The 72,089-nt window shown below is 34.4% G+C and overlaps 2 protein-coding genes and 1 pseudogene across 2 annotated transcripts; all 3 read right to left on the bottom strand.

The window, feature by feature from the left end:
- LOC139784468 (uncharacterized) overlaps window positions 1-3,930 on the bottom strand; it is an 8,065-nt pseudogene extending 4,135 nt beyond the window's left edge.
- Window positions 3,931-21,717: 17,787 nt separating this feature from the next.
- Window positions 21,718-25,280, bottom strand: LOC139784467 (uncharacterized). The gene is made up of 7 exons (XM_071723653.1): window positions 25,247-25,280; window positions 24,695-25,135; window positions 23,984-24,475; window positions 23,357-23,590; window positions 22,503-22,684; window positions 22,236-22,454; window positions 21,718-22,119 (listed from the first exon to the last, which is right to left on the bottom strand). The coding sequence occupies exons 1-7, from the start codon at window positions 25,278-25,280 to the stop codon at window positions 21,718-21,720; spliced, it is 2,004 nt and encodes a 667-aa protein (XP_071579754.1).
- An 8,149-nt stretch (window positions 25,281-33,429) lies between these two features.
- Scp2 (Sarcoplasmic calcium-binding protein 2) lies at window positions 33,430-44,453 on the bottom strand. Its single transcript, XM_071723654.1, has 6 exons — window positions 44,351-44,453; window positions 39,876-39,928; window positions 39,502-39,621; window positions 38,313-38,427; window positions 37,004-37,101; window positions 33,430-36,889 (listed from the first exon to the last, which is right to left on the bottom strand). Exons 1-6 carry the CDS (start codon window positions 44,406-44,408, stop codon window positions 36,782-36,784), a joined length of 552 nt encoding a protein of 183 aa, XP_071579755.1. The 5' UTR covers window positions 44,409-44,453; the 3' UTR covers window positions 33,430-36,781.
- Window positions 44,454-72,089: the final 27,636 nt, after the last annotated feature.

The raw sequence follows: 72,089 nt of genomic DNA, 5'->3' as shown, positions 1-72,089 counted from the left end.
AATTGTTTAGGTGTCGGATTACGTGACATTACGTATAGCATGGCTTCTAATTTGTCCAAAAAAATTTTCCAACGGATCTTGATTACAATAACGTGTATTTAATTTATGAAAATTATATTGATCATGAAGTACTTTCCAAAGTTTTTCAAAACCATTAACCGTAAATAACCAGTTTTTTAAAGACGGTACTAATTTAATAATTTTATGTGACACTTTTTCTACATATGCCATATTATGTAATTTATTTTTCGCACTCACCCAGAACGCGTGATGTTTACTGTTTTCGGTTACTGGACGTCGCAGTTCATTGCTGTTGTCATTTTTGTCATCTCCATTCACAAAATTAAAAAGATTATTGAAGAAATCGACGGCTTTCAACGTTACTAATCCTTCTTCTTCTTTGATGTTAATATCTTCATTATCTATATTCACAGTTAGTTACTGCACATATACAAACACATGTATTCACATATAATTTACATATAATTCTTATTACGTTATTTGTGAGAAAATAAATATATTTATAAATATATTATTATAAAAATACATTTTTTAAATCTACTATGCATTTTTCCCATGCAACAAGAAAAAGCTGTATATTTGTATACTGTTCACACAGCATACTTCATGTAAGGAGGGTTCTACAATAAGTTGCAAATGTCTTATCGCTAATTGCTAATAACATAATTAACGAATCACATCACCGTATCACGACTGACGTTTGCGACTGGCGACAAGGCATTTGCAACTCATTGTAGAACTCTTTAGGAACATTATATGGATGTAACGACATCTATATACGTCATCACATCCTTGCAACATCTTTAGAATAAAATATATTGTGTAGATTCATGTTATATTCTCAAGGAGAACAGAAAAGTCAAAACAATGTCAATTTGACCTCATATTGATCAAATTTTTTTATCACGATTTGATCAATATAAGATCAAATTAACATATTTTGATTTTTCTGTTTTCCTTGGATATGTATTTTGTACCTTCTTGATAATTTAAATATATGTATTTATTATAAAAATACTTACATTTCGAACTTGCAAATGTTTCGATGACGCTGGCCATTGTACCGCTTAAAACTTGTACTGCGTGTTTTACACTGCGTGTTGTACGCGTGTTTTGCATTTTTTAAATTTTATTTTCAATAATGTGTTTCGGTGTGATTTTTCTTAAATGTGGACGGGTTACATGTAACGCTTTATCCATAATCTATGCAGTTTTTATTATATCCCACGATGCTATTTCTCTCGCATTATTATTTGTAACTTTCATAGCCAGGTCTTTCGTTAAGAAATTATTTCTAATGCCTTTGATGAGATGCGGTGGGTCGAATAACGGTATAATTTCATTATCCCCTATTTCAAAAGATTCACCTAGTAACAGAGTAAACATTTATAGAAATGCATTTTAATTTTGCTAACATAATTACTGTGCATCCATATGACTACGTGCATGTATGTGTGTGTGTGTATTATACTTACGCTCTGATCTATTTTTCAATTTTCGCTTTTTATTGCTAATAGATATTAATTCTTTTATCGCTGCTGTATTGGAAGATCCTTGGTCACAGATACTAGCAACAATGAAGAAGCCTGCTTGTTTTAATTTTAATATGTATTCTTTGATACATCTAACTAATTGTGCGGTATTTGTCTGCTATATGTAAGTTTAGAAATTTGTAGATTCAGAAAAACCATCCAAACTATTCAAGAGGATATTTTTATAAAGAAAATGCACTACTTTGTTTTAGTCATTATTAGTTACAAGCAATGTCTTTTTGTTTTTTTCGATCATATAATCATACCAGTAATAGAATAGTACAGTAAAAAAAGATTCATATACATATGTAATATGCATATGTATTATACATATGTACATGCAATATAAATATAAAAACTTGCAAAAAAATCTTGGCAGCAATCACATCCCATTTCATTGTACATCATATGTAATGTCAACTTACTTGTACTGTCATATCACATATATTAATGTTATATGTAATTATATAACTGCTATTTTTCTTTGTATTTCCTATGATATACTCTTTTTCTTGAGTTTGACCCCCCTTGAAATTCAATATTGGCCTTTATATCAATTTAAAAGTAATAAATAAACAAAATAAAAATAAGAAATAATTTAAAAAATAATACTAAAAAGTGACAAAAATAAAAAACTTAATTATTTACATGTAACAAGTAGCATTACTTTTTTAAACTTACTAGACATCACAAACGCGCGCTTCGCGCGCGCTATTTAGCTTTAACATTACACACAATACACACAACTGTCAAAATATGCTATGACAGCCGCTCACGAAGTTAGCGCAGCGAGAAAACCAATCAGCATCGCGGAAAAGAGCAACAAAGCAATTCGAGACTTTCGAGAAGACTTCGAGAGATGCGAGTATCGATTTAACATGCCTTTTTTTTAGAAAGGATACATAATTACATCTAAAAGTATATGTACGTGTGCGCGTGCGCACGTACGTATCTGAAAATGATGACAAAAATATAGGATGTTAAGAAAAGACCGTCCATTAAGTACAAAACGTTACTCCTCACGAAAAATTGTGTCGAAAACTTCTGAACCATTATACGTCTAATAAAGCAGAAAATATTATATAAAAACAATCCAATTAACGTTGTCCTTTAACCAGTACGTCAATAAACCGCTTTTAATAGTGGCGAACTTAGCAACAAATCGCTCACGCATATCAGGCGCGTGGTTCATTGATGTACTCCCGGCTAAAGGACGACATCGATTGGATTATTTTTTCAATAATTACTATTTTATTAAGCGATATAGAAAAAAACGGTTCAGGACTGTTTGACTTAATGTTCGTGAAAAATAATGCTTTATGCCTAGGAGACGATCTTTACTTAACATCCTGTATAAATAACATACCTCTGGTGCACAATGCAAATTTTTTAATATTATTTCCATGAAAATTCTTTGTGTACTTGTTAAATCCTTCATTAGGTCCTCCCATTTATTTTTGTTGCACAATTCCTTCATTTTCTTACGTTGCAGCTGGATGTACTTTCTCTTCTTGTATAATTGTTTTTGCATTTTTTTAAGTTTCTTTTTCATTATACTTTCATACGATTTCATTGCGCTGTAGTTTCTTTTCTCTCCTCGTATTTCTCTTGTTTCTTCAATTGTGTTGTAATTTATTTCCTCTTCTTGTATTTCTTCTGTTTCTTCAAAAATTGGTATTAAATTAGATTCACATCCAACATTTTTCGCGATCTGTACATTTGGATTTTCTTCACAATTGCAATGTTACGTCCTGGAGACTCCACGATTCCCCTTTTTCGCGAGAATTCTTAGGTACCTAAGATAGCCCTTAGGTTTAAGATAAGTAAACTAAGCGCAGACGGTTATCGATCGGCGAGCGAGGTTTGATCTCCTCGCATTCCTTTTTTTTTACGATCAAACTGCCTATTTGCTTGAGGAACTAAAAGCGACCTCCCAGACGAATTCTATCAGTTGTCTGGCCCACCCGGCGACATGACGCGCGAAAGGGGCCTTAGTCGCAGATAAAATTGGTAAAGATCTTTATTGCATCGAGCGAGGTTTGCTCGTACGATGTTTCCGACAAACAGAAACAAAGCCTAACACGTGTTCTAAAATACACATGGTGGAAGTTTCTGTTTGCACTTAAGATCGAGAGGTATGGATCGTCTGCTAACATAAGAACAGGGTCGCGAGATAAATAAGGACCCCTAATAAAAGGAAAATCGGCGATAGTCGAAAACAAATGCGTCATGCGACACTGGGAGAAGCGATGAGTTGCACCCCCAATAAGGCAGTGGGGGCCTTACTCACCAATAAACGGCCGTGAAAACCGATCACCGTCTCTAGCTCTCTAGGATAGGTGAAAAACTTAAAATCTACCTCTTGGGCGAGAGACATCTCGCCCAATAAGAAATTTTCTAAACAGAATTAGAAGAATCCCACCAACCAAAAATCCCAAAAATGAAAACCAGACACACCCCACATGAAATCCACCCCTTCCATTCCTTACATTTTCCTATATAAACCCTGACATTGCGGCACTCCCTCTCAAAATCTTCCGAGTCTCCTCAAGCCTCCCAAGTTTAGTCTCGTGGTTTCTCGGCATTATAATCGTGATCTCCTCCGTTTTGAGTCACGATTCAGCATTTATTGTAAAGTCAGTGCCAGACATCAAACCGCACACGATCTCCTCCGTTTTGAGTCACGATTCAGCATTTATTGTAAAGTCAGTGCCGGACATCAAACCGCACACGATCTACTCCGTCTTATCCCTCAACCAAGGCTCATCGACGAGGAGGCCCCCTCCAAATTCACCAAGTAGTAAGTCGTATACACACTTCCTCTTATTTCCCCTTTATTTTTGTGTTCGGAAAGTCTCTCGGGTACATGATCCTTCAAATCCTCTAGCCCCTTTTGGTTCCTTTTTTTTTTTATATATATTATTCCTGAGTTAGCTGATTCATCGGCGGGCTCGGAGTAATCCCTTTTTTATATTATTCCTGAGTTAGCTGATTTATCGGCGGGCTCGGAGTAATCCCTTTTTTATATTATTCCTAAGTTAGCTGATTCATCGGCGGGCTCGGAGTAATCCCTTTTTTATATTATTCCTGAGTTAGCTGATTCATCGGCGGGCTCGGAGTAATCTTTTTCTATATTATTCCTGAGTTAGCTGATTCATCGGCGGGCTCGGAGTAATCTCCTTTCCTTTCGCTGCTGGGAACCTTACCAGATCCCCTCTCTTTAATTCTAATCCCTCCAAACCGAGTCGACTTCCCCGCGGTTAACGGTTTTAAACAATTAACAAGCTATTAACTTGTAGTGGATTCCCGCGGTCCCCCCTTTAAGAAATCTCGAAGGGCCGTAAAACACGAGCATGATCGTCGGAAGCACCAAGAGCGAAGGAAATTAGAAAAGCAACAAATTAGCCCCGGTCCCTCGTGTCTCGCCACTCCACCGCCTCTACCAGCCTTTTTGGAGGAACCCTGTTCCTCACAGGAGGATCGCCCCGTCGTCCCACCTCGCCCTATCATCCTACCATCTCGCCATGTTCCCGCACTTTCTCGCCCAGTTTGTCGGGTCCCCCCTTATCGCGTGGTTCCCGTCAACCCCAACCCAGCCTTTTTGTTAGAACCTCCCGATTCCCCCTCCTCTTCCCGAACCTCGTCCCCGACCCCCTCGACCGCCTCCACGGTTGACATTCCCGACCAAGAAGACGATCCCGTAGTAGTTACCCTCGATTAGTAATTAACACCCTCATACTATAAAATTATAATTACATATATACATCACACACACACACACACACACACACACACACACACACACACACACACACACACACACACACACACACACACACACACACACACACACACACACACACACACACACACATACACACACACACACACACACACACACACACACAGTTAGATTCATGTAATCTTAATCAGTAACAAACATCATTTAATTGTAACAAATGTCAGTTAGTTCTATGTCAGCAACACGTACTATTTATTAGTGATAAATGTTAATTTGTTTTAAGATTTAATTAAATGTTCCTTTTATTTTAAATAAGACCTAACCCTGTACCGTCATCCTCTCGAAATCACACGAGGTCCGATCCTGAGTTAAAGGGATTGAATTCCCTGACTCGAAAGAGAACCAACGATCGCACCGCTCACGGAAGGCGTCCTACCGTCCTTACGGACGTTCCCTGCTGAAAATGACCGATTAAATCCGATTGGTTTCCTATTAAATTTGGTGAAATTGAATCGGAATGAATGCGTTTTCAATCCGGTTAATCGGATGCCCGATTGGAAGTGAATCGGTTCTAATAACAAATCAATCGGAACCGTTTTTAATTCGGCATTTCCGGATTGATCTGAATCCGCCGTTATCGGTTTCAATCGTATTAATGCCAATCCATTTTAATCGGGTGAATAAAGTGACCACATGAATCGTATTGAATCCGCATCAATCGTAAAATTTTAATACAACACCGGAATCGGATTTAATGCGATATTTCCGGATTCATCTGAATCCGACTGAATCGGTTTCAATCGTATCTGCGCTTAATCCATTTAAATTGGGTAATGAAAGTAGCTATGTGAATCGGATTAAATCCGCTTTAATCATTAAAATTGTATATAACACATAATTTTTACGTAATAGAGTTCTTACTACAGGATTTCCTTTTGGTAAAGTCATGAATTCTATATTTGCAAAACTGTAAAATGTTTTTATTTAAATAAATACTGCACATTGTAATAAATTTGTAGTACAAAGAATGGAATTATAAAATAAAGTAGTAAATAATCCTGTTTATATATCCGGAATTCACGGATTCTATCAGTTTGAATTGGTCAGTTAATCCGTTTAAATCATTATAATTTCGTGATTTTGGGGTTCACGAAATCATAACGATTTAAACGATTGACTAACAAGAGGAGGACCAGGTAGTGCCCTCACCGATTTAAATAAATTTTTAATATGTTGTAGGGTTAACCCCCCACTAATTAATGGTAAAGTGGCACGATGCAATACTCGAGCATTCGCAAGATATTTGCATCGAAATTTACTTATTTAGTCCATTCGCCAGGTCGATTGAGCATTTTTATCGTGGTTGATGGCTTAAGTTAATGTTTTTTTATGTTTTTTGGGTCATAGAACAAGAATCTGTAAATAGTTTTTTCTTAAGTCGATGCAGAGTTATTAACAATTTATTTGTTTAAATTGCCCTAGCGATCAAACTATACATCCTATAAAAAAATGAACTAGAGAAAATTTGTTCCTCTTTTCACGATGAACAAAATGGCGTTTAAATTTTTCCAAAATCTTCATTATTGACGGAAATATGTCAATTTTTAGGTAATTACTGCCTACGCGTCGCGGAGTACCCTAGGAGCAAAAAAGGATAAAAAAGGAGCAAAAAAAATAAATTAAATTAAAATTAAAGAAGTAAAACTCGTGTGGTACAATTGAGCGCGAGCGCGCACGCCTAGGGTACTCCGCGACGCGTAGGCAGTAATTACCTAAAAATTGACATATTTCCGTCAATAATGAAGATTTTGGAAAAATTTAAACGCCATTTTGTTTATCGTGAAAAGAGGGACAAATTTTCTCTAGTTCATTTTTTTATAGGATGTATAGTTTGATCGCTAGGGCAATTTAAACAAATAAATTGTTAATAACTTTTTATTGCATCGACTTACGAAAAAACTATTTACAGATTCTTGTTCTACGACCCAAAAAACATAAAAAAAACATTAACTTAAGCCATCAACCTCGATAAAAATGCTCAATCGACCTGGCGAATGGACTAAATAAGTAAATTTCGATGCAAATATCTTGCGAATGCTCGAGTATTGCATCGTGCCACTTTACCATTAATTAGTGGGGGGTTAACCCTACAACATATTAAAAATTTATTTAAATCGGTGAGGGCACTACCTGGTCCTCCCCTTGTAAGACCGATTCAAACCGATAGAAAACGAGTGAAATTACATTTTTGAGTACGAATCCGTTTCAATCATTTCCAATCGGTATAATCGTTATGAAATCATAACGATTCAAACCGATAGGAACCGATTAAAATTACATCGTTAATTGACTACGAATCCGTTTCAATCGGTTTCGATCGGTGTAATCGTTACGAAATCATAACGATTCAAACCGATAGGAACCGATTGAAATTACATCGTTGAATACCAATCCGTTTTAATCGTTTTCAGTCGGTGTAATCGTTATAAATCCGTGATTTCCGGATCAAGAATCCAGATTCATGCGAATTCAAAATTTTTAATCGGATTCAATCGGTCATTTTTAGCAGGGTTGACCCTTCCCGAGCCATCGAAAGTGCTTTCGGGCTCGCGCCACGCGCCTCAGAGCGTGTACCTGCGAGCGATATTCTTAAGCTTTTAGTTGCGTCCTTCCTTACCCCAATCACCCTGGTTAGCCTTTCCTTTGCCTCCCAGTTTTTCTTACCCTAATCCTGGGGTTGGACGTAACAGCAACATGGCTGTTTATGTATTTTTAGTACATTAATATCTGGTGTATTAATGACTGCTATATTAATATTGGGTATATTAATATTAGGAACTGCAATATCTTTTAAAATTCGCCGTTTTGTGTAACCACAAATTAGATCGTCAGAAAAATGTAGGGTGCAAATTCTTAATTTATCCAATCTTTCTTTTGGTGCATCTGTAACAGAAGTACAGATTTTATACATTAATTTATGTACTGCAATGTATATCTTTTATCATAGAGAACTGATCGTGGAGATAAGGCTCGGATTTTATGTTCTCTTAGACAGGAACACAATGCTTACGTAATCCTGTAATCCACTCAGTAATTACAAAATGTTATTTTAGAATGAAGAAGAAATTTAACAGTTCTGATCAATTTTTTCCATGCTTAATTAAGAAATTATTAAATAAAATCCATCTAATTGGTATAGTTTTTCAAATGGACATACATCCGTAAGCCATCTCACTGGTGAAAATCATAATACTTAACGAACGTATATTTGTTTAAAGATTGGCACTAATTGGATAGACTTACTAAATAATTACTTCTTTATTAAATATCGGGAAAAAATGTTTCATTTTTAAGACTTTTTTATCTAAAAATAATGTAATTGAAGATAAATGAACACAAAATCTAAAGCAAGTACGAAATGTGTTAAGTATATATATTTTCTCTCTCTCTTTCTCGTGTGTGTGTGTGTGTGTGTGTGTGTGTGTGTTTATCTGTCTGTTTGCCAGTCTATCAAAGAAAATGAGAAACAGTAGGACATATATATATTTAACTTTTTCGACAATTCTGTTAATTCTGTTAATTCTGTTAATTCTGTTAATAAACTTACCAATTAAATCAATTCTTTGGATTGCTATTAACCAACTTCTTCTTCTTTGTTCATCCTTCGGAAATACGTGCAAGGGAATTTGTTTATTTGACGTGCACTTAGGCACGCAACATTTATAAACCATGGTCTGAAAAATAATTGGTAAATCTGAAGAATAGTGGCCTCCTCACCGATTTCGTTGAACTTAGGCTTAATCGACGCGTTTTTGCACAAAACGACCGAATCTGGCAGAAAAAAGTGTCGCTCTGCCCTCCTCACTGATTTCAGGACACGCCTTCGGCGTATAGATTAGTGACGCGCTTTAGAAGTATTTAACTGTTTACAGCGCGTCACTAACCTACATAGGTTAGTTGACGCGCTTTAAACACTTAAATACTTTTAAAGCGCGTCACTAACCTACATAGCTTTAAATAGTTAAATACAAAATATCTGCTTTAATGAAAATCACATCTTCAAAATAATACATTCAATTTTATTTATTTATTGGATTCATATTAAGATCTAACATTTCTCTATCGAAAGGGCTGTAACTGTACACACGGCTGCGTCGCATTTGTCCCAATTGCTACAAAGAATAAAAAACAATATACTTGTTTGCTATAGTTATCAATTAATATTGAAAGAATTACCTCATGATTTAAATATCGATATCTATACTCAATATTGCGCTTTCTCTCAGCTGTGTATGCATTTTTTAGCGTGAAAGCTAATACATCATGCAAAAATTCTTCCGATACCCCATTTATATATGCAAAATTGACAATAATCATTCGGTTATGATCCGTAAAATTTTTATTCCAGAACATTTGCCGTATAATTTTCGGCCACGTATTTGCATTGCCAATGATGTCCTGAATCGCAAGCCACGGATTATTGTTTAATTGCTGGACTGAGTATGCCATTGTAAGATTAAGATGTGCAGGTTGTAAATAACAAGATATTTATTTAAGTAAGACGCATCGAAGTACACTACCCTGCTGAAAATGACCGATTGAATCCGATTGGTTCCGCATTAAATTTGGTGAAATTGAATCGGAATGAATGCGTTTTCAATCCGGTTAATCGGATGCCTGATTGGAAGTGAATCGGTTTTAATAACAAATCAATCGGAATCGTTTTTAATTCGGCATTTCCGGATTGATCTGAATCCGCCGTTATCGGTTTCAATCGTATTAATGCCAATTCATTTTAATCGGGTGAATAAAGTGACCACACGAATCGTATTGAATCCGCATCAATCGTAAAGTTTTAATACAACACCGGAATCGAATTTAATGCGATATTTCCGGATTCATCTGAATCCAACTGAATCGGTTTCAATCGTATTAATGCCAATCCATTTTAAGCGGGTAAATAAAATGACCACATGATTCCTATTGAATCCGCATCAATCGTGAAATTTTAATACAACACCGGAATCGGATTTAATGCGATATTTCCGGATTCATCTGAATCCGACTCAATTGGTTTCAATCGTATCTGCGCTTAATCCATTTAAATCGGGTAATTAAAGTAGCTATGTGAATCGGATTAAATCCGCCTTAATCATTAAAATTGTATACAACACATAATTTTTACGTAATAGAGTTCTTACTACAGGATTTCCTTTTGGTAAAGTCATGAGTTCTATATTTGCAAAACTGTAAAATGTTTTCATTTAAATAAATACTGCACATTGTAATAAATTTGTAGTACAAAGAATGGAATTATAATAAAGTAATAAATAATCCTGTTTATATATCCGGAATTCACGGATTCTATCAGTTTGAATCGGTCAGTCAATCCGTATAAATCATTATAATTTCGTGATTTCGGGGTTCATGAAATCATAACGATTTAAACGATTGACTAAGACCGATTCAAACCGATAGAAAACGAGTGAAATTACATCCTTGAGTACGAATCCGTTTCAATCGTTTCCAATCGGTATAATCGTTATGAAATCATGACGATTCAAACCGATAGGAACCGATTGAAATTACATCGTTAATTGATTACGAATCCGTTTCAATCGGTTTCGATCGGTGTAATCGTTACGAAATCATAACGATTCAAACCGATAGGAACCGATTGAAATTACATCGTTGAATACCAATCCGTTTCAATCGTTTTCAATCAGTGTAATCATTTATAAAATCATAACGATTCAAATCGATAGAATCCGATTGAAATTACATCCTTGAATACCAATCCGTTTCAATCGTTTTCAGTCGGTGTAATCGTTATAAATCCGTGATTTCCGGATCAAGAATCCAGATTCATTCGGATTCAAAATTTTTAGTCGGATTCAATCGGTCATTTTTAGCAGGGTACATATGTCGCTACGGAGCATGCGCGTGCGGCCACGGAGCATGCGCATGTGGTCGCGGGGCATGCTCGTAGTCGCTACATCCTTGTCGGTATGACAGGTCTCATAACCTGATAGTCGTCAACTTTAACTGTTAATATCTCGCTTCGCGGGGCAGAGCGACACTTTTTTCTGCCAGATTCGGTCGTTTTGTGCAAAAACGCGTTGATTAAGCTTAAGTTCAACGAAATCGGTGAGGAGGCCACTATTCTTCAGATTTACCAAATAATTTATAGTTATAAAATAAGGAAGAAAGTATATAATATATAAACAATATGTAATAAATAAATAGACAAAAAATTTTTCTTTTTACTTATCAAGAAGTTGTCACACCACACACACAAACGTCAATAAATATGTTACACAAATTTCACACAGAATCACAGGAGTGTTTACACTAATTAATTATCACTAAAAACACTAAGAAACACTGTAAATGGTTTATAATAGCGTAAAATTAGCGAAACCAGCAACACCATATACTGCATAACCATAACGACAAAAGCTATATTTCGCGCGATGGTGAGCAAGCGGGAAGAAAGGTAAGGAGAAAGCGGATTGTGCTGCCGCCTGGAACATGCACCCAGTAACTAAAGCTCGGTCGCCATAAAACTCGCGGAGTTTGATCCCCCTGTGTTAAACTAGAGCTCTAAAAAAGTAGGTATTCTCGTCCGCCATTTTGGATTCAACCATATGTGAAAACATAACCTTTCGAGGAACTTTTTCGTAAACGTCAATACGCTTTTCGGTCTCGTATTTTGTGCTTTCAAAATGACTGGCTGCGTTGCAATTAATTGCAGTAATAGAAGTGAAAAAGGGTTTCGACTTTTTCCAATTCCAACAAATGTGGCGCGACGAAAAAAGTGGAAAACATAAATCTTTGCCGTGAACAGTGCATGGATCCCTTATGAAAAAAAACTATTGACAGCGAATTAACTATTGGACTTTCAATAGTTAACTATTAAATTTGAATAGTACGTACTATTCAAATCTAATAGTTATCTAATAGTTAATTCGCTTTTAATAGTTTTTCAATAGTTTTTTTTCATAAGGGATATCAAGCAAGTCAGGTTGTGTCTGTAAAGTACTTCCAACGCTGTAAAAGCAAAGCATTATTTGTGCCTCATTAAATTGAAAATTAATTATTTTCCTTATTACAGGTACACTTTGAGGATTCACAGTTCGAAAGTAGACGTGCCGACGGTTGGAGGAAATTGAAGCCAAATGCGGTTCCTACGTTATTTTATGTTCCTAATCCACCTCCCAGGATTGATTCACCTTCAAGGAAGTCGCTATAAATTCTTGAATATATGCAACATATTTGATAGCATATCAATGGTTTTTAGAAGCTACGAAATGAAGTTACTGCCACGTATGAACCCTTTGAAACTGCTTGTTACTCTGTAATAAATATTATAAATAGTCTATAAATATGTATTGTATGAAATAAAGAATTGTTTTTAAAAACCAATTCCTCTGGAGATATTGTGAGCATGAGTTTTTATTAATCAATGTACATTATTATTATTATGCAGTTACAGTGTTATTTTTGGAGTAACAATCTTTTGGAAAATGAAATTTATTTTATACAGTTCAAAATTATTTTATTTGATACAGTTTGTACAAAGTATAATTAAATAAATTATTTGACATTGTACTGTTGCAAATATTCAGCAACTTTCGGATAATAAGAGAACATTTTAAAAATATGATGTAACCGTTTCAGCTGACTCTTCAGGTAGAGATTTTCGGCCAACAAGCTTTCAATTTTTTCATCTGTGTAATGCTCTTGAAGCTTAGGGTCCTAAAATGAGTGGAAGGAAGTATATTAAAGATGATAAATAGAGTGTTAAATTAGTAAACGAAAGATCTTTTCTTCCACTCATTTTAGGACCCTAAGCTTCAAGAGTATTACACAGATGAAAAAATTGAAAGCTTGTTGGCCGAAAATCTTTACCTGAAGAGTCAGCTGAAACGGTTACATCATATTCTTAAAATGTTCTCTTATTATCCGAAAGTTGCTGAATATTTGCAACAGTACAATGTCAAATAATTTATTTAATTATACTTTGTACAAACTGTATCAAATAAAATAATTTTGAACTGTATAAAATAAATTTCATTTTCCAAAAGATTGTTACTCCAAAAATAACACTGTAACTGCATAATAATAATAATGTACATTGATTAATAAAAACTCATGCTCACAATATCTCCAGAGGAATTGGTTTTTAAAAACAATTCTTTATTTCATACAATACATATTTATAGACTATTTATAATATTTATTACAGAGTAACAAGCAGTTTCAAAGGGTTCATACGTGGCAGTAACTTCATTTCGTAGCTTCTGAAAACCATTGATATGCTATCAAATATGTTACATATATTCAAGAATTTATAGCGACTTCCTTGGAGGTGAATCAATCCTGGGAGGTGGATTAGGAACATAAAATAACGTAGGAACCGCATTTGGCTTCAATTTCCTCCAACCGTCGGCACGTTTACTTTCGAACTGTGAATCCTCAAAGTGTACCTGTAATAAGGAAAATAATTAATTTTCAATTTAATGAGGCACAAATAATGCTTTGCTTTTACAGCGTTGGACGTACTTCACAGACACAACCTGACTTGCTTGATATCCATGCACTGTTCACGGCAAAGATTTATGTTTTCCACTTTTTTCGTCGCGCCACATTTGTTGGAATTGGAAAAAGTCGAAACACTTTTTCGCTTCTATTACTGCAATTAATTGCAACGCAGCCAGTCATTTTGAAAGCACAAAATACGAGACCGAAAAGCGTATTGACGTTTACGAAAAGGTTCCTTGAAAGGTTATGTTTTCACATATGATTGGATCCAAAATGGCGGACAAGAATACTCACATTTATAGAGCCTTAGTTAAACCTGCGATGTGTCAAAGATACACTAAAAATTGTCAGCAGTCCGGCAAGGCATACTAAAAACAAGGAGTTTTGGGATTGCCGCGTGGGTCAGCCCTTACGGAAAGAAACTACAGCGGATTACAGAAAATTATATTACAGGAACTACATAAAAGTATTACACAAAATTACAGACTGAAGTATTGTAATATACTGTAATATTTTCGTACTATACGCTCGGATTACAGGAAAATATTACAGGATTACAGGACTACAAGATTGCAGTCCTCTTAATACTAGAGGACACTGATTTCCAATATTCACCCGGCATAAAAAAAAATTATTTTTTTCTTAGTTTTATTACTTTTTTATAACTAAATTTGTTTCTTAAGATGCAGTCTATGATTATAAATATTTTCTTGTATTTGAAAAACACACTTACCTTGGTGGGATTCGAACTCGGGACCTCGAGACCTCTGGATCGCGAGCCAACTGCCTTACGTGGTAGACTACTTCTTAATTTGATGTAAGTGTTATATATAGTCTACATATGTCATAACCAGCACAAATATATAATTTTTCAAAAATCATCTTAAGAAACAAATTCAGTTTAAAAAGAGTAATAAAATTTTAAATTGGATATATGATATAATATTTCTTAAAGTCGGGTGAATGTCAGAAACCAGTGCCGGCTCATTATGAAATTACTTATAAAATATGAAATGAAAAAATAATAAAATGTGGTTAAAAAGTGATACATTAAATCTAATAAATTTCAAACAATATTTATAGAAATAATTTATATATATACAGCTGCATTGAAGTAAAAGTATACTATATATGGAGGTGGAGGGGTAAAAACCACAGTGGTGTAAGTCAAATTTTTAAAAATATTTTCTCGTGTGCATAGTATGCACACGAGAAAATATTTCTAAAAATTTGACTTACACCACTGTGGTTTTTACCCCTCCATATATGATAAGACTCGCTATTTCAAATTTTATGGATTACTGGTAGCATTACGTTTAATACACATGTGTAGTAGTGTATTACACATTTTGTAGATTACATGTGTAGTCTACTACACAAGTCACTTACCACACGTGTAGTATATTACACATATAATGGATTACACGTGTAGTCTACTACACAAGTCACTTACCACACGTGTAGTATATTACATATATAGTGGATTACACGTGTAGTGGATTTCACCCTTCATGATTAGACGTGTATTCCATATTACAGGGATTTCACGCACTAAGTAATTACAGCGTGTAATAACTACAGATTATTGTGTTCCTTTCTGTGATAACTACAGGTGGTCCTGTAGTAACTACACAAGTGTAATATTTACTGGCTGTAGTTTCTTTCCGTAAGGGAATTGAAAAACTACCAAAAAAAAGGGGGAAGGGACACCTCGGGACGGACGACAGTCACGTGAACAATTCACTCTAACTAGTTCCTATTTTTCAGTAAAGACAATTATTGCCCCACATAAAAGAAAAGAAAGACAGCTTCACATGAACAGAGAACACATGCACTGCGAATAGCGTTAAGAAATTAGAAAATTGATAGCGTTAAAAATAAATGTACCCTTGTTCGTTTATATGTGCATATGAAATAGAATTACTATTCTTAACTATTTGATAAAATAAAAGGAAAAGACAAAATTTTATTAACCTACCGATCTAATATATGCACATGTAAGCGAACATTTCCTTCCAAAGCGCGCATATCTATGCAATAGCGTAAAACAGGCAGGACGAAAAAATGAAAGAAGGTGTTTTGGAAGTCGCCTTTTTTTTCTTCCTTCTTTAAATTGAAACCAAGGACAAACCCTTCAAAAGAAAGGGGGGATAGAGAACCTTGCGAAAAACGGAAATCGTTTCTCAATCAATTAGTCTGCAAATGTTGTGTTACACACCCTCAACATTTGTCTAAGGCGGGGGGTATTACGTCCTGCGAACTCCACGATTTCCCTTTTTCGCGGAAATTCCTATTAAGCGCTTAAGATAGCCCTTAAGGTTAGGATAAATAAACTGAGCACGGACGGTTATCGATCGGCGAGTGGGCCTTGATCCTTGCACATTCCTTTTTTTTATGTATAACTAAACTATTTGGGTAAGCGGCTAAACGCAACCTTCCAGATGACGAATTATTGACAAACGGGGCATACGTGACCAGATTTTCATCAACCTTGTCGGGCCTATAACTATAAACCCGGCGACACGACGCGCCAAAAAGGCCTTAATGGGTTGATGAGGATCTTTATTGCATCGTGCAAGCTTTAAAATTGCTCGTACGATGTTTCCGACAAGCAGAGACAAAGCCTTAGACGTGTCTGTAAATACACGTGGCGGAAGTTTCTGTTTGCATTTAAGATTGAGAGGTATGCATCGTCTGTCAACATACAAACAGGGTCGCGAGTCGCGAGATAAATAAAGAACCCCAATAAAAGAGAAATCGGCGATAGCCGAAGAACAAATGAGTCACTGGAAGAAGCGATGGGTTGCACCCCCAATGAGACAGTGGGGGCCTTACGAGAAGACTCACCAATGCGAACAGCCGGAAAAACCGATAACCGTCTCTATAGCTCTCCAGGATAGGCGAAAACTTAAAAATCTACCTCTTGAGTGAGAAACATCTCGCCCAATAAGAAATCCTTTAAACAAAAATTAGAAACATCACGCCAACCAGAAGTTCCCAAAACGAAAACCAGACACCTCCCACAACGAAATCCACCCTTTCCATCCTTGGAACTTTCCTATATAAATCGCGACATCACGGGACTCGCTCTCTTAGTTCAGCTCCTCTTCAGACAGTTTACCTCTTCACCCCGGTTTATCTCTTAGATCAAATTCTCTTCCCTCCGGTTCATTTCTCCAGTTCAATTTACTTCCCTTCTCTTCCGTTTTACGAACAATATCATATTTAAATCCGATCTTAAGTTTTAAGTTAAATTCTGTGCGCGAACTTAAACTCATTGAGTATCGACGAGAGCGTATCCACAGGGCCCAAAAAGATCCAGCCAGATTGAACGTAACACATCATCAAGTAGTAAGTCTCGTAATTCTTTTCTCCTTTTTCGGGTTATCGTTCCCCTTTCTATCCTTTTATTTTAAAGGTGGCCTATCAACTATCGGGTCCCCGGGAGTTTATTAAGTATAACGAGTTTATTAGCATCGCGGGTTTGGGTCGATCGGCGTAGGCATTGGATTCGCGGCGGTCGTTGGCGTTGTCGCGGCCGTCGCGGGTCTCTGGCTGACTTGTCGGCGGTAATTATTTACAAAAGGGACATCCTCCCCGATGACCTTGACCTTGACATATGTTATCAAGGTCACCCTCCTGAGTGACCTTCAGAAGGTTTTAGCCGGCGGTCATTGTTTATTAAAAAGTTATAAACGAAAAAAGTTTGAAAAATATAGCAGCTATTTTGAGTATTGGAAGGCATAAATGACTAATATATATGTCGAAATAGTTCACGCATACACTTTTCACGCGAGACGAGTTGTCACATGGGTTCGTGGCGCGCTTTACAAGTTCGTTTATTGTATATCGCCACAAATATTCACACAGATAATCGACTAACTTTATCTTCTTTAATACCTCCTCTACTTAAACGAGCTTGTAAAGCGCGCCACGAACCCATGTGACACCTCGTTTCGCGTGGAAAGTGCGGCAGTCCCTGTTTGTTTACGTTTGAAATTCTTCATATATTTCCATGCGGCCGGACTCAAATAGTTTCGGAGATACAGGCTGAGAAAGGATAAAAGACTTCAATTTATCAACAATTTACTGCTTTAAATGTTGTGTTTTGGTAAAGCAGCGACTTTCTCGCGAAATAAAGTATTCTCTGCTTTAACAAAAAGACTTCAATTTATCAACAATTTACTGCTTTAAATGTTGTGTTTTGGTAAAGCAGCGACTTTCTCGCGAAATAAAGTATTCTCTGCTTTAAAAAAAAAACGTAATATTAGTCGTTTACGCCTCTCAGTACTTAAAATAATTGCTATATTTTTCAAACTTTTTTTGTTAATAACTTTTTAATAAAAAACGACCGCCGGCTAAAAACTTCTGAAGGTCACTCAGGAGGGTGACCTTGATAACATATGTCAAGGTCAAGGTCATCGGGGAGGATGTCCCTTTTGTAAATAATTACCTTGTCGGCTTTTGACTCCCGGCGTCTTCGTCGCTGTCGCGGACTCGGCCGGTTCGCTGTCACCTTAAGCTCGTAACGATTCCTTTTCTTTTTTTTATATTATATATATATATATATATATATATATATATATATATACTAGCTGGTTACCCGGGCTTCGCCCGGGAGTCGTTTTTCTTAAAATCGAGGTTATGTGTTCATCGCGAGCGAGCAATCTCAAAATTCCCTAAAAAACGCTAGGGTAAACCAAAGGATGATGTCGCTAATCGGTAAGTGAAATATCGGAGAAGCGGAAATGACTCAATAGTGTGAAACTTAAGTAGAAAAAGACCGGTTACGACATGTTTAATCCATGAAATCATTTATGCGGTTTATTTTGAAATTAGAAACATTTAGTTATGATTCAAATTACGAATATCAATTTCATCCGAAAGTAATAATTTGGAAAATTGATCCAATATGTGATCATTGTTAAGCAAAAAAGTTTAAAACTTAAGCACCTAAAATGTGTTATTCATGTGTAAAAGTTAAACTACCGTCTTTAAATCAACCCGACTTCTTATGGAACTCCTTTAAGAAAAACGACTCCCGGGCGAAGCCCGGGTAACCAGCTAGTTAAGTATATTATTGTTTTTATATATATTTATATACTTTGCCCAGTATATAGTATATAAATCTGCGTTAAAAGTTGTAACTTATAAAATTCTATACAAAAAACGTTCTATATTTTTTTCTCAGAATCAATCATTTTCGTGTTCGACATTTTATAAAGTTTCAACTTTTATACATCTCAGAGATAATACACTATATTCCACACCACCTCGAAGGTATAGTGTTAGGCGCGTTTTTTTTAACGTGGTGTCCCTAGTAGGCCTAATCCACTGTTTTTTTTATATAACGTTTTTTGGATAGAATTTTTTAAGTTCCATTTTTTGTATTAACTATTTTTAATGATTTTTCACTAATTGTAATGCAGATAGGTGAACTAAATATGTATTTTATTTGTATATTATAAACTGTGCTCCGACAAAAATCACATTTCAATGTTACTTTAATGCTTGTTTTCCATTATCTATATTTTTCTATATATATTTATTTATCTGTCTTTTATAATGACGTTGATTCTACTTGTTTATTAGTTGATCATTGGATTTGTTTTTTAATCGTTAAAAACCTCTGTGAAAACAACATTACGAGTTTTATTGCTCTCATCAGGAATCAGTATTGTTTGGTCCTTTGTTGAACCAATCCGTGAGAGTCCTACATATAATTGGCCGTGTGAAAAGACTTCGTTTCTGAGGTCTACGCCAACTACTTTGAAGGTTTGTCCTTGGGACTTATTAATCGTCATGGCGAAACACATTCTAACAGGAAACTGCAGCCTTTTAAACGCAAATGGCAAATCCGTAGGGACCATAGGTATTCTTGGAATTAATGCTATTTCACCGGCTGCAGGTCCTGTCAGAATGGTTGCTTCTATAATGTAAGGCATGAGACGCTTAACTTGCAGTCACCCCTGCTGAAAATGACCGATTAAATCCGATTGGTTCCGTATTAAATTTGGTGAAATTGAATCGGAATGAATGCGTTTTCAATCCGGTTAATCGGATGCCCGATTGGAAGTGAATCGGTTCTAATAACAAATCAATCGGAATCGTTTTTAATTCGGCATTTCCGGATTGATCTGAATCCGCCGTTATCGGTTTCAATCGTATTAATGCCAATCCATTTTAATCGGGTGAATAAAGTGACCACATGAATCGTATTGAATCCGCATCAATCGTAAAATTTTAATACAACACCGGAATCGGATTTAATGCGATATTTCCGGATTCATCTGAATCCGACTGAATCGGTTTCAATCGTATTAATGCCAATCCATTTTAATCGGGTAAATAAAATGACCACATGAATCGTATTGAATCCGCATCAATCGTGAAATTTTAATACAACACCGGAATCGGATTTAATGCGATATTTCCGGATTCATCTGAATCTGACTGAATTGGTTTCAATCATATCTGCGCTTAATCCATTTAAATCGGGTAATGAAAGTAGCTATAATGTGAATCGGATTAAATCCGCTTTAAGGGCTTACATCCGAGTAGACCGCAAGAAAAAAAGGTGAAATTCGGGAATTTTTTATCTTGGAAACTATTAATTCGATTCGATCCGGGTTTTTTTTATTTAAAAGTATCTACATTGAGGCACGTTCACAAATTTTTTTAAGGGAATTTATTCCCTCAGAGCGCTGTTCTCGTGGCCGGCGTTAATGTGTTCCTCGCGGACGGTTCCCAGAATATCTCGAGAACGGCTGGACCGATTTGCTTCAAATTTATACACAATGTTTTGCGATAGTTTTTCTCGTTTCCATCGGGAGATTTTTTTTTACTCAACTAGTTTTTTTTTATCAGACTATAAAGGTCGAAATTTTTTTCGACCCAAATTTTCGACCTTTATAGTCTGATAAAAAAAACTAGTTGAGTAAAAAAAAATTCTCCCGATGGAAACGAGAAAAACTATCGCAAAACATTGTGTATAAATTTGAAGCAAATTGGTCCAGCCGTTTTCGAGATATTCTGGGAACCGTCCACGAGGAACACATTAACGCCGGCCACAAGAACAGCGCTCCGAGGGAATAAATTCCCTTAAAAAAATTTGTGAACGTGCCTCAATGTAGATACTTTTAAATAAAAAAACCCGGATCGAATCGAATTAATAGTTTCCAAGATAAAAATTCCCGAATTTTACCTTTTTTTTCTTGTGGTCTACTCGAATGTAAGCCCTTAATCATTAAAATTGTATATAACACATAATTTTTACGTAATAGATTTTTTACTACAGGATTTCCTTTTGGTAAAGTCATGAGTTCTATATTTGCAAAACTGTAAAATGTTTTCATTTAAATAAATACTGCACATTGTAATAAATTTGTAGTACAAAGAATGGAATTATAATAAAGTAGTAAATAATCCTGTTTATATATCCGGAATTCACGGATTCTATCAGTTTGAATCGGTCAGTCAATCCGTTTAAATTATTATAATTTCGTAATTTCGGGGTTCACGAAATCATAACGATTTAAACGATTGACTAAGACCGATTCAAATCGATAGAAAACGAGTGAAATTACATCCTTGAGTACGAATCCGTTTCAATCGTTTCCAATCGGTATAATCGTTATCATAACGATTCAAACCGATAGGAACCGATTGAAATTACAAATTACATCGTTGAATACTAATCCGTTTCAATCAGTGTAATCGTTATAAAATCATAACGATTTAAATCGATAGAATCCGATTGAAATTACATCCTTGAATACCAATCCGTTTCAATCGTTTTCAGTCGGTGTAATCGTTATAAATCCGTGATTTCCGGATCAAGAATCCAGATTCATGCGGATTCAAAATTTTTAATCGGATTCAATCGGTTATTTTTAGCAGGGTCGTGCCGTTGCAAAGCCGTGGTGGTTTAAGATTTCGAAGCAGCATTATCGGGGTACCAACTTTTAGTCTCAGTTTATGTGGAGGCAATCCTGCAGGGTTAACAGAGTTGAGAAACTCAATCGGATAGTGAATGACTTCATCTCCATTTACCATTGTGTCTATTGACTTATATGTTTTACATTCGGTGGTGACTTTTTGTAAAACTATTTCATTAATCTCCTCTGCAGCTTTATTTTTTGCAGTTACGATTGCACGTTCGCAAAGCCAATTTGTTTCCTTTTGTGTTAAATTCTGAATATCTGGATAAACATTGTCAATAATTTGATCAATAGTTCGCACGCAAGTTCCTACAATATCAGAAATGTTAATGTAGCCATTCTGCGTTATAGAGATAGAGCCGTCACCAATTTTAAGCAAATACTCTGCAAATTGTTCTAAATTCTTGTCTCCTCGTAAATAAACTCGCATATTAATAGTCAGTCGAAGTTTTTTACATGCTGCCAAATTTCAGATTTTTTCATGCAAACTTTCATAATATCCGCACGTGTTCCTTTAGGCACCACTGGCAGAGTTTGCCTGAAATCACCGGTAAAAACAAATGTTACCCCACCCATTACCTTTTCTGATGTTCTCAAGTCTTTAAGGGTTCGATTGACGGCATCTATATGGGACTTGTGCGACATCGTACATTCGTCCCATACTATCAAGGATGCCTGTTGGAGAAGTTTACCAGTAACACCATTTTTTCTCACGGAACATACCGAACTTTGGTCCAAGGACACATTCAGTGGCAACTTAAAAGTAGAGTGGGCAGTTCTTCCACCACTTAGAAGAGTCGCAGCTATGCCTGATGAGGCAACCGCGATAGCGATCTTCTTTTGACTTCTTACTTTCGCCAAAATCAATGAAATGACAAACGTTTTGCCAGTACCTCCTGGCGCATCTATAAAGTAAATGTTACCCTTATTATCTTCGACACTATTTATTATCTCGTCGTATACCATTTTTTGTTCTGTATTCAGTTTCACTTCGTTTTCTTGCAGATATACTTGTAAGTCGTCGATATTGTGTACTGTTTCTCGTAAGTAAAGTAGGTTATCTATGTTTGAATCATTGCGCTAAGGTTCTGGCAAACCAAACTCTTTCAAGCACTTTTCTCCATGAGTGAACACTATGTCCTCAAGAAGAATCAACCCCTCATTGAAAATTTCCTTTGTGAACTGAACCTCACTATTCTTACTTTTCTGTCGAACCCGATGTAAAATATCATCGCATAGGTGTGTCCGGTATGCATTCCATAATTCTAAAGGATTAGACATTTCACAAAACATTAGCATAATGCTAAATAACTCTCTCATTTTGTGTGCACTTTCTAAAATAGCTGCATCTGATAGTGTATCTCGCCCAAGAACTCGCCAGTGCGTGTCACTCTCAAGCAAATTCCGGGCTTGGCACGCCGCGCGATAAGTGGGCATTATTTCACCATTCACCGTCTTTAAGTCATTAAAAGACGTCGGTCCTCTGACGTGATGTAGGAGTAGTCTGAGATAAAAGCATTCTGAATAATTAGGGTGTATAGTATACACTCGCCCTAATACTGTGTCCCGCTTTATACCTGGACAACCATCTACATCTTGGCCCCGTTTTCTCCGTTGCCATTTTTTGTTAGACCATTTATAATAAGCCGGTACTTGGTGATAAAGCAAAGTCTGTGCAAATTTATCAACTGCACACAGAGCAAAGAAGGCTGTCAGAGTGGTCTGAGGTGGATTTTCTATAACTTGCTGTAGATTTCTTTCAGTAAAATACACTCTTTGCCCATTTTCTAAATGGACAGATAAATGAACAACTGGAGGATAGCGCTCGTGAATAAAAAATCCTAGTATTCTCCAGATACTTTCAGAGGTACTCAAATATCTGCCATTCAAATAGTTCTGAACCTCATTTTTTTTATTTTCAACGGCAAACGTAGCCGCATTGTTACCTTTATTAATATACTTACATATATATTTGATTGCTTGCACAGAATGGCAATATTCAACGTTGACGTGTGCAACGAAGCATCTGGAGAGAATCGGACAATATGGGACTATCCATTTATTATCAACAATGAAGTTACAATGCGATATAGTATAAATGTTTCCACCGTCAGTCGGACATCTTCTTCTGTACTTAGGGTATCCATCATCGCCAGTTTGTGTATACTTAAGAAAATCACGGGGATATCTTTTTGAACATGTACCGTTTGACATGCAAGGTGATGAGGAATTGACGGCTCCACATGGACCGTGGATCATATTCTTGCATACTATGTCGTAAAGTAATGGATCTTTATCCTTATTGGGGATTTCAGCTGAAATAATGCTATCTATTTCATCAGATCTTATTTTGTCGACTAACCAAATTAAAATGTGGGCATGAGGCAAACCTCTCTTCTGCCATTCAATTGAAAACATGTAGCATCGAACTTGACCAAAAATGTCCTTCTTTGTTATGGTTTTCATAAGTTGTTGTACTTTTAATTGAAACACTCTCGCAACAATGTCGTGTCTTTCACTTGGACGTTGACCGGGATACAATTCTGTTTTAACTTCAGGCCATTCTGGATTGCACGTGAATGTGATAAATAAATCAGGTCTTCCGTAATTACGAACATATGTAAGGGCATCCTGTGTCCGCTCATGGAGATATCTAGGTGATCCTGTAAATGTGGATGGTAAAATAACCAGTTGCCCTATATCCGCAACATTAGAGTCTTCATTTACAGCATCTCTCAAATGTATATAATTTTCAGCTCGTAATGTTTTTTGATGTGCCCGAATAAAATTTAATCGTTCAGTAATCATTTTTGCACCCATATCAACGCAATATTGATTGAATAACTGGCTATATCTGTGTAGCGTGTTAAAGCTATTTTCTCTTACCATAAGTTTATACGCATAAAACTGCATACAGGAAAGCATTTTGCGAGGATTATCTTGTCCAGTGGTTGGTACTATTTGTGGGATACTGATGTTGTAACCATCTTCGCCTCTTATGAATATAAGAGGGTACTGCAATGGATCGTAAGAACGGTGAAGTTCAGATATTCTTTGAAATGTATTATCGCGTGATCGCAATACTATATCTCTAAATCCACAGTCTTCGTCAACCATCAATACTGCGACTTCGTTAGTTGTTGGAGCATTATAGCGACCTCTGTGTTCACCAAGCGGTCGCTTTTCAGCATAAATTACAATTTTATAGTTATCTTTGTTAAGTGCCATTTGTTCAATAGCTGTTATAAAGCTACGTACATAACTATTATTGTCACGAAGAATCTGTTGTAAAGTTTTCAAAGTTTCTATTTTGAGAGATGGTGCAGAATCATATCGCAAATTTAATTGTTCGTCTTCTGATGTGAAATAAATTTGTAGAAATTGAGCTCTTGTGTCTAATGAAGGTAGTAAACTGCCAATCAAATGATATATTTGGCCATGCACTTTATACGTTGGCATGTAGTTACCTTCTCTAACTTCTTTACCTCCAAAAGATGTCATTGCAAAACATCCGTTGTATTTTCGAATGTTCTTCTGAAAATGTTTTGATCTTGGATCCGTTCCAATAAGTAATTCTTTCAGAATTCCTAATGGTTCATCAATATCATTTAGTTTGACGTGTCCATTAGAGCAACAAATTCCCAATGATTTTGCAATCTATATAGATAATATAGATAAGATTATCATAAAAAATTTAATATTTAAAACACATCCTTACCTTTTTCCTCTATCACACTTCTGCTTTCTCTCCCTCTCCCTCTCCCTCTCCCTCTCCCTCTCCCTCTCCCTCTCCCTCTCCCTCTCCCTCGCCCTCGCCCTCGCCCTCGCCCTCGCCCTCTCCCTCTCCCTCTCCCTCTCCCTCTCCCTCTCCCTCTCCCTCTCCCTCTCCCTCTCCCTCTCCTCTCCCTCTCTCTCTCTCTCTCTCTCTCTCTCTCTCTCTCTCTCTCTCTCTCTCTCTCTCTCTCTCTCTCTCTCTCTCTCTCTCTCTCTCTCTCTCTCTCTCTCTCTCTCTCTCTCTCTCTCTCTCTCTTTGTCTTTTTCTCTCGTTTTAACTGCAGGTTATTGCAAGAAAACTGCAATACCTTACTTTTAATAATTATGTAAGTTTTTAGTCATTTGCGAAACGAACCTCGCAAGTTGACACATACATATGAAGCATGCCACACATAAGACAGGCGAACGATATACCAATCACCATTTATAACAAGTGAATACATGAATACGATATATTCGAGATCTTGAATACCAAATCATTTAAAAAAAGAGATATTTTTAAAATAAAATTTTATTTATTTAATTTTAAATTAATAAATATTTTTTTATATATAAAGCATTTTAACATTCAAGTTATTTTTTTATTCTTTCTTCTGCAGTAAATTTTATACATTCTTATCTTTTTCCTCATCTTTTTCGTTACACTTTCGCTTCCTATACAAAGAATAATTTTTTTTAACAATATTTTTTAAAAGACAACAAATATACATCTTTAAAATTTTTTACCGTAAACGCTTTTCAGGGCTCTTTTCCCTAGTCTTCCGTTTAACATTTTCTGCTTGCTCCCTTTCATATGCTAACATAGCATTCAATAAAACTTCATCCATTCCATCATCCATAACTAAATTTAAAAACAGAGAAATAAATAAATAAATTATACATAGATACATTATACATTATATATAGTACATTATACAGCTTTAAAATTTATGGTTAAACAATATTTGTATTACATAAAAAAATCGAAACCTTTTATTTAAAAACAAAACTGAGAAGTTGAGTCGCCAGCAAATAATTAACAATTAGCACAGGAGTTTTGTTCGACCAAACTGGCAATTTTATTATTAAAAAGACGCTACGTTTCAACCGCAAAATTCGGTCCTTTTCAAGCGTGTATGACTCGCAAATATTAATTAGTTGGACATAGTTTCCAAAATACGCCGAATCTAAAAACTAAATATCAGATTTTGTAGAACGTAGCAAATAGAATAAGTCTAGGAGCATTATATAAATCAAAAACTTACATATTAGAGTGTTATTTCAAGAAATAGAAAACGGTTTCACTACATTTCCGTTGTCCGTAATTATATCAGAGGGACGAGTCCCTGTCGTGCGATGGTGAAATTGCGACTAACAAGAAAGGACGAAACAATAAACAATGACTTCGAAATGTAGCTGAAATAAAGAGAGGGAAGCAGATGAGAAGGGGATATTACGTTTCCTTCATGATATGTTCGTAGAGAGCATTAAGACTCTCTGTGTCCTTTTGCATATTAATGGTATTATCCGATTTTTTGATGAAGAACATCTCCGCTAATTCCCTCTTTCTCATCAGCCTCTCCCTATGCATTATCTCTGGATTCCCCCAATCAAAGTCATGTCCACGGGATATTCGATGTTCACTAACTACAGAGTGTTTGCCGGCTGGTTTTTTGATATCCTTCTGGTGTTCTTTCAGACGCGTGCAAAGATGCCTTTTTGTTTGCCCTATATATATAGCATTACAATCCTTACAAGTGATCTTATATACGATTTCGGTTTGTTTCAGATCATCGATTTTATCTTTACCACGTTTAATTAGGCAATCCAATTTTTTGGGAATTGTGAACAGAGGCGTAATGTGGCACTTACTTAGCGTATAATTAATATTTTCGCTTAAACCCTTTATGTAAGGCAACGGCATGCACTTCCTTAAATCAAAATCTGTTTTGCCGTCCAAGGAGATGTTGTGTGGGGCATCGCGTGTTTTTAAGAGATGTAACCTTTTTAAAATGTGTTTCTTAATAATTTGTTTTGGAAAGTTATTGTTATTTAAGATGTCTTTGTCAATATTTGCGAGTCATACACGCTTGAAAAGGACCGAATTTTGCGGTTGAAACGTAGCGTCTTTTTAATAATAAAATTGCCAGTTTGGTCGAACAAAACTCCTGTGCTAACTTTTATTTAAATTTATTTAGAAATAAAATAAATTAATTTAATTTAATTTACTTCTAAGAAATTCATTCCGTTCATCAGAGTGAGGACGCAAATCTTCCATATCCATATTAGTAAAAATGGCTCTAAATAAATTACTTTAAAAATATTCAGTTTTGAACACCACCGTTTTTTAAATTGACATATAATAAATATGTGAAAATAGCAACTTAATTTGTATTTTTTAAATTGAAAATCAAAGATAAAATTTAAAACAAATTTCATGGATGTGATCATTTTCTTATATTAAATCCGATTTAAAGATAATTTTGGCATGAAAATCGGGCACGAACTTATGCAATCATCTAATATTATATATGAAATAAGAGTAGAAAAAACTGAAGAATATAATGGTATTAAAAAACTTGTACACTTTTAAAGTAAAAATCGGTTACCCCTTCAACGATCTTCGCCAAATTCAATACCAACCTTTTTTTAATGCTAACAAAATTTTCCTTTAATACTTTTCCTTCTATTTAGGCATAAATCGGTATTGAAAATCAAAGATAAAATTTAAAATTTATTTCTTTATTCCTTTATTCCTTTATTCATTTATTCCTTTATTTATTCCTTTATTTATTCCTTTATTTATTCCTTTATTTATTCCTTTATTCCTTTATTCCTTTATTTATTTATTTATTTATTTATTTATTTATTTATTTAATAACTCCCCCCTCTGGGAAAGACGTAGTTCTACGTCAAAACTACACACTCTATAGAACTCTCCGGAAAATTCTACCCCTATTTCATATACTTGTGGCAAAAATTCGATCCAATAGTTTTTAAGTTAAAAACGTTCAAACATACATTTCGGGTGATGTATGTTTGAACGTTTTTAACTTAAAAACTATTGGACCGAATTTTTACCACAAGTATATGAAATAGGGGTAGAATTTTCCGGGGAGTGCTATAGGGTGTGTAGTTTTTCGTTATCTATTTTTTGGAAACCGATTTCTTTAATTTTTTTAATATTTAAAAAATAAAAAATTAAAAAAATCGGTTTCCAGAAAATAGATAACGAAAAACTACACACTCTATAGCAATCTCCGGAAAATTCTACCCCTATTTCATATATTTGTGGCAAAAATTCGGTCCAATAGTTTTTAAGTTAAAAACGTTCAAACATACATTTCGGGTGATGTATGTTTGAACGTTTTTAACTTAAAAACTATTGGACCGAATTTTTACCACAAGTATATGAAATAGGGGTAGAATTTTCCGGGGAGTGCTATAGGGTGTATAGTTTTTCGTTATCTATTTTCTGGAAACCGATTTTTTTAATTCTTTATTTTTTAAATATTAAAAAGATTAAAGAAATCGGTTTCTAGAAAATAGATAACAAAAAACTACACACCCTATAGCACTCCCCGGAAAATTCTACCCCTATTTCATATACTTGTGGTAAAAATTCGGTGCAATAGTTTTTAAGTTATTAACGTTCAAACATACACCACCCGTAAAGATTTTATATATTAGTATAGATTAGTATAGATATATAAACTGTAGGAACTATACTATAGTATAATGCGGCATAGCAACAGATTGATCGTCCTTCGGTCGCGTAAATATTTTTGTGCCTGCTTCGCGACAAGAGCGTTAGTCTTCTGTTGATAGTTTTTTGTTAAGAAGCAACGCGGCCTGGCAACGGGCGAACAGGCTCAGTCCTGCAACGACCGTAAGAGTCAGTCTCTCTCATTGTATCAGCTAATAAATCCTGATTATTATAAACGTATTAACGAGTGGCTTCCTCCCCTTACAATATATATATATATATATTTCCGAGCGGGTCCGAAGAAGATCGACCACTGCATAAGCAAAATCCAACATAATAGTTATTTTAAATTAAATGAATTATATTTCCAATAATGTCCTATTAAACGTCAATTAAATCGACGGAATCGACGGAACAAGCTGGTTATGAAATCAGTAAAATCAAACATCCTAAAACCTTAAATAACCTTAACCTTATTTCAATGGCGGTATCCTTATTTTCCATGCATAAATTCTTGTCTCTCTGTTTTCACCCCGCAAACATCTCTTTATATTTTATTTTTAATTGCGACTTAATTTAGTTTCAAATACACATATATACCACACGCACACTTAATTAAACCATTATGTAATTCAATGCCGATCTCGATGTAATAATACCGGGCAGGATGTCCATTTCCAAATAGGTCTCCCTTCAAAAATCCTGCCCGATCACCCCCGCCCTTATGTAACACCCGCGAGAAGTACACACATATACCTTACACATACACTTTCATTGTAACATGTTTTCAATCCCGTGTTTAATTTACCTAACTCTTACCTATTGTAATATCAACAGTTTACCTAACTTACACATTTGAATTTATAATAAATGCTTTATTTATGTTAAAAATAAATATTTCCATTTATTTGTAACCTAAGACCTCACACCTTGTACACCCCTCTCGAAATCGCACGAGGTCCGATCCTGAGTTAAGGGGTAACGCCACTCTAGAATTTTCAAAAAATCGATTTTTTTTGCTTAAACGATGCTTTAAGTTCTTAGAAATAAGGTACACTTGGTTTCAAAGCTCGGAAAAATCTCTATTATCCCTTTTTCGTAATCCGTCTGCCGGCGCGGAATGCATCTGTGAATGTTAACTGAAACTTTAAACGCGTTTTTCTCGAAATCGCTTTTTTAAAATCGGGCGGAATCAGAACTCGAACACCTTTTATCCGATTGACTTGAAATTTTGAGTGAAACTTTACAATAACACTATCTTTAGAAATACGTATGGATTTTGCGATAAGTTGAACAAAACTTTTTTTATAAACAATTTTGTGCGAAATTTTTTAGCGAAAAATGAAACATTTTTTTCCATCATGCACCATTCTTACAAAAAATGATATTTCGCAATTCCCATACGTACTTCTATAGAAAATATTATATATTTTTCAAAAATCTTTGAATTTTTGTACCAGCTCAGAAATTATAGGAGCTTCGATTCCGCCCGTTGGACGACTTCCGCAAAAAGGCACTTTGGATCAATGGCTCTGGCGCCGCCATTTTGTCAATAAAAAATTAATAAAATTTTTTTTTATACTTTAATATATAGATAATAAATAGAATTAAACCGATTTTCATTTATGATTATTGTATTTCTGAAAAAAATTGTCAAAACTTGGCTTTTTTGGGACTCTAGAGTGGCGTTACCCCTTAAAAGGATTGAATTCCCTGACTCGAAAGAGGACCGACGGTCGCACCGCTCACGGAAGGCGTCCTATCGTCCCTACGGACGTTGACCCTTCCTGAGCCATCGAAGGTGCGTTCGGCTCGCGCCACGCGCCTCAGAGCGTGTACCTGCGAGCAATATTCTTAAGCGTCTAGTTGCGTCCTTTCTTACCCCGACCCCTCTGGTTAGCCTTTCCTTTGCTTCCCAGATTTCCTTATCCTAATCCCGGGGTTGGACGTAACACAATTATCTAATAATAATAAGAGAAATAGGATCGACAATATACAATCAATTAGAATTAAAAGCCTTGCGATCCAAGCCTAGTTCTTTGACGGCTTTATGTTAGTTTCTGTATATATATATACTATATATATACATATAATTTTTCCAACAAACTGCGCGCCGATTACTGTCGGACTTTAAACCACAGTTATTGTTAGAATTAAAAACCCTTCCCTCCCCGGAATTAAATCGACTCGATTTAATTATCTAAAAACTGTAAAGAATTTTATTGCGAAAAAAATTACCTCAGCCAGGGTTCGAACCTGGAACCTCCCTCATTCCGTGTAGGGCGTCGTACCAATTCGACCACCGAGGCATGTGGTAATGTTTATCGCAATAACCGGTGATAATAGTTTGGAACGTCTTTCTCAGGCGACGTGAATAAATAATAATAAGAGAAATAGGATCGACAATATACAATCAATTAGAATTAAAAGCCTTGCGATCCAAGCCTAGTTCTTTGACGGCTTTATGTTAGTTTCTGTATATATATATACTATATATATACATATAATTTTTCCAACAAACTGCGCGCCGATTACTGTCGGACTTTAAACCACAATTGGTACGACGCCCTACACGGAATGAGGGAGGTTCCAGGTTCGAACCCTGGCTGAGGTAATTTTTTTCGCAATAAAATTCTTTACAGTTTTTAGATAATTAAATCGAGTCGATTTAATTCCGGGGAGGGAAGGGTTTTTAATTCTAACAATAACTGTGGTTTAAAGTCCGACAGTAATCGGCGCGCAGTTTGTTGGAAAAATTATATGTATATATATAGTATATATATATACAGAAACTAACATAAAGCCGTCAAAGAACTAGGCTTGGATCGCAAGGCTTTTAATTCTAATTGATTGTATATTGTCGATCCTATTTCTCTTATTATTATTTATTCACGTCGCCTGAGAAAGACGTTCCAAACTATTATCACCGGTTATTGCGATAAACATTACCACATGCCTCGGTGGTCGAATTGGTACGACGCCCTACACGGAATGAGGGAGGTTCCAGGTTCGAACCCTGGCTGAGGTAATTTTTTTCGCAATAAAATTCTTTACAGTTTTTAGATAATTAAATCGAGTCGATTTAATTCCGGGGAGGGAAGGGTTTTTAATTCTAACAATAACTGTGGTTTAAAGTCCGACAGTAATCGGCGCGCAGTTTGTTGGAAAAATTATATGTATATATATAGTATATATATATACAGAAACTAACATAAAGCCGTCAAAGAACTAGGCTTGGATCGCAAGGCTTTTAATTCTAATTGACAATTATCTAAGTTAAATAATGGGTCCTTCCAACTTCCCACCCCTGAGTTCCGTTCAATTATAATCACATTTATTTACCGTTACTAATTTTCGTGAAATTAGTTGGCGCCCATCTTTGTCATTAAATATATAAAATATTAATGTTGTAAATAAAATTTAAATTTTGTGAGCCCTAACAGTCATGGACCCGACCGCGTTAGGTGTTGGCTCTATTCATATAAATTAATTAATGAACAACTTGTGTAAATTAGCGTAAATTATTAGTAAAAGAATAGGTCCTGTCTCAAAATAGATATGAGCAACAAATGAAAATTTTTTAACTCCAATAGAGTTTTAAAAACAGAGAATTCTAATAAAAAAAAACATACACAGTGGTTAAGGAACAATTACTACTAATAATCAAGCTACGTATTTTAACGAAAATCGCAAGAAAACACACAAAATTTATTTTTTCCTCATAAAAAACTCACGAGAGCAATCACATGTTCTTTCGCACTGCCATGGCATCGGCGGCCGGTCGCTCCCTTTTTCAGCTAAAGACTCATAACGCTATCTAATATAGATGAGCAAAAAAAAGCCTATCCGTTTTCCCCTACATATTTATATATTCATGTAATTTATACGACGGATTATGATATCTGATTCAGTACATACAATAAATTATTAAATAAATGTAACAAAAACTAATAGCAAACTTACATTTAGTTAAGCGACACTAATATATAAATCACAATTATTCCTCTATTACATCTACTATATATAAACAGTAGAAAAGGATATATTTCCTTGTGTAAAAATAATCGAAAATATAAGATGAAATATCTTTATACAAGGTTTTGTTCGAGAAAAATGATACTCTGAAAAGCGAAGAAATAATAATATTACTCGTTGAATTTATTTCTGGGGACTATAATATTAATGCATAAATATTTTTTTAGGGATCTCTTTTTTTACTATTTCCGACACATTCGTATATAAAACGTAAATAATTATTACAATTCAAATAAATGAATAAATAGTGTTATGAATATAGCAAATGCATTCACTCACCAGGTAGTAGTACGTGTTAGTACTCACTAACCAAATTGCGTACTAATTACGATCCCGCTAATTTATTGTTTTCGTTACAATACAACGTTAATTAAACATAACGCTATATACAACGAACAACCGTTACTTGTTCGGATTTTCATATCTGTCTGTAACTCCCTCACTATCGACTTTGTTAGTTCTCTTGGTTTTGGAATACAGCATATTCAATTTGAAAACATGCTCGCGCACACGCACCTCACGCACCACGCACCCACGCACCCACGCACCCACGCACTCACGCACCCACGCACCCACGCACCCACGCACCCACGCACGCACGCACGCATACACACACACACACACACACACACGACGTATATATATTATTTATATAAATATATCTAAATATATATATTTATATATGTATATTATGTTTTATATTTTTTGTCGATGTTACATATAGAGACATATTGTGATATTTATATACAGGGTGTAACAAAAAGATGGGGAGAGACGTGTGCTTGTAGGGAGGGTTGATATAAGTAATTTGAGTATAGGAATGCATGTCCGCTGAAGCCTCGTTTCCATGCTACACGGCAGTGAAATTGCCTTTTTTGTTTTCAACCACCCCTACATGCACACAAAGTGTGTTCCCATCTTTTTGTTACACCCTATAATATATTTACACATGCATTCTTGTGTAGGAACAGCAATATTACACGTTAACACGACATACTTCTTCGAAAAAGAAATCATATACATTACTACAAGCACAGTTTAAAAGATACTTTAATTTTTCTTTAGAATGTATAAATAATAATTCGCTTCAAAGTGGATCGTAATTCATAGAATTATCAGATGGCTCATAAAATTATCGGATTAAGATTGGAATATGAGAGAAACGGCAGCCACGAGCTCTAATTTGTGTTGAAAAAAAAAAGTTATTGTTAAAAGTTGAAAATTATGTAGTAAATACTCGCCAACATGTGTTGTTACCACCTTATCGCATGTAATGGCTAATCGAAATCGTCGAACGAAAGTGAAATACATTAAAACATTTATTTTAAACATTTTATATGTACCTAATTATGAACGGAAGTGTGCACGTTAATTGTGAATTGTTTTGTTAAAATTGAACGTGTCGTTTGATCCGTGTTTTCAATTGACGACATGTATTTTACTACACTCGTATTGTATTTCTTTCTAGTTTAATAGCTGCATTATGGTATGTTTATTTAATGATTGTTACGTGACTTATAGCGGACGAGAATTCTGCGGTTATTATCAGTACATCCACTTTCTCTAACAAGTACAGAAAATATTCGTATCATTCAACATTATTTACACACTTGGTGGAATCGAACATACTGCTATTTTGATAAATGTATGTTGTGTTTGTCTCTCTATGGCGGCAGTGATCAATAATTAAAGAGAATCTAAATAATACAATTTTTCTAATGTTGTCAGCCGTACAAAATGTTTTCTGATGACAGAAATCAACATTGGGATACGCAAATTAGATTACTACTTTTCCCGTAAGCGATTCAGTTGCTTTTATACAGTAGGATACACACCCATTGTTACGACATAACCATTTTAATTTCCGAAAAACACCTATCGTTAATTTCACAACATATATGTTTGAGATGTGAATGCATTCGTATAGTTATATATATAATATACAATGACACAAACAATGATCTCTGTTACACAACGCAATTTCCGTCACAAATTTGTAATACAATAAGATAGTAATGGATTGTAAAGCGTTAATATAGCGCTATTTAATTGCCAATTTAATCGCCATTCCAATATACGCGATGCGATTTACAATGCAACGTGATGTAACTCGTATCATTACATGGTGAATGGTCCTTAATCAAGTAGCTGTGTTTATCGATCTGCTTCACGTTTTCTTCTTTTTTCGAATATTGTGCGCACACGATGAGATTTCCGTAGGAATTAAAATTTTCTCTTAGGTAAAAAAGCGTGGCTTCGAATAGATACAAAGATACTAACGAGGGAGAGAGAAAGGGTTTTAAATTAATAAAAACGTCTCACTCTGTACAGAAGTATAGAGAAAATTAGCAAAGGATGACTATCGGTAAAACGAATGTAAGTACATCGTGATGGCTTACAAAAAATACCATTATTGCAAGAGGTGCATGTGTTTGGTGCTTTTCGATTCTCAAAATATCTTTCACAGGCCGGAAAGAAGCCTCGTTCTTTTTCCTCTTTCTTTCTATTTTTAGCGTTAAATGCTAATAAAATGCAGTTCAGCAAATTATCCAAATTGTTCAATTCGACGTACGCTCAAAATGAGATTAGCGGAAAAAGAAAAGCAAACTTTTACGGATTTTATAATAGATCTCTCAACCTTATTATTACGCTGTTTTAATACGCGAAACAAAGAAAGAATTGAACGCATCGCAAATACAATGCAATGAAATCATTCAAATCATCGATCGCCGTCCGCCTTTCTTTGTTTCGTATAATCACTTTTATAATTCGCAAGGACATTTATTTACACACTATGAAGCATAATTAGCTCCTCGATGATGGATAGATATGCGCTGTAAAGATAGATACTTAATCCTAGCACTTACTGTGAAATATTTAACATATAGAAAACTTTGCAATCAAAGAAACCAATGTATCTTTACTTGCAGATTTCTCAGAATATTTCGACCATGTCGAACATTTAAAATAAAGCCAATCAGCAGTTTTTGTTGTTACACAAGATTGTTGTAATCGTCAAAAAATAACAAATTACATGAAGCAGCAACGAAAGAAAAAAACTGCCCGTTAAATTTATTTGATTTTGTTAACTTTCCTTTGTTGCGTACCAATCGTTAGCGGATACCTACAATAAAAATATCCGATAACGCGGTAAATAAAATTAAAAATACAAATTACTATTATTTCACGTAAAGAAATTTTACTATTTGGCCGAAATTATTTTACCGTAGTAAATGGAATTTAAACACGTTGCTGAGTGTAAGAGAGCGATAATAAAGAGCGGAAGGTATAACGCAAAGTTCTTTCGATCGTTTAATTATAATTATATTCATCATCTTGATTATACAGGATAATTACACAGGAGAGTAGTAAATGAAATAGAATTTTGGCTATTAGATTACAGAATTGCGTCTACCTCATTAACGAGTCGTACGTTTGCATAAAATAATAATCTGTCGTAAAATATATGTATGTATATGCGCGCCTTTAATCTCGTAGGGTGGCGGAATTAAAAAGAAGTCTTTCCAAATATAAAGTTTCCAGGTACGCTTGGGTCGTCGGAGCAGAAGTATTGCTTCCACAAATCGGCAAATTTCTCACGAGTCACCTCCTTACCCTGCAGAGAGAATAAACAGTTTCGTGAAACTCGTCACCGCCGCTGTAACGTCGTCTTTTTTTCTCTCTTTTTTTATCGTTACTTATCTTTCTTCTCCGCTTGATTGATACTCACCACACCCAATTTCTTGAACGCCTCACGTGCCTCGGCCTCCTCGACGCCGTGACTGCTGCACACCTTGCTGAATTCAGTCTCGTCGATCGATCCATCACCTGACAACACAGACCGTATTTGATTTGAATTTGACGCTATCCACGTTTCATGTATTTAAACTAACTGTATATAAGGAACTGATAATAAAAGGAACCGAGGATAAACTGAGATTTTTGTCGGGCGAGGCAACCTATGTTATTAGTATTAATGGATGCGGGATAATGAATGGAAGGGACGCTTAATTACTATTTATAAACTTATTAATCCTCGTCCCCGGCCGAAACCGTCATTCATTTTTAATCCACGATCGGCTCATCAATTTTTATAACGTTCCAAAAATATACCGTATTACAGTTAATCAAAGCAACAGGAAACAGATTGACAAAATATAAACGTCTAAGTCTTCTAAGACGTCTAAGTCAGATCCAAAGTCCAGTTTCAGATCTATATAATTGGCGAATGTTTCTACTTTCGTTCCACTTTTGCCTTGTCGGCATATCGGTGCGATATCCTCAGAATACTGTAAGTCGGATGTGGGCGGATTATCATAGACGGAAATGTCAGCCAATTTTCGTTTGTATACCCTTAAAATTACCCTGATTATACCTTTAAAATTACAAAATAGGGGTAAGAGCTAACTTGGCCTTTAGAGAAATTTCAAATCCGTAAGCGGGTGCTGTTTCGGAATTGTTTGTACCCGTAAAGTCGGGTGCCAGGTTCACATAAGTTAAAAAGGTGTAAATTATTCCGTAATTTATACTCTTATTACGGATTTCTTCTGCTGCGTCAACGCAGCATCTAAGCTGGTCATGGCTCAGCGACTAAAATGTTGGGCTAGTGTTCCATAGGACACCGGTTCACGTACGGCTGATGTAAAAAAAATTTTTTTTTATTTCTATTTTAGGGTGGCAGTGTGGTCTGGTGGTGAACTGCCAGACTCGTAACCTCGAGAAATTGGGTTCGAGTCCACCTGATCACAGGAAATTTTATATTCCAAACTGCATCCCACGAGTAGTTGGGGACTCTCGTGAGGAGAAACTGGACTTTTGTCATTGGTTCCACACGTATAGCAATTGGGCACTGCTACGTGTAAGTAAATTTAAAATATTTAACTTATTTTTCTGTAGATGTTAAAAAAGATAGCTAAGGCTATTTTTTATTATAAGTGTGGCGCCGCGATCGCAAATGCATAATAAATTACTGTCACGCGCGCGTGTGTGTGGGATATAAACGTATTTACGAGGAACAAGCTCGTGCTTTCAAGACTTACCGGAAGAATCCTCCAAATCGAACATGAAGTTCATGTACGTTTGCTGCCACTCGAGTGCGTGCGCTGGATCTTTCGCGTACTCCTCCCACATGGAATACCACTCATCTCGACTGATCTGAAAAATACGAAACTCTTAACATCGTACACATATTTGCCTCTGATCGGCGAACTATGTCTATGCTTCCCCGTATCAGCCTGTATAAGATTTTTAAATTTTAACCGTAAGTCGCAGAAGTACGTCGGACGATTTCGAGACGCATTCAATGACACTGAGCGAAGTGTCTGCATCTTTATCATTTGTTTCGTTGTCATTGTTCCCCTCTTCGTCAATTCCAGAATAAACGAAAGATGGGTGGAGAAGAATTCAGTCAAATATATATGGAAAAATTGATTAAAGACATGGATGACGCTTTCTCGCAATTTAAGGCGCACAATGAGAGCAAAAATATTTTTAAAGCAGCGCGAACGCCAGCAGTGTTCTTTGAAAAAACCCTCAGCTGTTTCACTGTCACTGTCATTGATCCTAACAATTACATTATTCTGCGACGAGGAATCGCATTTAACTTTCGCAGCGGTCCATGAGTTAACCTCCCATTACTTTGGCACACAATATCGCCTACGATCCTCTAAGCTTTTCTTGAAAACGTTCAACGGGCTCTCATAACAATACCTATAATACGATTTACCTCGAGCCCTTTTCCTTTTTATCGTCGTAGATTGTGCGACACTTTAAATAAGTCATGAACTGACGTGGACCTAAATCATGCGATCATGAAACTACACGCGACAATCGATTTTGAGAGGAAAAAAAACCCATGAAGTGATGAGTATCGTTCGATATATTCTTATATGTTTCTGAAATTCGGTTTTCCGGTTTCGCAGGTGTTCCAGCTTTCTCAATAATCTCGTGTAATCACGTTAGACACTTCGTGGCGAAATATTCTTTTATAAATAAAATACAAATATATAAGCAAACAGCCGCGAGGTTATTTTTAAAATTGGGAATAGAAAAACGTTTTAAAAATCGATAAATGTAGAAAGTGGAACGGAGGTATGCTAAAAATTTAGGACGTTATTTCAGAGAATATAAAATATGAGAAAGAAATATACCTTAAAGTCCGATAAATCATAATATGATTCTATCGTGAAAATAGCGTTAAAATAGCGAGGAATAATTTAAATATTATACCTGTCCGTCTTGATCGGCATCGGCCCGTTGTTTCAGGCCTTCCCAAACTTTAGTTAAAGTATCTTTGATGTGTTGCGACGTGGCATCGTCCGGTTTCCAATGCCTGGAGTTGCAGATTCGCTGTAATACGAAGAAGAAATAAACGCAAATTAGCTAAAAATCTTGAATACTCCCGATTGATGAGCGCGATCGACACAGATGAAAAAGAGGTAGGTAATTGATCATGTTTGAATTTGTCGCGGTTGAATCTGTTTGATTCTAAGACGCTCTGTAAGTCAGATTTGTTTTATTTCTATTTATATAGATTCGATATCTTTATTCTTAATAAAAACATATCTAATAATGGGGGAGGAAATAATTCAACGTATGCTTACTTGCACGGCAAGATCGAAATCCTTTATGTCGATGGTGCCACTTTGATTAACATCTGGAAAAAAATAACAATAAAACGTTATCGTTATTATCTAATTGTCAAAACTGTTTGTTCATTTAAATTTATGATTTGATCGAAAATTCAATTATCTAGCGTAATTCCGCTCATCGAATTCTTTTGTGAAGCTATTTATTATTTCAAATAAAATGCTGCTCCAGCTGTCGCTAACATTCCCGAGATACATCGTACATTTTCTCACTTAAAGGACAAGATGAACGATCATGCCACTCGATTTTGGTCCCGCTTGGCTACGATCGGATATCGTTAGTTTTCTGAAGATGACCCACTTCCACCGCAGGCTTATTCGTTTTCGCGCGGTTTCCGTCCGTGGCTTGTTCCGTCGTTTATTAATTCCGTTTCACCATAGAATAGAGGAAGCTACCCTCCGTTTTACCCTTTCCTGACTTCCGTAGTTGAAATCCTGTTAAGCGTCGATTACGATTCAACGAGGTAGAATTTATTGTCTCCCCGGTATTCCGTCGGGCACGGTTGACAAACTGAGGTCACGATGAAATAATTAATACCGACGTCCGAACGTACCGTGCAGCCGGTGTCTTTAATGGTACAACTTGTTGCAAAAACTCTGAACTCGCGGACAGATTAAAAATCGATTAATCGGATTCCCGTATATAGGACCCCGCTCTGATTGGTAACAGGGTAGTGGATATAATAGATGGATAACGCATTCACTTTTTTTACGCGAACGAACTCTTTCTAGTGTCACGATGTTATCAGAGATAAATTGTCAGTTATTGTCCGGTACGATATTTCGAATCGTCAACTAGCGTGGTAATAACTATTAATGATGCAAATGAGATTTCGAGATGATATATAATCCTGCAAATTCAAAAACAACAGAACAATCGTTCACTGAAAATGCATTACGGCAACTCTATCCCGTAGGCCCCTTCGCGCCAATCGCGCCTAAGTTAAGTTGAAATAATCTGTCAGTCCCGCAGAAGCGATCGTGGGATATGTTTAGCGGCCAATCAGCGGTGGTGAAAGAGAAGAAGAAAACGAGGGGTTAATGAGGGCTGCGAGGCGTATGCACGCCTGTGACCTCCATGATCCGCGCTACGTGCGGCGTACTATGTCGCTCATGTACACGCACACCGGCGTCATGCACACGTGTAATACACGCGCAAACGTACGCACACTCGCGGGATTCCGCCCCCTACGTGACTCGGCTTTGTACGCGGGATTTTTACATTATGTGTCGTCATAAAAACATGTGCATACATTGAAATGCGTCCACGAGGTAGAGCCTTTCGTCTATTAAGCCCCGTAAGTAGGATGCATGAAGCTCGCGAAGCTGTTTCGAGGAACATTGCTATGAAATTTTCTCAGATGTGAAAAAAAGCGCGATAACTGCCAAACGCAAAAAAAAATGAATCCTTCTCTCTCTTCTAAAAAGGGCATGTCATCGATACTCGAATCTCTCGAAATATTGTTGTCGCTTTTCCGCGATGCCGACTGGTTCTCTTGTTGCGCTTACTTCATGAGCGGCTGTTATAGGATATTTTGACAGTTGTGTGGTTAATAGTGTAATAGTAACAGTGAAATATTAAAAATGAATAGCGCGCGCGTCTGTGATGTCTAGTATATAATAAAGATTTGATTAAACGTGATATCGTATTTACAGATAGGCGACAAGTTGACAAAGAACCCCATATGTTTATTTTGCCAATTTGCAGTGACAATTTTTGTTCACCAAAGCCAATAAACAAGCTTATTTAGGTTACAGATACATTGCATCGCTGTGGGCTCATAGAGCATCTCTCGGGAGTTATAACGCTATGTGAATATTATGATTTGTAATCGGTGGTGTATGACTGTGTGCTTACATGTGATTCAGGGATTATTCGCGAACGGATCTATTCTAGTTCAGTATTGAGTTTAGACCAGACGAAAAACAGGCAGTGAAAAAACCACTGGTGCTCATTATTACAGAACCCCACACTAAATCAATGGGAAATGACTTTCGGTCGAATAGGCTGAAATTCTGATATGTTGTAGTTTAGGGCTGTATTTTAGGGCTGCAATTTAAGGCTTATACATGATTGAAATCTCCTTGGAGCTTTTATGTACACACAAGTGTTTATAAAAGTTCGAACTATTGCAGTAACATATTCTCGAGATCAAATCAAGTCAAGAAGTCATCACTTTTCCTTCTGACAAACAATTATCGATAAATAAGTTAAATATTGAATTTGTGTATATACATATATTTTAAAAAATATGTGTATATGTACATATACATATAAAAATAATATTAGGCTACTAAGATCCAAGCTTGGATCGTAAATGGCATTTTATTCTAATTTGATTGTATATTATAACGGTCTTAATTCTCGAAATATTGAAAAAGTTACCAAGTTTTCCTTAAATATCACAAAAAATATTAAGAAAATTAAAAAATGTTTTATAATACGAAAGTTGTTCAAATTAATTAATAGAAAACAATAGTACAATAAAAATAGGGGTTTTTATTTAAAAAATTGAAAGTGACCTTTACATGATGTTGACGCCTACACCTAAGGTCAAACGAATATTACTATGTTATGTGCCCCTTGCAACTCTCTAACCCTTTTATCTAACACATTTTTTGCTATAATGCCTAATGTCAGAGATAACAGCTTTTAACACTTTAAATGGTCCACCTTGTATAGATATATTCTTGTATATGTGTATGAGGGGGTGTATAGGAGTGTGTGTTTAAGAATCTGAAAATATTTAATACACTTCCGAAGTATAAGGAAACCTTTGCATCATCAGTCGGATCGTACACTCTAAGATCAATAACACGGAAACGGTCCATTTTCGAGGGTTGTATCCACTGAGACTTTTAATCAGAATGCCCTAAACTACAACATATAAAAATTTTAGCCTATTCGACTGAAAACCATTTACCATTGATTTAGTGCGGGATTCTTTTTAACGCAGCCTCAAAATTGACGATCGTAAAATGTTTCATTTTAATGTGAAAACTAAATCTCATATAACTTTTTCACCCTTCGCACATCATTTCCAATTCAAATACGCAAACAAAAAGCGTCATTTCGGTTCGGTGATTGAGCAATTCTCTTACAACTTTATGGTAAAATAAATGGAAATTCTATTTAACATCAAACATGGTTCTACTTTATTTTATTTAATGTCAAACGTGATTCCGCTTTATTACATCCGGTGTGATACGGTGCGATACGGAGATCTCGAAAGGGAGAAAAGTAGCCTTAGGCCCCTCTTAAAACGACTCTCTCTACGTTAGAACCACTCACTTTCACGCACACCCGAGGGAATTAGAACACGTGCACACATCATATGTGGCGAAGCGACCCCTTAACCGGACCCGACGGCATCCATTGTTTATCTTCTTCACAGTTCGTAAATAGGCGTATACACATCTTGCCTTGTTCTTATCTGAATGGATCGACACATAGGTGCCACATGGAGACTGCACGCTCGCGCGCGCAACCTCGATCCCCCCAAAAAGAGTCGTAGGAGAGACCGCGAGGACGACCCTCCGAGCGCACTCCGTATTTCATTCGTGTCGAAACGATACGGCTCGCGCAGCTTTTCGCGAAGAGCGCTAAAAAGGGAGCGCGAATGAAATAGGGCCGTTAAGAGAGAGAATCAAGAGAATCCTCCGGCGAAAATGCGAGCGATGGTGAGGTTACGAAGGGGAACGGCGGAAAGGCCATCAAGGAGGAAGCGACACCTCGTTCGTTACGTTAGCGCTCGATGAGGATTTGTTTCGTCGAGATGTACGGAACGACGGGCGACGAGAGAGATTTTCGCCCAACGAGCGCTGCGGGGACGATAAATGTTATCTCGAAATGTCGGGGAAACCGTTCGCTGTCGTTGTCAAGCGCGCGTTTGTCTATTAGTAACGTGGACTAAATCGTGTGGCAAAGAAAAATCCCAGTACCGAAAATGCTACAAGTTAAAATATTCACCAAACTAAATTAATGCAATAGTTTTCTATCATTAGCTTTCTACATCGCGAGTAAAATAACTTTATAAGGACAGAACAATTTTTTATACATTTCATCATTACGGGAAATATAAACACACTCGCGAGAAAGGGATGACTGAAGTCTCGTATGGATGAATGGCGTAAAGTCAGGCTTGAAAAGCTAAAAATACCATCCTTATACTATGCTTGAGACAGCTTTATCGCCGTTATTATTTGCCTTCATTTAATATCCAGCTTTCACAATGATCGATAGACCTCTAATTTTTTTTATAAATATTGCAGAGAATTTTATTTATTTTTAGTGAAATTGATTCAGCGAAATTATAGCAACTTTATTTACACGATCGTCGTTGATAACAGAATATTGCTGTTAATGCAAATTAATATATCCAGTTAAAATTAATATCGTGCATTTTAATTGTATGCGGTAGTATACTTACCGAAGAAAGCGTTGAAGACGAAGAGTAATTTTTTCTTGCGAAACTCCGATAACGGCATCTTTGGACCCTACGAAGTTAAGAAGAGAGAAAGGGGCGTTAGATGTGTGCGTAGTGTTAATATTCGTTCGCGATCGAGTGACGATCAGGGTCGATTGTCTCGAGCGACCGACTCTTCTTTTATCTCGAGAGTAAAAAGTAATCGTGTTTCGCTTGCATGTGTATGTGTGTGCGTATCAGGCCACTTTATATACAGTTTGACCCGATATATTCGCGAGGTCATTATGAAAATACGATGACGATTTAACGAGATTTGCAATCTCTTACTAAAAGTATTAAACTTGTTTCATCGCTCTTTATATATTCTAATATATTGATTTACTAATTAATCCGTTTTTAGCACATATTTTCTGCACAATTATGTATACGTGTCATATTTACTTTTTTATTATATTCTCAAATATTTGAGAATGACATAAATAATCTTAAAACATTGTAGTAACATTCATACATCATAATTATTCCGATTAATCTTAATTAATGTAATAATTGATTAATGAGAAAAAGCCATTTACAATAATTCTCATAACTTTCTGTTTAGCGACAGAATGCATGCGCAGTAATTTCAGCTATAATTAATTACACAGATTAATTGATAAAACAAAAAACTTTTGCGACGGAAATTGTGAGAAACGATTAAGGTTTTAAAGGGCTTTCTTACACTCTCTTTCCTTTCTGAAACTACTGTGGTGTTTTTCCAGACCAGCGTTAGTCTTTACATATAATAATCTCTCGAGTTTAAGAGAATATCTTTTTCTTAGTAGCACAATCCCAACATCTATTAACGTACATTTTCGCTATGGTTTTTTACGATCGGACATCGGTTATTCTAGTTATCTAACTAATTGCAAGTACACAAGCGTATCGCGACGTATAAGCGACATGCGTCGCTTTACACAGTTCCTCCTTTTTTTATTTTTGGATCCGTCTATATAAAGGCACTCGATAATTGCCGACTATATCTCGATAAATGACCCCGATTTTCTTTTAAAGGAGATGCGTCTCTCTAATGAGATAATCGGGTTCTCGTAAGACACGCGTTCAGAGTCGCTAATTCATTTAATATGCTAATTCCGTTTACTGAAAACTTGTATAAAGTCACATAGAGTCTACTAGTAAAGATGCTGCTTGAATCAAGCGAGATTAATGATGAAGCATCTGCTGGCGAAACGATGCATTTTTAAATCCAGATGCGTATTTTTCATAAACCTACTGCTATTCTCTATGATACACGCGTACTCAAGAAAAATAAATGTAAAAGTGTACGAGTCCATATTCAACCGGGTAATAAATAAATACTTAATTAATACATATTATTTGATATCAATAGAATAAATAAAAATTTTCTTCTGTTTGTTATCATCAGTATTAATTCTATATTAACGATATAATTCATACATAATAAATTTACTCTAAATAATCCACGAAGTGATTAATTACTGTTGCAAATTATGTATGGCTTTGAAACGCTTTGTGTTTTCCTCTTTAATGATGTTGTATGCGATATTATACTAATCTAATTACATGAAATAGTCAATAATTATATTGCAATTTGCTCAATTCATCAATTGATATAACTTTTCTGATATATTTAACATTAACTTCCGCACAAAATTATGTTACATTTATCTGACTTATTGCACGGATAGCAGAAACGCGCAAACACTCACGCAATTTTGAAAGCAATTTTACTTAGCTTTCGACGCGGTCAGACGAAATTTGTCTTTTGTTTTTAAGTATCTTTCTGAATAATTGAATCCTTAAAATCTCATTTACAATCGTCGACGTCTCTGCGTTAATATAAGAAACTTACCGGTAAGAACGATTGCAAACAATTGCGATGATAATCGAAATGCAATGCTATGGCAGTAATTAATGCAAATTAAATTCTTATTGTGTATATGAGTGCAGAGAATTATTATAAAATGACGTTCAATTGAACTCTTAATAAAAAGATATTGATTTCAGGATGATTACAAGTAAATAAGTGTTTGATAAATTATCAGAACATCATAGCAGAATGATTAATTTCGCATTTTTAAATTACCAATAATATTCGCATTAAGATTGATCTTGACGTCAATTCGTGCACGTCATTGCCGGCATTTACATTTATCTTATAATTGGGCTCTTGGTTAACGACGTAGCAAAAGTAGCTGAAGCATCGATGCCCCCGTGTACATTGTTCACGGTTTAATAGTTAATTCTAGTAGTTAATTAAATCAACAATTTGGCGCGTAAGCTTCATGTAACAATATGCGCCGGGCAACTGCGCGGATTGTGTGTTCATTATCGGATAATTAAAATTCGATAGGAAATTTACGGCATTTATATGAGCGCATATTGTCCACATACACATATACATACGTAGACTGCAATTTAATTAAAAGCGATTTTAATTGATCGGTGACTTTCACTTTCTGTTTTAATTCTGAATTTTGTGTTACTCGTTCTCAGCTGCGATTTATCGATCGCGTTTCGACGACACTGCATTGTCTATATTACAGCATACGCTGTTTATGAATGATATCCTGACGTGCAAAGATCGATCTCAGTGGCGTTATGGTGCAAAGACTATTGTGTCCCATAAACATACGCTTTGCGCTATGAGGACGAAAATGCTATCACTATCACTACAATTCCGTTATCTGCGCGCGTTAACATGCTCTAGTGTCAATTATAACGGCTAACACGTCATACTAATCAGTAGTGTTAAAAGCTTTGTATTTTTTAGTCGTTTACAGAGGGAGGTGAAAAAGCGTTATTTATAAGATATAAAAGATATATTATACAATTTTTGAAACATATCGTTCTTTAACAGAAACGTATGCTAATTTTTTTCAAGGATTTCTATTAGACACACACGTGATCTCTTATGTGAACAAATATTCGAATTATTTATGAACATACAAATTAGAATAGGATTTTTGACGCGCTCTTTACTATTATTTTACTACTAACGAAAACGTTCACACTTGAAAAATTGTATACTAAAACGCAAGACATTAGCCAGATTTCTTTGAGTTATTACTTTTTGAAGTAATAAAGTGAGGGAGAAATGATAAAGAAGTGAAGTTTGAGAAGGAAAGCGTCAAGAAAGTCGCTGGAGTCTTTACGAGCTGCACTTCGTGAAAACTATGACGATCATAGCCATGTATCTGCCATTTGTCTCGTGCACCTTTCGACACCGCAGAAAGGCACGTTTTTCTCGGAATAGAAATCTCTATCTGTCGAATCTGTGCTATTAATCTTTTCAGAAAATACCGCCGTATACCGGCCGTATTTTATGAAATTTTCCAAAGGCAAATATATATTACAGGAATTTTTATTTTCCTTTATAACGTATTGTATCTTAGATCGGCGCATAATTCTTTATTCTTTTTTTTTTTTTTTTAGAAACGCGTCATGTTTACGGCATATTTTATTTTACAAGTCCAGATATTGAGACATTTGAGCTCAACTTTTAAATCTGAATATTTGCCTGTGAACGTCCGCAATTGATATTCCACCTAGCTCGCTCGCGGGGATAATCGCAGGAGCAGATTACTTATTCGCGCGGTGTCGCGTGAAGCGCAATTTTCTCTATTTATGACTGCACCGCTCGCTTTTCCTCCAGCCTTCTGTTTAAGCTCTGTAACGAGGAATCGTGCAATCCTCTTGAAACTTGTCGCGGAATGTTGACGTACTCGCTTGGCACTTTCAACTTGATAATGTTACAACGGACCTGATGCCCACGCGGGAAAGTGATTATGACTTTTCCAGGTGTCGTCGTTGCGTCTAACGCTGACCCGGCGACACATGAAATATAGAAATCATCATAAAAGCATGAATTTTTCATCGCTTCTCTAACAATAAATAATTTCTCATGTTTGTCGTAGGGGAGACCGGGACTCGTTGGCACAAGGGGCAAGTTAGTAATGCGTTCCGTTTACACTGAAAAAAATATTTGTGTGAAATTACATGATTATGGTGGGTTTTTTCCGACCCAGCATAATCATGCAATATTACTACTTATATTGAAAATTGCAGATTATATGTAATTTCTCATGAAATAAAACTATTTTCTCTTCGTTCATCGTTGTGAAAATACCGCTAAATTTAAAACTACAAGTGATTTTTACATAAAAATAGTAATTTCACCTATATTTTACCATTAATATGTATTTTTACTTTAAAAAATCTGGGGAAAAAATTACAGTAATAATTAGATAATTTTCCGATTTCAAACATGTAATTTCTATGTAAAAGTACATAGATTTTTTTCAGTGTATGTATTTATGACAAAAAAAATAATGAAAAAGTTATCACAAAATATCTCTTGTATGACATAAGTACATTTTCCAAAGTTTTATTTAAATCAAACAAGTATTACAATAAAAAAAAGAGAAAACTCTAATTTAAGAAGTGGCAAGTTTTCGAGCGTTTTAAAATATTGTATTAAGGGGCTGCTGGAGTGGCAAGAATTACCGACATTTTTTTGAACAGACTAAACTTTGAATTGGCTTTACGGAATTGAAAAAACTTTTTTACAGAATTAAAGTACGCACAAAAACGGAGTGCGCTGCAGTCGATTTTACATCAAAAACGAAAAAAAAAAAATTATAGTTTTGTTGTGACATTTGCTGCACATAAAAATTTCGACTTTGTACGTATAAAATAAGCATGCAGCGCACTCGGGATTACAAAAAAGAACAATGTTGTGCTTTCAGAAATGAGCCTAGAAGCTTTAGTATAAGAGAAAAATTTGTCTAAAAATCTCATATGTATGTATGCGTTCGGAGTAGTATTGCGTGTAGCGAGAGATGGCGCAGCAATCGAACAAAGGACAGATGTCATTTCGTTAGACAAAGACAGATATAAAGAAAACAAAATTAGAAATGTTGACATTGTCGACACCGAGGAAGTTCGGCCGTCACTCCAGCATCCCCTTAAGGAGGTTCGGTTGCTTCATCGGGGGGAGTAGTGGGACGCGGGGGTTCTGGCAACAGCGTACTAGCGTTTGAAGTAGTGGGAGTGAAGGGGATTGCTCTGATTGGTCGCCGCGTGTATAGTGCGTGCTGCTGTTCACGTCATTCACGACCGTGGCAGTCTAGCAGACGAAAAATCAAGCAATTTATGCTTTAATAATTAATTTTTCTACGAAATGTGCGGTAACCTTCCCCTTTTTTCACTCATTTATTTGTAAATTATTATGTTACATATGCATATTTTTTTTCCTTATCATTTGCATTTTTTCTTGCACTTATTTCATTCTGAAGGTGTGCAATATGTCATTTCCCATAAGAACCTATGTTAAAAAGTACAATTTTTGGAGTAGATTTTTTTCAAAACGGGACTGAAAAATTCCCAAAAAATTCACATAATTCTATTTTGCATTCCAGAACAACATATTAAAATTTCATGAAACTGGCTGCATTTTTTTGTAGCGACGAAACCTCCTTAATATTCTTCAGCTTGAGAAGTAAATCAAAGTGACGTATTATTAGTTAAAAAATAAGTTTCTGTTACTATGTAACATGTTATTTTGAGTAACAACAGTAATTTATTGTAATAAAATGACTGAAATCAAACGTATATAGGGATGGGGTATGTTGACTCATATTAAGGCACGTTTAGCTTGACTTGCTGTTACTGCGCGCGTGATACGTGTGTGAATATGTGATTTGCTACCTACAATGCTGATAGAAGCTAAATATATATTTATATTTCATATTTTTATATTAAAGAAAGCTACATTTTGCTATTCGCGATCATTACAAACTATAACTTTAAAAGATACAATCTTTATCAAGAAATACATATCTGATACGTTTTGTATTTCTATTACGTTTTCATTAATTCAACATAGACTTTTGTCGCATAGCCAACTTACCCTACTATTGGGGCAAGCTGGCTTCAATGCAGCATGTTCGTATTTTACTTATTACAAAGAAACTATACAGTATAAAGAATCGTTCCTGGCATGAAAATGTAGAGGAAGGTTCTCTCTATCATATTAGTACTGTTTAATCATGATAATTAGTTATTTAAAAAATCAAATGCCGAAATTGTGAAAACTGTGCCAACGAGCCCCGGTCTCCTCTATGCTATATTTACGCATTTCACAAGCAAAATTGCTAGATCGATGAGATAATATTATTATTATCCCGCAGAGTATAGAGATGTATTGTATGTCACTGTTTATTGCAAACATTGATGAAAATTTATCTCGAATCAAAAGACTCGAAAATAAACTATTAAAAATGATTTGTAATGTTAATGGTTTATCCTCGAATCTTTTGATTGTTTTGAATCTTTGATCGTAATTTAAATTGTTACTCGTGTTATAAAATAATTTTTTTTGTAAATAATCTTTCATACATAATAACGCTTTATCATATTTCTTTTCTACGCTTTTCTATCTCCTCGATGCAAAATTTTAAAAAAATTGCGCAACGATTCAATTTGCATTTCTCACCGGCTTACATTTTCTCCCACGAAATTGAATCTGTTAAAGCTACCATGCCGTTTTTATATTAATAACACAGAATTCACGAGATTTCAAAGTCTCTCTTTGTCACTGTCATTGTTCTTCGCTTTCCTGTAGTGTCAGTCGCATTTCGAGATGCATATCGATCGTATATATTAATTTCGTTGCAAATGCCATCGCAGCCAGCAGTTTCTTCTGCTTCTAATCGCTGCTCTTTTTGTGAGAAATACGCAAATATTCGATCTTTCCGGTATTGTCATTCGTATTAATACGGTAAATGTGAAATATATACTACGCTGAATCAGCGGAGAAAAATATGGGTGTAATTTGTACCTCGATTTCACTTCGCGTAGATTCTCACGAATCTCGAGGAGGCAATTCGAAAGATAAAGCGGAGTTGTAACAGGATGTAAAGCCGCGCTTAAATTATGGCGCTTATTCAGAGACAGCAAGCTGAGAAATAATCAGTAACGTTGTGATAAGAATATGTAGTATACGTTATGGTAGGAAATATGTTGTTTCACAACGTCAGTCATGATGAGCGCCGATTTTTGGCAGCATTAGACACACGTTAGACAATTTACTGTCATTATTTCATCAATATTTGAACATTTTTAAGAGAAATCTTTTTCATTACAAATTTTGAAAAATGCAGTTAATAGCATGTGAGAGAGACTGAAGATATTTACGCGCAATGACAAGGCACGAGTAGGTCTCCATTGAATCGGAGAGTGGCATCGCATAACGAATGGCCTACTTGTATCGCGGGTAGCTTTTAATGTTTAATTAAATCACGCTCTCTGCATCACGCCACGTATATCATTCTTGTCATTCTCATATCGTGATAACGGATGCGCTTAGAGCTGTTCGTTTAATCCCAACTGTCGCGAGTATGGAATTATTAGAAAAATTGCGTACAAATGTACAATGCGCGAAAGCTTTTTTTGCAATGTTTGTTTTCTGTTTGGCAATAATGATTTTCCATAGGCGTTAGCCTGATTTAATTAGGTTAAACTCGATGGCTTCTTAAGGACTTCTAATTTTATTTTGTAAAAACATAATTCAAAAATTAGGTCGAGTTACATTGACAGCGTAATAACGAGCGCTCTTTACCGAATAAGAGGAAATATCAACAGAATTTTTCAGTTCTCGTTGTTATACTACCTGTTTTCAAAGACAGCGTCGTATATTGATTGATCGCAAGCAACTTCGCCGGAAGGAAAGCTCTTTGTTATACTAAAGTTAATTAAAGAAAAAGAAGCGCGAGTGTATAAATTAAACATCACTCTCGATCGTAAAAAGAAAAATGACAAGAATCCTTGCGCTTTTTTTCACTCAAACGCTCAACTATACTTTGCAAAGAAATGGGAACCCCAATAAAAAGACTGTTACACGACTGACGTTACACAACTTACGTTACACGATACATTTTACATCAAGTTACGCATCTCGATGTATCGTAACTCTTGTAAAACAATTCGTAAATAGGAAATACACAGCAATCCCGAGTAAACATTGCACAAAGGAAAACTCAGTTGTGAAACTTCCCTCTCTGCGTTCCTATAACTCCTACAACTTTAGATTGAAACGCAATACTATCTAAAATATGAATCAACATACCACACGCCTCATCATTAACATTGTTCCAACGTTCTTTTATCGAACATAAAAGTTTTTAAGATCGAGACTTTTATTGCAAATAGTTCTTATTATATGAGGTACACCAATGTCGGCAGGTAATCTTTGAAACTTCATTTTCACGTCACATAAAAAAATTGTCGGTTCTCCAAGGACAGTCTAGGCCCTGATTTTCTCATAACAGTGATATTATGGGACGGATTCTCCTGTGAGATTTCGACACGCTGATATTCTACGCTTGATACAGGGATGTGGCTTGGTTCCAGAAAAAGCTCTCTATTACATGATGCAAGTATATTAACTTTTGGGAAAATAAAAGCGCTCTTTCGTATATCTAATGTAAAGCTAACAGTAAAAATAAAATGCGTCGCGTCGGAACGTCATATGTTAAAATACCTTAAGAACTTTCGCGATAACTATGAAGGTAGTTACACTGACAGGAGTGACAGGAACACGAAGCTCTTGTAAAGCCTTGTTGTTACAACTTCCTACCGCTGGGAGCAACAATGCTGTGTCGAGCTTCATGCTTCAGAAACTGCATCACTCAATATAACAATATAACAGCGCTATGTGCAAATAAAAGTACCTTGCTCAATGGATCAAATGGCCGAGAAAAAATTTTTTGTTCGTTCGTGGAAATATAGGAAAGAATTTGCGCGAATAAATGCACATATTGAAAAAATGAAATCACGATCGTTGCGGGTAAAACACTGTTGCAGAGGTTTATGACTTTTTTATGCAATTCTCGAAAAAGATGAAATTACATGGAAACTGCTGAGCGGATTAAAAATAACGCGTTTCGCATTACCTTTATTATCGCACACGATTTTTATATTTAAAATTATACATGCATTTTGGAAAAGAAGAAGAAATATAAGTTTTATAAAAATATACCCAAACAAACACGCAATCAAAAATTGCAATAAAAATGCAATGAAAATAATATCTCGAAATATGGACCTTCTCGTATAAGATTTAGTTTTAATCGTGATAGAGACATACATATTCTCAGAATCCGCATTTTTTATTTTGTAAAAAAATATTCGATTTTATTGAAGACATTACGGTTTCGTTGTGATGCCAATTGGTCTTAAATGAAGCAACGTTGCATAGCAAGCGATGACGAATCATCCTCTAGGCTGCGTTCGAAAACGTCACCCGAGTGCACACGAGTATACTCCCTTCTCTTTCTATCTCAGCGAGTTAGAAGGAGAAGGGAGTATACCCGTGTGTACCCGGGTGACGTTTCCGAACGCAGCCATAGTCGCATAAACGAAGCCGGAAGTTTCATTTGAATCTGGCCTCATTTATCAGCTCTCAGCTCGTGACTATTGAATGAAATATACGTGTACCATGCGCGCTGTATTTCGTAAGCAGCTTACCCAATTACGTACCATAGATTGCATTCATTATCCGTCTTGATGACGCCTTCGTTACATTACGACTTTACAATGTACTGACCCGGGAAAAAATGATTAGATATAATCATATATAATTATATCTGGTATATATATAATTATATATAATTATATATGTTTTTATATGGGGTCATATCTAATTATACATGGCCACATGTGCAATCAGTGGTCCCACATACAACCAGATATAGCACCATATCTACTTGTATATAAATGTATATAATTTTATGTGAAGCCAGATATAATGATATGTGAGTAGTGCGCTCTACATATAATTAGATATAGTATTATATACAACTATATATGCAGTCATATATAGCCAGATATATTAATGTGACTAATCTGGCGCTATATACAACCAGATATAGCACCATATCTAATCGTATATAAATGTATGTGAAGCCAGATATGATGATATGTGAGTACTGCACCCGACATATAACTAGATATAGTATTATATACAACTATATATGCAGTCATATATAGCCGGATATATTAATGTGACTAATCTTGTCCTATGTACAACCAGATATAGCACCATATCTAATCGTATATAAATGTATGTGAAGCCAGATAAAATGATATATGAGTAGTGCACCCTACATGTAACTAGATATAGCATTATATACAACTATATATGCAGTCATATATAGCCAGATATATTAATGTGACTAATTTGGCGCTATATACAACCAGATATAGCACCATATCTAATCGTATATAAATGTATGTGAAGCCAGATATAATGATATATGAGTAGTGCACCCTACATATAACTAGATATAGCATTATATACAACTATATATGAAGTCATATATAGCCAGATATATTAATGTGACTAATCTTGTCCTATGTACAACCAGATATAGCACTATATCTGTATAGATATAGATTCGCAAGTCATCATATATGCTGCAGATATTTAATCCTAAATTTAAAAATTTATTTGAATTGTTTTTATATATATTATAGATATTAAATTCAAAAATTCGTTACATAATATTATATAATTCAGTATTATAAAATAATATTGCAGGTCATGTGTGCGTATGGAACTTGCCCGGGAAAAAAAAATTATATATAATTATATATAAATATATATGATTATATATAATGCAATTATATATGAATTTTGTCTCTATATGATCATATATAATTATATATAATCATATATAATCATATATGACCATATATAGTCAATATATATTGGAAAAGAACTGTTAACTTCGATAATAAAGCATTGATAAATTAAGATGTATATTTTTTCAAAGGCTATAGAATCAAAAGTGAAATAATTTATTCCATATATTACAACTTGGCACTGCTTGACATGAGATAGTGCCGTGTCTCTTGATACCGTTTTTATACCACTGTCCGTCAAATTTTAAATACGAGAAACGAATTCTATCGAATATATATATTATATAAAAAGTTTCACATACATTTTGACATGATTATATATAAGTTCATATAATTTATATATAAAGTATATATATAAGAATTAAGCATTTATCCATGTAGATTATATATGATTATATATAACCATATATAAACTTAAATTCGGATTATCCGATAGGTGGCATCCGATAGGATTTATTTCTCGTATTTAAAATTTGATAAACAATGGTATAAGAATGGTATCAAGAGACACGGCAGTATCTCACGCCAAGCAGCGCCAAGTTATATGTAAATCATTTCACTTTTGATTCTAGCTTTTGAAAAAATATATACTAAATTTATCAATGCTTTATTCCTTAATCGAAGTTAACAGAATTCTTTTTTAATATATATAAAATATTTATTATGTTAGATATAATCACATATGATTATATATAAAATCGACATTAGATATAATTAGATATAAAAAATGAGCTGATAAAATTGTATATAATTGTATATAATTACATATAACCACATACAATTATATATAACCATATATGGTTATATAATTATATGTGGTTATATATAATTATATACAATTATATACAATTTTATCAGCTCATTTTTTATATCTAATTATATCTAATGTCGATTTTATATAATTATATGTGATTATATCTAATCATTTTTTCTCGGGGAATTAAAACGATGTAAGAGATAGTGCCATCAGAAGTAAATAAATTTCTTTTTAAAAAGTTTTGATATCCCCAATTTAAAAATATATAAATTGCATGATTATATAATGTATATATTTATATATATATAATGTTTCAATCACCATATGCTGTTAAGTTAACAACGTATATTAATTAAAGTTGAGAATTTTGCTTTAATCCAAGTCATATCCAAGTCGTAATGACTTTTGAGTTACAAGCAACGAAAGTTAATCGATAATTGCACTTACTCGTATACGTAAAATCGTATTATTGACATTTATACTTCACATAATGTCGAACTTTATTGCTATATAGCTAATTTTGTCTTTTAGTTTCTTATGTTATAACACCCAATTAATATTGATAAGTTGATTATTAATAACAAATTTTGTTACACCGAAATTAAAATTCTTCACCAAATTTTCTTTTTAATAAAACTGTGATGGATTGATATTAATTATTTCCCTTAAAAATAATTATCAAACAGTTATTCTTTAAATCTAAATTTAAATCTAAATTAAAATAATAAAGTTTATCTTTGTTTTTTAATCGGAAAGTTAGTAATTTATCATTCTTATTGTCTTTTTTTCAAAAAGTTTTATCTTCTGAAAGGAGCAAACAGGTGTTTTGATTTTAATGAAGTAAGAGAAAAACGAATTGCTATACGTTTTTCCCGACAATTAATATTATTTTCTCGATTAATTAAAATCATGCTATTTTATTTCTTTAGCGAAAAAGTTTCGCACAAAGTTACAATAATAACTTAATTTATTACTCTCAATATTATTTTGGTCAGATTAAGATTATCAAATAATTTATTGATTCAAATAAATGTTAGATTCAATTTATAATAGCATATTAAATTCAAGGTGATCAACTCGAAATGCAAAGAACAGAATAGCTTTGTGGCTGAACATTTCGCGGCGACTGACAATCAACTGAGAACTCGGCGTGTTATTGTATGCCGTGTATATTATTGTACATTTGTATCTATACAAAGTCGGCGCGCTTACACAAAGCTAGACATGCTCATTCTAGTAGCGAAATAAGTGCAGGTGGAAGACAGGTAGAGATGCCTCGAGGCGGCGAGTAAAAGGGTGACACTGCACGACGTATTTTGTAACGTTATTATCTCTCGAAACGTGGTCGCGACAAAAATCAAGAGTTTGCGTTTGTGCCTCTTACGAACGAATAACTATTATCAATCCGAGTGATTGATTAAACTCCGCGAAGTATTTTCTAACTTGTGTTAAATATTTTGTAGTTACGAAACAAAGTTAGTATTTACAGATCGCTCGCCGACGTACGCTATCTGTAGGATTACTATATACATTTATATTATTTTTTTCTGTTATTTTTTGTCACGATTTATCAAAGTACACGTCCGTTTAAAGTACCGCAATTGTAATTAACGGTATTTTCGCGAATGTTGTGTTGTGAGATGTGCAACGAAGAAACTGAGAGAAGGAGTCCTGAGAAAAGGAGAAGGCCTGGGAGGTATTGAATGATAGCGGAGCAACCATGTGATAAGTAAATAATTTGTTGTTTTACTTGCATTACTAGCAGAATCACTCGTTTATAATTATTTAACACATAAATTTTATAAAGTATTAATTATTTAGAGCATTGCTATAACTTGAATATACTTATGTTTTACAGTTCAACGTAATTTAATTCCGCTGTTGCACATATAATTAAAATAAATTATCATATTTATGGGTGAATAATTATCATGAATCTAATAATAATTATCATGAATATGACAATAATTCATATTTATAAGTGACAAATGATTATATATTTATTAGATTAGATTATTTAATTTAAATTTATTTTTATTTTAATTTATATTTATTTTAATTTAAATTTTGAATTTTGAATGTAATTTAATTTTTTTTATGATATTGTTTGCAATAAATTCTTTACAGTAATTTAAAAAAGATGCTTATTAGCATCAAAAGTTAAATTGATTACACAAGCACACAAAAAAATTGTTATTTACATAATAAAAAAAATTAATAATAACAAGAGAAATAGGATCGTTACGATATACAATAAAATTAGAATAAAATGCCATACAGTCCAAACTTAGATCTTTGACAGTTTAATATTAATTTTTGTGTGTATATACATATATTTTTCCAACCTATTTAACTGCGCGTCGGACTCGAAACACAATTATTGTTGGAACATTAAAACCTTTCCTTACCCGGAATTAAAAATCGACTCCATTTAATTATCTGAAAACTTAATTATCAAAAGAAGAAAAATTTTGGATCGGACGGTATACGGTAGTTATTAAACTGGATTACAAGCCGTCGTGTAAACGTAGTCTATGATCAATTTATGCGTTTTACCGCCAGGCATATATCGCAATCGTCGTCAACTCGATATTGAATGCTACGAGCTGCAAACACGATCCTACGTATTTTATTTGTATCAAAGTGGAGATACTACATTTCTCAATGTGCCGCTGAATAAATTGCAAAGGATTAACATTGGTTGGGACAGACGACGATTATACGCGACTGTGGATGTTACTCTTTCGTTGAATGCGCGCCGGCGGGTAAAAACCCCGCCGAGTTAATCAGGTATGCGGTGGTACGTTAAATGGAGAATACGCGCAGTTTGTTAAAGCGCGCTTTTATTGACCCTTTTGTCCAAAGTTCATTTTAAAACGAGCGTTTAAGCCCGCGAATTCAGTGCGCGCGAATGCTTTGAAAGTTTTCTCGTATCGTCCCTATAAGCACTAAAATAAGTGACTGTCGCGGACATCTCAGCAAAGTTAAATAAAAAACATAGCGAAACAATATCAAACTATTCAATTCTTTCTATATTGCATCGAACGAGTGAAATTCCCATTATAAAATCTTACCCGATCGTACCGCGATATTCACTGCTCAGATATACCTTTTCTGTTTCACAAAGACGCCCTACATATTTCATAATGTCACGATTTCGTTAGAGTATGTCTGCGTTATAACGAGACGAATTATTAGCCGGATTTTTAAAGAACTCTAAGAACGAAGATTGGATAGAGTTGTGATCAGATCAAATATGCACGGAACTCCTTTCTTTCTGGCTTCTTCGACCGAATTGTTAAAGTAGATTAATTAAGTCAATTTACTTAAACTAAAGTACTTGAGCAATTTCGGCTAATCACAATATTTGAAGATTTAGCGAAATATAAATATCGAAATAAAAAAAAATTGTTTAAGTAATTTTTTATTTTGTCTATAGTTTTACTTCTTGCTTTGCACGTGAAACCAATATCCCATCTCCTAAAACTTTTTACAAGTACATATTTTCCGTTCTTCTATCTTACGAGAAGAGGTTATTGCAGCGTCAAACGAATGTGAGGGTAAGAAACATTTCTTTTTATGTATTTTAACATGAAAGAAACGGATCTGGTCTTTAAAAATCTTTCCGGGGGTTAAAAGTTCGTAAAATAATCTATTTTTTGCTAATAAGTACCCTTGTATGTATATATATTTCACGCGTTTGGAGATTAATTTCACGAATTTCCGCCCCCTGGCCTATTTAATTTTTTTAATGTAAAAATACGTAAAAAGAAATTTTCCTTATCCTCCAGATTCGTTTGACACTGCAAAAACTTCTTCTCGTCAATCTGTACTTCGATCTTTATTTGCCGAAGCGTGATAATTGGGTAAAGGAAGAAAGAGGGAGAGGTGAGGGAGAGTGAGAAAGGGGGAGAAAGGGGGAGGCAGGGGAAGAGAGAGAGAGAGAGAGAGAGAGAGAGAGAGAGAGAGAGAGAGAGAGAGACATATGGAGGTAAGTCTTAAAATAATATTTAAATTTATATAAATTTAGTAATAGCGCGTTCGTAATTTTTATAAAGTTCACGTGCTCAGGTTTACAATTGTGCTTACACGTTTTAATCTGTCATTTGTTGTTGATTTTCAACTCAAATAATATGTTTATTGTTCAGTTGACTTAATTTTTCAATTTTATTATCCATAGATATAATATGCAATTATAACAAGCAACTCGCAAGTTGATTAATTAATAACAAATTTTAAAATCAATAAATATGTACGGGCAGGCTATAAAATATCAACATAAAATCGATGCTTTATAAATAAATATAATTTATTAATTAATTATTATTAGCACAATTTTTTATTTAATAAATCAAGTGGAATATACTGCTGCAAAATATTTTTTTTCTTTTTATGTATGTTTATGACATATACATAATAAAAAAATTAAAATATTGTTTTCTTGCATCAGTCCATATAATGTTTAATTCTGGGAGAAGAATGTAGGGAAGCTGAACGTAGATTTCAAATTCTATTAGAAGAAATGTATGGAAACAGGAAACAAAAGTAAGTAAAGTAATACTCTTAAATACTAATAATTTTTCTTTACCATGTTTTATAAGTATCAATTTTTATTTTTATTTCGCGTAATTTACAGAGAATAAAATGGTTGAATATATATACAGAGGATAAAAATATTGTTCCAATTTTTATCGTCTATAAAATAAAAATACTATGAAAAATTGAAATCCCGAGAAAAAATGATTAGATATAATCACATATAATTATATAAAATCGACATTAGATATAATTAGATATAAAAAATGAGCTGATAAAATTGTATATAATTGTATATAATTATATATAACCATATATAATTATATAACCATATATGGTTATATATAATTGTATGTGGTTATATGTAATTATATACAATTATATCGGGCCATTTTTTATATCTAATTATATCTAATGTCGATTTTATATATAATCAGATGTGATTATATTTAACATAATAAATATTTTATATATATTAAAAAAGAATTTTGTTAACTTCGATTAAGGAATAAATCATTGATAAATTTAGTGTATATTTTTTCAAAAGCTAGAATCAAAAGTGAAATGATTTACATATAACTTGGCGCTGCTTGGCGTGAGATACTGCCGTGTCTCTTGATATCATTCTTATACCATTGTTTGTCAAATTTTAAATACGAGAAATAAATCCTATCGGATGCCATCTATCGGATAATCCGAATTTAAGTTTATATATGGTTATATATAATCATATATAATCTACATGGATAAATGCTTAATTCTTATATATATACTTTATATATAAATTATATGAACTTATATATAATCATGTCAAAATGTATGTGAAACTTTTTATATAATATATATATTCGATAGGATTCGTTTCTCGTATTTAAAATTTGACGGACAGTGGTATAAAAACGTATCAAGAGACACGGCACTGTCTCATGTCAAGCAGTGCCAAGTTGTAATATATGGAATAAATTATTTTACTTTTGATTCTATAGCCTTTGAAAAAATATACATCTTAATTTATCAATGCTTTATTATCGAAGTTAACAGTTCTTTTCCAATATATATTGACTATATATGGTCATATATGATTATATATGATTATATATAATTATATATAATCATATAGAGACAAAATTCATATATAATTGCATTATATATAATCATATATATTTATATATAATTATATATAATTTTTTTTTCCCGGGCAAGTTCCATACGCACACATGACCTGCAATATTATTTTATAATACTGAATTATATAATATTATGTAACGAATTTTTGAATTTAATATCTATAATATATATAAAAACGATTCAAATAAATTTTTAAATTTAGGATTAAATATCTGCAGCATATATGATGACTTGCGAATCTATATCTATACAGATATAGTGCTATATCTGGTTGTACATAGGACAAGATTAGTCACATTAATATATCTGGCTATATATGACTTCATATATAGTTGTATATAATGCTATATCTAGTTATATGTAGGGTGCACTACTCATATATCATTATATATCATTATATCTGGCTTCACATACATTTATATACGATTAGATATGGTGCTATATCTGGTTGTATATAGCGCCAAATTAGTCACATTAATATATCTGGCTATATATGACTGCATATATAGTTGTATATAATGCTATATCTAGTTATATGTAGGGTGCACTACTCATATATCATTTTATCTTGATTCACATACATTTATATACGATTAGATATGGTGCTATATCTGGTTGTACATAGGACAAGATTAGTCATATTAATATATCCGGCTATATATGACTGCATATATAGTTGTATATAATACTATATCTAGTTATATGTCGGGTGCAGTACTCACATATCAACATATCTGGCTTTACATACATTTATATACGATTAGATATGGTGCTATATCTGGTTGTATATAGCGCCAGATTAGTCATATTAATATATCTGGCAATATATGACTGCATATATAGTTGTATATAATACTATATCTAATTATATGTAGAGTGCACTACTCACATATCATTATATCTGGCTTCACATAAAATTATATACATTTATATACAAGTAGATATGGTGCTATATCTGGTTGTATATGGGACCACTGATTGCACATGTGGCCATGTATAATTAGATATGACCCCATATAAAAACATATATAATTATATATAATTATATATATACCAGATATAATTATATATGATTATATCTAATCATTTTTTCCCGGGATAAAAGTTTTATATTCTAAAAATGTTAGTATTTTATTAATTACTTGTTTTGGAATTTATTTCTTTTTCTTTTTTACTTCATATCTCGTTAATTATCTAATCAATAAAGTCGATAATTTAATTAGTTGAGTATAGTCTATTTCTTTTAGTTAATATATACTTGATACCTACATTAAATTATCCACAAAAATAATATTGATAAAATTGATATATGTATAATATGCTCATGGTTTCCTGAAAATTGCTTTCCCTAAAAAGTTTATTTATGTATAGAGTGTGCTTGGCAAAAAGTGCATGGAATAATGCCTTTATCAGATTTGTAGACAATTAAATTTCTCTTTTGCGAAAATTACTATCACTGCTTATCACATTTCACCAAGCTTACTCTATCTACGAAAATATCTTATTTTTATTTATGCTCGCGAGTTTAAATCTTTTAAAGGTTTGATTTTCCGGGGAGTGCCATAAAGTGTATAATTTTTCGTTACCGATCTTTTTGGAAACCGGTTCCAAAATTTTTCCAATTTCTCGGGAAATAATTGACCGAATCTCAAAGAATTGTATATGAAGTATAGGGGTAGAATTTTCCGGGGAGTGCCATAAAGTATATAATTTTTCGTTACCGATCTTTTTGGAAACCGGTTCCGAAATTTTTCCAATTTCTCGGGAAATAATTGACCGAATCTTAAAGAATTATATATAAAATAGGGGTAAAAAGAACTAAAAAATGTAATAAAATTAGAAAAATTGCTAATAAAAAAAAGGTTTCCGATTTTTGTTTAAAAAAATTGTACGTGATTGCTCTAATTTCCACAAATTTTGAGATATCAAGCTAAATTTTTTTTATGGATAATTTTTCGTTACCGATTTTTTGGAAACCTGTTTCGAAAAAATCGGTTTAATTAAAAAAATTTTTGCACCGGTTTCAAGAAAATTGGTGCAAAAATTTTTCTAATTAAACCGATTTTTTCGAAATAGATTTCCAAAAAATCGGTAACAAAAAATTATCCATAAAAATTAATTTAATTAGAAAAATTTTTTCACCGATTTTCTTGAAACCGGTGCAAAAATTTTTTTAATTTTTTGGGGACGGACCGAATCTTAAAAAATTATATATTAAGTAGGGGTAGAATTTTCCGGGGATTGCCATAACGTGTATAATTTTTCGTTTCCAATTTTTTGGAAACCGGTACCGAAATTTGTCTAATTTTTTGGGAAATAATACGTAATTTTTCGGAAAATAATAAGTATCTAATGTCCGACCGCGAACTACTTATTCATTAACCGATTTTCTTGAAACCGCGAGTTTAATTTTTCATTAATGTACCGATTTTCTTGAAACTGGTGCCAAAATTTTTCTAATTAAACGGGGATGGGTTTAATTTTTCATTCCGGCGAGGACTTGGATAATGTGTGCTGCGTGTGTTCAGAGATGACAGAATAGAGCTGACGAAAAACAGTGCATTTCGTGCGAGCGTAGGGCATAAGTGTGTGCGCTTTTCTTGTAATTATTTTCCGCCATCGTGTTTTTAATTAATGTTTCCATTTTTCTATTAAAAAATAATTAATAAAATGTATCCTATCATTTTTCATGATCGGAATTATGAATTTTCACTTAAAATTCAGTCCGAGAATAGAGTGACGACTCCGCCCCGGCAATTTTGACATTTCAATTTTTGCACCTTTGTCGTTTTCACTCTATACCAGTTGAACAAAGCGACGTAGACCAAAAATATCTTTATAACTTTTGCAGCCAAGGGTTCACTCTTTACAACGGTATACCACATTTTACTAAAATTATTTAATTGTTTTGTTGTTAAAAATCGGCACCGAAAAAATAGTGACGACTTCGCCTCGGTCTCCCCTAATCGTCGCCTGTCCCAACCAATATTAATCCTTTGCAATTTATTCAGCGGCACATTGAAAAATGTAATATCCCCACTTTGATGCAAATAAAATACGTGGGATCGTGTTTGCAGCTCGAGGCATTCAATATATCGAGTCGACTAGTGCGATTATGCCTGGCGGTAAAACGCATACATTGGTCAAAGACTATGTTTACACGGCGGCTTGTAATCCGGTTTAATAACTACCGTATACTGTCCGATCCAAAATTTTTCTTCTTTTGATCATAAATAGCTCTGCGTTTTCCGCAGGAGAAATTGTTCCGCGCAATTCCTTGGGCGTAACGTACCTACGGACCCGAGATCACAACACCGCGGACAATTACATACATTTACACATTACACACACAAATACACTTTCATTTGCATGCCTTACATTTACTCGCCGCTTTTGCCTATTATTAGCCTATTAATTATATTAGCCTATTAATTATTAATTTATAAAATATATTTTTTATATATTATTTAACATAGATATACAGAGTATCCTTATTTTTTACAATAATTGACTCTCCTTTTGGGGTGCTTTTTACAACAAACACCCCAATCGTGAGAGGCAAGGGGACTCACGCTAATCAAGCACCCCAAAGGGAACAGAAAAAACTACTACGTCCACGTCGTTGTTCCCTGCTAACGCTAAAAGTAGAAATAGAATAAAAAATACTTAAGAAATTAAAACTGATCACGACCTGAGCTTGAGAACACTATGTCCAAGTCAACCAAGGTCATCGTCCTTTCCTTGTCTCAAATCAAATTGCTTTAAGACAGTGGATTGACTTAACCTCGAAAGTTAACAGGTAAAGGTTAAGTTAATCCACTATCTTAAAGCAATTATCTTATAACTCGGAAAGTACCTTACAAAAAAATACTTTATTTAATAGTGTTTTGAAAAGGTCTTGAAGTCAGCTACAAGAATATGACACGAAAAATAGGGGGTTTTATTTAAAACATTTAAGGTGACCTTACCTTGAAAAGGTCACTCAAGGTCAAGTCGATATTTTTATCATGTGGCCCCCTCAAAACCATGCAACTTTTGTCTGAAACATTTTTTCTCCCGACTGCTGCCAACCTTCGGTTGTGTCTATCGGGCTCAGTATTCGAAATATTCGATTCCACTGTTTAAAATGGGACACCCTGTATATTTAAATTTATGATTAATAAATTATTTTCCAATTTTTATTTATTTATGACAACGGTAAATATATTTCAACAAAATTTATTTGAAGTAGAAGAAAAAGAAAACAAAAAATGCGGGTAGCTAAAGAACGGTTTAGCATTTAGGGCCAAAATTTGCCTGTAAGGGAAATGTATGAAATCTGCCTATCTTTATATTTTTAAGTCTGCTGAACTCGAATATGAAATTTAAAGTTGACCAAAATCCAGAGAAATTTGTAAAAATGCAGTATTGTGACAGGAAAGCTTTGTTCAGTAGCAAGTATTTTCTAATGATCAAATGGCATTTGTGAACAAAAAAAGACTTTCTTTTTTTACTATTACCTTATTATCTTTGAGTTTTACCAGAAACGATTTCTTTTCACGTTGGAGAGAAAAAGAGAAAAGATAAACCAAGAAGTTCAGCAAAAACGAACAGGTGACTGATGTTTCAAAAGTTTCAAACGTAAATTTCCCGATTTGGATTTGTAATATCCGCTCGTAGGACACGTAGAGAAAAAATAAAACCAAGGTAATTTTATAATTCAAACCCAATAAAGCTATCCATTAAACCTATTAAGAACTCAATTGGCCCGGCCATGTTTGATGATAATTACCGTGCCTCTCGTAACTCTCGTGAACAAATAGAGAACAGATTAAACTAAATGGAAAAATCTTTTACCGTTTTGCGAGTTTTCCATTAATTAATTAATAAAGATATGCGAATGAGCGAGTATCCTCGTGATTCAGCGACAAGAAACAGTCCAGCGTTACGAATTATTTGTTATTGCTGGATGCAATAACGGGCCATAGCCACGAATACAAATTAAACTATTAAAATATTAGAAAAAGAACTATTTGACATAAAAATCTTTTTTTTCGTTAAAATATTGATACATCCGAATACATCCGAAGAAACTATTTCTTTGACATTAAAAAAACATTTACTTTTCTTGATACTTTCTTTTGTTACCTTACAGATTTATTTATTTACATTTAATTATTTTTTTTAGTCAAAAAATTAATTTTTTGTATATAATATTTTTACAAACAATTTATTTAATTTGAAAGCAGTAGATATTTATTTAATTTGAGTAATTAATTCCTTTATTTTAGATATTCTCTCTTTAAGTTTAATAATGAAAATTTTACGTAAATTAAATATTTCTTTACTTTTAAAATTTGTTTTTTTTTATTGTAATTATTGAGTTTCTTTTTTAAGTATAGGTTTTTTTAACTAAAAATCATTTTTTTAAATAATAAAATTTATTAATTTCCTTTAAATAAATATTTAGTTAGGAGTATTCAAATAAATAACTTTTTTGTCTGAAACAAAATTTGTTTTATTTTAATAAATTTTTTTTCAGTGTGTTTATCTTGCGATTGCTATTTTTATTATAGTTTCCAAGAATGCTCAAGTTTACACAGTAAAAAATAATATGTAATTTTAACATTTTTTACATGTCCCAGAAAGTCCACTCTAAATTTTAAGTTAAAATGACTCATTCATCGTGTGTTACTTGTTGACAAATTAGAAATGTTAATTAATTGACATTATACTTTACATTTATATTTATTCTTTTGACTTTATTTTTTAAGTTATATTAACACATGATATTAATTATTTTACAGCTTTTACTTGAATTACATGTAATAGAAACATTTAATTTTAGTCAATTTATAATTATTTTGCGTGTCAAAGTTTACGATTATTTGAAAATTTACTTTAACTTTTATTTATGTGTTAAAATAACTTTAAGACGTGTTGATTTTTTAAAGCAATTGTGTTAAAAGAACTCAAAATAATATTTCATTTCTAAATGACATATATAAAGTGTCAAGTTATCACGTTGACATAAATGTAACACATGAAAATGTTAAGAAAATAATAACATAGCTGTTGTATGTTAATTTTACATTGAAATAATAATCAAATCTTGGTAACACAAGAAAATTTTAACATCTAGACCGCTATGTACACACAATTTTTTACTGTGTAATAATATATTTAATTTTGTAGTTTTCGTTTTATTTTTGCGCTATATGTACACGGTTTTTTTTATTTTTGAAGCAAACTCTCTCTTTAAATTCTAATAGAATTAAGTATATTTCTCAGATTGTGGCTAATCTTTTTTTGTATGATTTATGATCAAATACGAGTTATGATAAAAAATAAGTTAGAACAGCTGGCCGATATAAGCTATAGAAAAATAATGTTTATTTCAGCAATATAAATCCAATATAAATCCAAATTTTCGAACGAAATTAACCGTGAGAGAAATATACTTCTGCTTTACGCGTACGAGAATTGAAAAAAAATATAACTTATATTTCTTCATATATAAAAGGATATAATTCGATTCCGACGGTATTGCTCAGTCCTTCCCCTCTCGGCACATTAAATAAATAAAACGATATTATTACGTGATTATCTCTGAAGTCTCGAAATACAGCATTCGCTAGATGCGACGGTGCAGGAATTTAACGCGAGCTTCTACAAATGTTCACTGCAATATGCACTTGGCTCTGTCTATTACGAGTGCCATTAAACGGTGCTTTAAATGCGACCCATAATATCGGTCGTAGGAAAGTCGTAGGAAATTGACTTAAACAAACACGCAGAAATTGGCAGTCTGGGCCACGTCTTGTTTTAATGGCAAAAGCGATTGTAAAACTAAGAAAGCACCAATAATCATTACGGCATCCTTAACGCGCACATTTTGGATCTTACAATGTAGACCAAATAAATAATAGAAAATAGACAGAAAATTATCTTTCTTTTCTTAAGATTCATTGTTAATCTTGGTTAAACATCAAGCGTGTAATTTCTAACGATCTGAGTCAATTCGAGATTAAGTGGCGGCATAAGAAAGGCGACTTCATCTTCGAAATTAGCAGACCGTGATAAATGTTGGCGGCAATTCTGAGGAAATTAAAAACGCATTTGTTGGAAGATAAGAGATCTCCGTTGCGAATGTTTTCCGCGACAATTGCGATCACTTTTGATTCGCCACGTGCGTCACCTTTCTTCCTTTGTGCGCTCTCCGCATAACTTTTAACAACACTTTTCTCTACATCTAGAATTATGTAAAATGGACGATAGAGTTAAGCCGAGCGTTATTCTATTGCGTGAAAAGCGGAGGAAGCGCTTTTTTTCACGGTGCTATTTTGTAACGTCAGAAAAAACATTTGACGACATTGCGATAGCTTCTGCTTCGCTTTTTATTCCGTGCCTTGCAAAACTACATGCAAAATTGATTGCCAAATAATTTTCGTTAGGTACGCTAGAAGCTAGAAGCCATTCTGTCCGTTTACAATAAGTATAATGCGAGCAAATGTAATTTAATAAGTGGTGTGTTTGAAGTTTGAACACAAACACTGACTCGTAGAATTAAAATTTACATTTACTTAGGAGAGCAAGAGTCGAGCGGAGGAGATTTTATTATAACGTTCGTATGTTGAAATTAAGTTTCACAGATTTGCAATTTACTGTACTCGCGTTTTCAAGAACCGAATTATTCTTTTACATATTTCACAACAGATGTTCTAATCACATGCCACAATGAGTCTGTACGGACGAGTTCTTGCAATCATCTTTGTAATTTGTTACTTAATTTTTTTTTACTGTGGTAGAAATTTGTGCCTAGCAAAGCGTGCTACGAAAAAAGCACGCAATAAGTTTTAATTAAGATTTTAATGTAAGATTTTAATTAGATTCTTTTAAAGAAAAAATTATTATAAAATATTATCGGGGCACAATTGTACACCGTTAGCCTTTTTTTTGCTCTCCCCGCCCTCTCTCTTTTCTTCGTTATATACATCTTACAACTATGTAATTTAAAAAAAATTTGATTAACTCGTAGAGTCCGTTCATAATTTGTTCACACATTGTCCAGACCGGTAAGATAAACTTATCGATCGACAGCGTGTGATTGCATCACTTTATCTGCTGCATGCATATGGGACGTCGAGGAGGTAAATGCAAGTAAGAACACGCGGTTGATTGAATTCAGGTATGGAAAATCAATGGACTGGCTGTGGTTTGATGCGAAACAGCGAATAAATATACCTGTACTATCGCTCGGTTGCGCGACGAGAATTATAATCGATAGTTAATAAATTTAAAGAGCTTGGTACGTTAAATATCGCTTCGTACTGTACGGAGGGTAGAGATGTTATTAAGATTTTATTCAAGACCATTTCAAACGCAGCCGATCCATCGTGATAGACATCTATGAAATTTCCATCGATATACGCTAATTAGTACTAGGAGAATTGTAAAAGATACTTAATAGTCTCAAACTCGAAGAGAAGCACTGTTAAGAACCCGGCAGTTGGCGAACTTTCGTACATATTACGACGGCTTAGTTCGCAACTCTGTTAGCTGACTTTGTTAGCAAATACCGAAATCTCTTGTCATAAGACGTTTAATCATTTCCTTTTCTCGCGAAAGGAAATGATTGAACATATTTATAAAGTTCGATTAAACTCGCGTTCCCCCAACATTGTGTTACCTTAGTGGATCGCCTTATTCCCGAAACTGTAGTTATGCAAGCATCAACTCACGATCGAGCCAACTATCGCGCGTAGGACAAATTTCCTCTTGCTTCTACACACAAACATACGTGCACGTACACACCAAGGTCAAAGGCTTTAACTGAATATCGGGAACGCGATTATGCGCAGCTAAATTTTATTTATCCCTCGTCATAAACTTCCCTTAATTACGTCTTTATGCAACGTGTATCTACGATGTTAATAACGAAGTTAAAACATCTTTCATGGCCACCGAACACAGAGTACATTTGCGAAATTATTTAGCACGCACGTTTCCCTCGAGGATTACGAATCGCACGATGATGATTTGAAATAAATTTCTCTTCAGCAGCGGAGAACAGTCGAGAGCTGTCATTAATTGATCGATGGAAATATGGAAATCTCAATAGTCTTTCTGATTATACGAATTTAACGATTTCTGAAACAGACGTGCGTAACCGGAGGCTATGAAACTTCAACCGCATCAGACTCCGTTAGCTTAATTAAATTTGAAGATCCGCTTACACTCGTCGCATAATTGCTAATAACCACGAATTTATAAGATATACTCTATTGTTGCATAAATGCAATGCATTCATCGTAAACACAACACGATGCAATTATATGAAACGGAAGGAAGTTTATTATTTTTGTAGTATACACAGTCGCTGAAAAGACTGCCGAGAGAAAATATCGGCAGAAAAGCTCTTTCGCGGTCAGTAGCTTATATTTAATTTGTCGTGGATCTGAAAACCTTGATAAAATTTACAGGACTTCAGCGGGAACAGAGAAAGAGAGAGAGACAGAATCGTGCGTTTGAAAATTCTTGCAGATAACAATCTTGATAGATTTCATTTTTATTTCATTTCTAATAGAGTTATTTTCTAATTTCGTAAAAATCTAATTGGTTTTGCTTTGCAGTATAAAATACAGTGTAAAGCAAAACTAATTAGATTTTTGCGAAATTAGAAAATAACTCTTAGAAATAAAATAAAAATAAAATCTATCAAGATCGTTATCAAGAATTTTTAGACGCACGAATCTCTCTCTCTCTCTCTCTCTCTCCCCTCTCCCTCCCCCCTTTCTTTCTCTGTTGTGTATCGCGTAAAAGACACTCGGGAAAATCTGTTTATATGCAAAACAGTTTCAAAAATAAACACTGCTATTCCGATTTGATTTCATTACATATCACCGTTATATTCATCATAAGCTCGACGATCCTGCGATAAGCCGATGTGCAGTAAGGTCTGCAATATGAGATTAACTTCACAGTCGTTATATCGCGTACGTGGTCTAATCCAATCTATTTAAGCCTTGTGTCAGACGATCACGAACATTGCATTGATAATAAGCCGCACGTGAGTCGGCCTAAGTCTGATATTAGATTAAGTTCAATCGAGCAATCATGTCACGGGTCATCGAGACCTTCCGTTAATCATGCAACCCATTTCGACGTTCCTCGTATTCGAAACGCAGGAGCAACGAGGCATCTACATTAGGAACCGATACTCTAATCGGGATATTAACAGCAGATACAGTAACAAAGTTTACCAAGCTCGATTATCGCGAAATTTGGATTAACTTTTGGGCGAACGTTTCCTCGTCTCTGCGAATCCGCATTATCTTAAGCGTTCTAATGTCGTAGCATTATGCTGGTGCTTGATACTTCGGTAGTAGTGGAACGGTAAAATGTCAGTGTCGCGCGGCGCGTAACGAAGAACACGCTTCAAAGAGAGTGTAAAGGACAGGGGGCGGTTAGACTTTGAAGACGGCTAATTTAATGGTCGCGCAGTGCCAACGACGACGACGACGACGACGATGTCTCGATCGATCATTAAGAGAGCGGAAACCTGCCGCGGGGTAGTACTTCTCCGACGTCGTTTGCACGGCAACATTTGCTGTGTAC

This window comes from Temnothorax nylanderi, unplaced genomic scaffold (genome assembly GCF_030848795.1).
Source record: "Temnothorax nylanderi isolate EJ_2023f unplaced genomic scaffold, tnyl_v1.0 TNYL_tig0632_pilon, whole genome shotgun sequence".
In the NCBI taxonomy this organism is placed as follows: domain Eukaryota; kingdom Metazoa; phylum Arthropoda; class Insecta; order Hymenoptera; family Formicidae; genus Temnothorax; species Temnothorax nylanderi.
Note: the sequence above shows the minus strand (reverse complement) of the source record. Positions and strands in the feature narration are given on the sequence as shown.

What these genes read in the sequence shown, in the direction of transcription:
- LOC139784467 (XM_071723653.1), bottom strand. Translation starts at nt 25,280, where the DNA reads ATGACATCTTTTGGAGGTAAAGAAGTTAGAGAAG. An exon ending in AGGTAAAGAAGTTAGAGAAG is followed by an intron (nt 25,136 to 25,246) that starts GTAACTACATGC and finishes ATTTCACATCAG; the next exon opens with AAGACGAACAATTAAATTTG. An exon ending in AATCTGAAATTTGGCAGCAT is followed by an intron (nt 22,120 to 22,235) that starts GTAAAAAACTTC and finishes TCTATAACGCAG; the next exon opens with AATGGCTACATTAACATTTC.
- Scp2 (XM_071723654.1), bottom strand. Translation starts at nt 44,408, where the DNA reads ATGCCGTTATCGGAGTTTCGCAAGAAAAAATTACTCTTCGTCTTCAAC. An exon ending in ATTTCGATCTTGCCGTGCAA is followed by an intron (nt 39,622 to 39,875) that starts GTAAGCATACGT and finishes TTCGTATTACAG; the next exon opens with CGAATCTGCAACTCCAGGCA. An exon ending in CGTTCAAGAAATTGGGTGTG is followed by an intron (nt 36,890 to 37,003) that starts GTGAGTATCAAT and finishes TTCTCTCTGCAG; the next exon opens with GGTAAGGAGGTGACTCGTGA.